Consider the following 59,574-nt stretch of genomic DNA (forward strand, 5'->3'; position numbering starts at 1 on the left):
TACATGGGAAAGTCGGGTTACAATGGTTACATGCATGGAGAATCAGGTTACAATGGTTACATGCATGGGAAAGTCAGGTTACAATGGTTACACGCATGGAGAATCAGGTTACAATGGTTACATGCATGGGAAATCAGGTTACAATGGTTACATACATGGGAAAGTCAGGTTACAATGGTTACATGCATGGAGAATCAGGCTACAATGGTTACACGCATGGAGAATCAGGTTACAATGGTTACCTACATGGAAAAGTCGGGTTACAATGGTTACATACATGGGAAAGTCGGGTTACAATGGTTACATGCATGGAGAATCAGGTTACAATGGTTACATGCATGGGAAAGTCAGGTTACAATGGTTACACGCATGGAGAATCAGGTTACAATGGTTACATGCATGGGAAATCAGGTTACAATGGTTACATACATGGGAAAGTCAGGTTACAATGGTTACATGCATGGAGAATCAGGTTAAAATGGTTACACGCATGGAGAATCAGGTTACAATGGTTACCTACATGGTAAGTCGGGTTACAATGGTTACATACATGGGAAAGTCAGGTTACAATGGTTACATGCATGGAGAATCAGGTTACAATGGTTACGTACATGGGAAAGTCAGGTTACAATGGTTATATGCAAGGAAAATCAGGTTACAATGGTTACATACATGGGAAAGTTGGGTTACAATGGTTACATACATGGGAAAGTCAGGTTACAATGGTTACATGCATGGAGAATCAGGTTACAATGGTTACACGCATGGAGAATCAGGTTACAATGGTTACACGCATGGAGAATCAGGTTACAATGGTTACACGCATGGAGAATCAGGTTATGGTTACACGCATGGAGAATCAGGTTACAATGGTTACATGCATGGAGAATCAGGTTACAATGGTTACATACATGGAGAATCAGGTTACAATGGTTACATACATGGGAAAGTCGGGTTACAATGGTTACATGCATGGAGAATCAGGTTACAATGGTTACATACATGGAGAATTAGGTTACAATGGTTACATGCATGGGAAAGTCAGGTTACAATGGTTACATGCATGGAGAATCAGGTTACAATGGTTACATACATGGGAAATCAGGTTACAATGGTTACACGCATGGGGAATCAGGTTACAATGGTTACATACATGGAGAATCAGGTTACAATGGTTACATACATGGGAAAGTCGGGTTACAATGGTTACATGCATGGAGAATCAGGTTACAATGGTTACATACATGGAGAATCAGGTTACAATGGTTACATGCATGGGAAAGTCAGGTTACAATGGTTACATGCATGGAGAATCAGGTTACAATGGTTACATACATGGGAAATCAGGTTACAATGGTTACAAGCATGGAGAATCAGGTTACAACATGGTTACACGCATGGAGAATCAGGTTACAATGGTTACATGCATGGAGAATAAGGTTACAATGGTTACATACATGGAGAATCAGGTTACAATGGTTACATACATGGGTAAGTCAGGTTACAATGGTTACATGCATGGAGAATCAGGTTACAATGGTTACATACATGGGAAAGTCAGGTTACAATGGTTACATGCATGGAGAATCAGGTTACAATGGTTACATACATGGAGAATCAGGTTACAATGGTTACATGCATGGGAAAGTCAGGTTACAATGGTTACATGCATGGAGAATCAGGTTACAATGGTTACATACATGGGAAATCAGGTTACAATGGTTACAAGCATGGAGAATCAGGTTACAACATGGTTACACGCATGGAGAATCAGGTTACAATGGTTACATGCATGGAGAATAAGGTTACAATGGTTACATACATGGAGAATCAGGTTACAATGGTTACATACATGGGTAAGTCAGGTTACAATGGTTACATGCATGGAGAATCAGGTTACAATGGTTACATACATGGGAAAGTCAGGTTACAATGGTTACATGCATGGAGAATCAGGTTACAATGGTTACATACATGGGAAAGTCAGGTTACAATGGTTACATACATGAAAAAATCAGGTTACAATGGTTACATGCATGGAGAATCAGGTTACAATGGTTACATACATGGGAAAGTCAGGCAAGAATATATAGAAAAACTGGAAATATATTTTTATAAAATTTCCTTCTGCATACTATAGCTATTAATCATAAATAAGCTTCTGTCCAAGTTTGGTACCTTAGAAATCCAGGATAGTTAAAGAAAGTTATTAAAATTTTAAAAACTTTAACCACTGATTGAATATTTGTGGACGCCCTTGATGCACCCGATGGAATGTAGAATCGCTTTTTTCGACAAAAGTCAAAGGCTTGACAAAAATGATTGAAGGAATTGTCATGAAATTGTAAATTGTTTATATCTATTTATGTGAACTCCCTTTTGATTTTCAGAAATTTCAAGTATGCCATTGAGAAGTAATTGAACATTATTCTTTGCAAATTTGACGGGCGTATCATGCGCTCATGGTGCAGATGTTTATTTTATTTGGCCCTAGCCATATTTGATGACTGTCATTTGACACTTGTGATGTATTTTATCAATTGTAAATGAAATTTTATGTAACATATGTTCATTTCTCTGTTTAGAAAATTGTTCATAAGCCTTGTCAAAAGTAAATCTATTAAATTTTAATCATATATTTCTTAAAATACAAACTTTTTTTTAAAACAAGTTTGTATACGACCGCAAAAAAATATTTTGCGTCCTATATCACTGTATATTGGGTGATGTTGTCGTCGTCTGCGTCGTACAAAGACACATTTGGTTTCCAGACAAAAACTTAAGTTTAATGAATGCATCTCTATGAAATTTTACCAGAAGGTTCAATACCACAAAGAAAAAGTTGGGATTGAGTTCGGGGTTTATGGAACCAAAGGTATAGAAATAAGGGGGGGGGAGCAATTTTGTAGTGTCTGGACCATGATAACTTGTGTGTTATTGTATGGATCTCTCTGAAATTGTACCACAAGATTCCATATCACAATGGGAAGACTGAGTATGAGTTTGTAGGACAGAAAGTCACAATTCATTTTTTCTGATTATTTTCTTTGAATAAAAACCGCTTATTTTTACAAAAATATTTTTGTATTTTTCTTGAACTATTGTATATAAACCAACTTTGTTAACAAAATTTATCAAAAAAATATCAAAGATGATCAAATAATTGTTAAAAAAACAAAATGTCAAAGTGGTTTGGCACTTAAATGGCTTCATGGTGCCAAGAAAAGTATCTTTTGTCTGATTAAAATTAAATAAATCTTGATTTTTCAAGTATAATGACACATTTCCTAAACTTTAATATGAATATATGTATTAAAAAGTAAATATTTCAAAATATTTCTCTTATATATTCAAACAATTGTCACCAAATTATTTGTGACTTTTTGTCCTATCAAATTTGTGACTTTATGTCCTGTGACTTTTTGTCCTGTGACTTTCTGTCCATTTACCGTTTGTCTCAACATACTCTAAATGTGCTTTTCAAGGTCATAACTTAAAAGTCTGTTATTGTCCTGACATATTTTATACTTTATGATAAATCTGTTTGAAAATGTCTTATGCATGTACAATCTGAACTGACTTGGTGTCTTCTGTGAGTAAAATAAAAAAAAATAATTCTGCGACAGACCTCAGAGACTAAGTATAACACAGTAGTCTCAGGACCAACTTAGTCAAGTTGTTAAACTCCCTTAGTAGAAGGACTTTGTTAATGTTCATGTCAAGACCAATTACGGAATCACATTTAGCCTGGGAACATTCTTTTGAATTTCAGTATTTTATCTGAATTCATAAACATGATAAATATTAATTGATTATGACGGTGTTTTTTTTTTGTGTTGACAATGATCATCCAAAAAAAATTAACAATATGCTGGTTGTTAATCTTGAACAGTAAAAAAAACCTGAAACAATATCTTTTACTCATTATTTTAGTCAAACTTTTTTATATAATGCTATTCAATTTTTAAACTTGCCTTAAAATTAATGAATTGATAAACATCTTCCCCAATGTAACATTATATCAATTTGTTTATTACTTATAATTTAAACTCTGTTTATAACCTACAGTCCAAACTCTGTTTATTACATATTATTTAAACTCTGTGTATAACTTACAATCTTAACCTTGTTTATTACTTATAATTCAAACTCAGATTAATACCTAATTTATAAATGTTTACATCCTACATAATGTCTATTCTAGAGACATATAATATATGAATTATATGTTTCTGTCATTTCATATTTCATATTTGCATGGCATATATATCTATATAATTATTTGTTTCAAATGGAAAGTTGTAAATTTTTTCAACATGCAATTGACATGTTCAAATGTAAATCAAATCATGCAAATAGGTTAGAAAAATAAATATAATTAATATCAAAATTATTGAATTAAAATTAGAGTGTGTCCTTGTATTCATGTACGTATTTATTGAAAAAAAAACTTTGTATTAAAATAAACCCTAAAAAAAGGTTAGTCCTAAAATAAAACCATACCCTTTATATTGAAAGGTTTAAAGACATTATAATGAAATTTTAAATTTGTTTAATTTATATCAAAACTATAAATATATTATACACATGTGAAATTCAACAAGAACAGATTGTTGAAGAAGTGGTTGATAAGATAATCAATGTCTTTGCCTCTCTGTAATTGTTAATTTTTATAGGGATAGTGATCCGGCGGCGGCGTTAGCTAAGTGCTTAAAAGCTTAATATTTTAGAAGGTGGAAGACCTGGAAGCGTCATACTTGGTATATAGATGCCTCATGTTAGGAAGTTACCGTCAGTCACATGTCCAATGTTCTTGACCTCATTTTCATGGTTCAGTGGTTATAGTTAAGTTGTTGTGTTTTGGTCTGTATTACTTATGCTGTATGTATTAGGTCTACTATTTGGTGTATAGAATGATTGTATGGTGTACATGTCTAGCTGACAGGTGTCATCTGATCTTGACCTCATTTTCATGGCTCAGTGGTCAAAGTTAAAGTTTTTAATTGAGTTTTGGTATTTTTTTTCTAATGCTGTATGCAATAGATTAACTAGATTTGGTGTATGAAATATTTTATGATTTATATGTCAGTAGCGCAGGTTTTATTTGACCTTGACCTTATTTTCACAGTTCATTGCTCAGTGTTAAGTTTTTGTGTTTTGGTCTGTTTTTCTTTAAATATAAGCAATAGGTCAACTATATTTGTTGTATGGTAGAATTGTTAGCTGTAAGCTGAAAGTTAAGAAGACCGCATTAAATAATTTTAATTTATAGCATTATGAATGCAATCTCCTTTAAGAATGCAGGAAAGAAAGTCACAGGATTCTATTTTGGAAATTTTAGAAGAAACTGGGACTTCAGAGGCGGATTTAGAGGGGTTTTCAGGGGCCAGGGCCCCACTTTTCTGGGATAAAAATGGTTGATGATATAGGGAATCACTGAAGCATGACTGGAGTGGGCCCATCTTAGGCAGTCAGTGGGCCCCACTTATGAAAATGTCTGGATCCGACACTTTTAAACATAGCTGGTTAAACATGATCGATTGGACTTGAGAATGTTTTGGTAGTAATTGGTGCTTACAAATACAGCAAAGAACTTGTCTTGTTGCACTAGAAACAAAGTTTTAAAACTAATTACCATAAATCAGTGTTTTAGAAGCACAGAGTGCATATATGAAAACATTTGAGAAAGATCTGAGTGTCTTTGTTCAAATTGCTCAATTGGTGAAGTTGAAGATGAGCTTTATTTTTTGTTAGAATGCCCTCTTTTTGATATTCAGAGGGAAGATTTTTTGGGCAGAATCAATTTGCGCCAATTGCAGTTTTGAAAAGGTATTAATTGCGCCACTCTCTTTTATTTTGATGGTATTAATTGCGCCAATAAATGAAATGGAATTGCGCCACATTTACCTGTTAATATGTTTTACCTAAATCAAGACAAGACAAGACAAATACTAATTTATTATATAATATAAAATACATTTTCGCTTTATTAAAATTTCATAGCAGATTTTGGCAGTATAAAATACCATATTTTCATTTTTAAAAAGAAATATAATTTTTTTCATTATCAGTGTCCAGAAATTAGAACGTCAATTTTTCAGAACTGCGTGTAAAAGAAAAGCAACCAATGTGTTGTCAGAGCCACCTTCAAAAATAATAAATTCAGAGATCTTCAAAATTGAAGAAGAGAATTTAGAAAGAAAGATTTAAAATATGTGTGTCAGTCTGTGTATAGAGAGAGAAGAAAACTGCGTCCGGCTTAATCTAAAAATCGAGCAGAATTTCACAGAATATTGGATGATATTGGTATTGTTACTAACAAAGATGATGAGTTTGTATTGTGTAACGATCCAGCAAGCGGTATAATTTTATTAGGATGCGAGGCTAATTTGAAATTTCAGTGTACAATGTCAGAGGAATTTTTTGCTGTTGGTACCTAGTCAATCATTTAGTTGTTATATATAAATAAAAAAATATAAAATTGACGCAATTAGATGATTATTTTATTGGCGCAAATGATACCTATAGTTTTGAAAATTAGGTGGCGCAAAAGAGGTATTGGCGCAATTAAGTTGTGGCGCAAATGAGTTACTTTTTGGCGCAAAAAGATATCGCCCGATTTTTTTAAATACATTTCTCACAATTGTTATAATTTAAAAAATTTAAATAAATCTTATAAATTGTTATGGCTCTTACCCAAGAAAATTTAACTCTTATGGAAAAATTATATTTGTGACCGTTTTGAATTAAGGGGATCAGGTATACATATTGAATATATTAAGTCAAGTACTAGTAAACGATTTGAGAATGAATGCATATAGTGTAATTTCATTCTTTTAATTATTCACAATATATATGTGGTTTTGGTTCTGCTTCTGCCCAATGCTTATATATACTTAATATATATTTACATTTGACTATTATTGTTGTTGTTACCAATTATGTAAATCAATTGTATCTGATTTTATGCCCTTTATGGGCCCTGTAATTTGGGAAATAAAAATATTCTATACTATTCTATTCTATTACATTCTATTATATGATGTAAGAAAAGATAAGCATATAAAACCATAAATAAAAAGTTTGGTATTTACAGATATTATGACTTTGTAATTAAATAACTTTATAATCAGCACGTTACACATGACTGATGACTTTGTGCAAATTGCAAATTATCATGTTCAATCAACCATATCAGAGACATAAATACACACTGACCATATCCAATAAACAATTGAAAATTTAATGGTCATGATGGTAGTTATTGACTTCACTGAATGGCTTGGGGTTACAAATAAGGCATCCCCCTAAGTAACATAAAATCCAAATTTGTTAGCATTTAATTCCAAGTTTTTTCCGTTCTCTAACAGTAGTTTGCCTCAACCAAATGTTATGAAACTTATACTCAATGCTTATTGCCACATAATACAGACTTGGGCACAGGACATTTTAGCGAGAGAAAAAAAAGACTACTAGGGAATATTTAAGCGCCTACATTAGAGCCCATTTTAGCGTGTGATTACTCTGTTCTGTATTTTGGATAGTCCATTTTAGCGAAAGCTGACCCTGGTTGAATAATACTAGCCTCACTATAATCATGAACAATAATTTATACTGGTTTAATGTTTATATGTTCATCATGGAAATACAATAAGAGATGTATCGAATTCGCAGATTATCTCTTAGAAGAAACTGGGAAGAACTGAAGATTCTATAGTCCTACTTAAGCTTTGGGCAGTGTAATTCAAAGCAACCAATTAATGGTCCAGAGTCTTTCCATGCCCATTATAATGAGCAATTTTATAGTTGTCACCCAGCTATTTTCATTTTCCTTGATACTATTATTAAATTTCAAACAACAACATATTTAAAATTACAAAGTATACAGGAATGTGCACCACATTCTAGACAAGATAAAGAGAAAGAACAGTTCCGTATGCAATTCTATGAATAGTATTGTACAGGGAGTATATTCATGCAGAGCCCATTATGTACTTTCTCATAGGATATATAAATATCAGGGTAGAACAGACTTTTAACATTTGAATTAATCTTTTAGACTATTAGTGCTGTATTTTAATGGACAAGATATGTTTTATAGTGCTGTCTTGAGTCTATTCAAGTTTTTTATATTGATCATACATTATTTATTAGAATGGGTTAAAATATTTCTCTAAAATGGTCATTGACATTTTTAATTTTCACTAAAATGGGTTAAATGTCTGGTGCTAAAAAGGCTACTTCTTTGGCGCTAAAACATCAGATTCCCTGTGCTGTGGTTTCATATATATCTTTTCAACCTGTATACATGGTATACATGTATTGGTCTTAGGACACATCTTTTAAAATTAGTCTTAAGAAAGTCTTCTAAGATAAGATATGTTTGAATTTTGGGGTCTTAGGATAGTTGTAACAGTTACGATGTCCCAAGTCAAAATAAAAACAACAAATGAGGCATAAACTAAATGATAAAAAAGCTAAAACAATATTAAACTATTATAACAAATGAATTAAATAAATAAAGTATTCCTCAATTTTTGTTAAAGATTTAATTGTGTTAAATTATTTCAGAAAATTTCAGACAAATTTGATGAATAAGATACTTCTAGCTATCAACAAAGATTGTATATATCAGTAATTAGTTTGAGTTTGGGGAATAATAAGGAATATTACTAGGACTTTGTCTGGGTAATCTAGAACCAACCTAATGCACATATCTAAATATATTGATCACATGGTTATTTAAACTTTACAGATTGCACAGACTTTTTGCGATCTGGTCAAAAGATTTAGTATATATTTTGTTTTGTTAAAAAAATATTTTTACTGTTTCATTTTATGTATTCTACTCATTTCGCTATCTATGTTATTTGTAAATTTATGTGTATTTGTCTCAGTAAACGGACAGAAAGTCACAGAACAAAATGTCACAGGACATAAAGTCACAAAGATAGAACGAAGAGGTCACATGACAAAAGGTCACAAATAATTTGTTGCCAATTGTTTGAATATGTAAGTGATGTATTCACTTTTTAATTCATATATTCATATTAAAGTTTAGGAAATGAGTCATTATACTTGAAAAATGATTATTTATTTAATAAAAATCATGCAAATTCATTATTGGCACAATGAAGCCATTAAAGTGTCAAGCCACTTTCACATTTTTTCTTTTTAACAATTATTTAATCATCTTTGATATTTTTTGGATAAATTTTGTTTACATAGTTGGTTTAAATACAATAGTCAAAAAAAAATACCAAAATATTTTTGTAGAAATAAGCGTTTTTTATTCAAAGAAAATAGCCAGAAAAAATAATTGTGACTTTTTGTCCTGTCACTTATTGTCCATGACTTTTTGTCTATTACTTTTTGTCCTGTGACTTTCTGTCCTACATTCTTTGTAGCTCCTGTTATGCAGGAAATCGGTGCCAGGAAATCTGCTTCCGAGTGCTTTTTGAATAAACAGTTTAAACAGTTAATAGATATTGCGGTTGAATATCAAATTTGTATAAATGCTCATTAATTTTTGTTATCGCTCATTATTTGTTTTTATCATATTGAAAAATTTTCTTAGCTCTCAGAATAAAGTGAATCTTAATTGCATTATGAAAAGAAACTAGTTAATGAAAAATTTTGTTGCTTTTTAAAACAATTGAAAATCCAGTATGTTATCGTCAGTTTGGCTAATATCTGTCAGTTAATAACCAAAATTTGTCTTCAGAAAAAATAAATACACTTCTACCATGTCTATAGATTGTGACATTTTTATGGTCTATTAATAAAATCATTTTATTTTCTCAGTGTATTATATTGTTGAAACTGCTGGACTGGCATGATACATATATATACACATTGATAATGAAAATGTATTAAATTTTAAACATGCAAAGGATATATTTATTGGCAAAATGAACCAATTTAAGTACCAAGTCACTTTGGCATTTTTTTTTCATATAAACAATTATTTGATAATTATTAATGACATTTATTAAATACATTTTAATTACAAAGTTGCTTCATATATTAAACTTCAAGGCAAATACAAAATTTTTTTTGAAGTGTTTTCTTATTCAAAGAAAAATAATCTCAAAACTGAATTGTGACTTTTTGTCCTGTGATTATTTTTGTCCGTGAAATTTTGAGCTGTGACTCTCTGTCCTACATTCATATAATCTTGTACACATTTGCCAAGAATATTTCACTTAAAACCAGACATTTTAGATAAAGTTAATACATTGTAATAACTGCAGGGACTTGAATGATTTAGACTATTTAAAGATACTTGTCTAGTAGTCTCAGATATATGACAATACAAAATATTATCAAATTTTGCTGTAATAAATATATGTTGAATATATTTATTCAATAGAGAAATAATGAATTGCCTAAATTATATTTAAAATAAGTCCTAAAGATATTATCTTAAAACATTTGTTAAACAATGTTAAATGCAGATCCGTCTCTCTTAGTATAAACAATTTTGAATTTAGAAAATTGATTTTAGAAACACCTTTTCAATAGAAAAAGACAGGTATTGTGAAAGTTTGCATTATATATGAAGATGACATTCATTTAATCTTCAGTTGTCAAAAAGTACTTTTAAAAAATAACATAAATTGATAGTTCTAAGTTAAAAAAAAAAATTTAACATCAAAACAAAGTCACAAGACATTTAAAAAAAAATGTTATAAGGCTATATGTGTTTTATATGTCTCTGGTTCATCTAGTTGTATTATTTCATTTTATTTTTTTAATTTTCTGGTCATAATCACAGTAATTAAATTTGACAAACACATATTTTACCTGAGACACTTTACCTGTAGGTTATGTAATTTTAACACTTCAATGCAGTCATGATTTCCCTTTATCCTTGACTAGTTTTTGATTAATACCTTGTGTATTAATTAGCAACAGGGAGTATAATGATGGACACATAGGGCCATCATGGTGGACATAGTTTTATACCCACCGACATTGTAACCTGACTTCCCAATGAATGTAACAATTGTAACCTGATTCCCCAGGCATGTATGTAACCATTGGGTGCAATCAACAGTTTTTTACGTGACGTCATTCTGTAACAGGGCATGTAATAGTGGACCCATCATGCAGAAGTCAGATATTCATAGTTATATAGATATCTATACATCAATGGAAAGATAATTCTATGAACTTTCTGAATAAATAAAAAAAAATCCAACATCTCTTGTTTAAACATGCAAATTGGTACAAGTTATCAGCTGGAAATTAGGCATTTTCCCCCTAAAAAACCTTAAAAACAGACCACCTATGGACACACGGATCAGTAACCTGTGCATATATTTGAGATTTCTTATAATATGCATTTCGAAGAGCTTATCCGGCTGATTTAAGAAAATGTAGTTTCAGCCTACGTTCGCCTGCTCCGAAAGGAGCTATCTTACCTGACAAATCAAAGTGCTTTTTGCAACAGGTGAAAATCAGCTGTTTATGGAGTTGCCTCCCATATAGTAAGAAGTCACAAAAACATTTTTTTTTTTTTAAATCTTGACAAAAGTGGCATTTTAATTGAATTTCAATATATGTTTTTCACATTGAACATAAAAAACAATCAACTTTTTCATTTAGTGGTATATAAATAGCAGGGAATTCCATCAGTATGTAATTCTCACTGGGGAAATACCCCTAGTTTTTAGTACGAAACTGTTTATAGCACCCATTGTAACCTGATTCTCCATGCATGTAACCATTGTAACCCGACTTTCCCATGTATGTAACCATTGTAACCTGATTCTCCATGCATGTAACCATTGCAACCTGATTTTCCCATACATGTAACCATTGTAACCTATTTCTCCATGCATGTAACCATTGTAACCAAATTCTCCATGTATGTAACCATTGTAACCCGATTCCCCATGTATGTAACCATTGTAACCTGATTCTCCATGCATGTAACCATTGTAACCTGATTTTCCCATACATGTAACCATTGTAACCTATTTCTCCATGCATGTAACCATTGTAACCTATTTCTCCATGCATGTAACCATTGTAACCAAATTCTCCATGTATGTAACCATTGTAACCCGATTCCCCATGTATGTAACCATTGTAACCCGATTCTCCATGCATGTAACCATTGTAACCTGATTTTCCCATACATGTAACCATTTTAACCTATTTCTCCATGCATGTAACCATTGTAACAAAATTCTCCATGTATGTAACCATTGTAACCTGATTCCCTATACATGTAACCATTGTAACCTGATTCTCCATGCATGTAACCATTGTAACCCTAAATCATTGTAACCTAAATAACTTATGTAACCTCACAGCCATGAATAATGGGGTTGCCATGGTAACAAGATGGCTAAAAGGGATTCTTGCATGTGTGTAACCAGTGTAACCAATGTAACCATTAGGTCAATGGAGGTTACAAATGTACCAGGATTTGAGAATTTCTGAATATGATGATTTATGATAGTTTGTATGAGTGTAACCAATGTAACCAATGTAACCATTATGTCAATGGGGGTTACAAAACAAGGTAACTGAATTATGGTGCACATTTTGTGCCTTATATGTACTTTTTGTGGTATGTATTGGTTTTTGTTCCTTTCATTTACATTGGGAAATAAAGAAACGATCTGTGTGTATTGTTCGTTTTAAAAATCTGTTTATTAATGTGTCTTTTGCATTATAAGCAGTCAATCTGATTACAAATTATCATTATTCGAATTCCGTGTGGAAAGAGGTCCGTTCAATTTCGAGTACTATTTGCGATCTAAAGATATTTTAAAATCATTTCACTCGTTGATATAACATGATATTATAATTAAAAGTCGACTGACCGTGAATTATATTGCATAATATACAATTTAAAGTATTTCTGTACGTGAAGCCGTATGACGTTATAGTTATTTCGGTCTCAGTTATGTAAAATATGAAATTATCGTTCCTGAATAGGGTTCCACTAATTAAAGACAAGATGCGTCAAAAAGTGATAAGAAGCGACAATAAAATTAAAATAGCGATAAGAAGCGACACTATAATTAATTTAGCGAGAAGAAGCGTCAAGAAGACTATATAGCGACTATACATAAATAAAAAAAATGTCATTGCAACAACTTATTCCCCATAGATATTAAAAAAAACATGCATTATTTTTTATTATAGGGGCGGTTATAAAACATTTTTTATATTACTGTACATTGATAGATAAAAATATGTTTTTATTAAGAAGAAAGGGATTAGTTTTTATTAGATATAAAAAAAAATATATTTTATGCACACGCTAAAAAATGGCCATCAAAACAAAAAAATTTCTTTCTAAAGAATTTATTGAATCAAAACCATGCAATATCATTTCCTTTCTAACAGTGAAATTCTTCTTTTCATAGGGACATATTTGATAGGTGTAGCTTCACCCTATCACATCAAATGAGAATAGCCTCGTGAGAGAATTACGATTCGCTTGTCCCTTGTTAGTTATTGTCGCTTCGTCACTAAATTAAACTCCTTGTCGCTGTTTGTCTCTAAAATTCTTCTTGTCTCTTATTAGTGAGACCAGTCAGTTCGGTCCATTACTTCCGTTTTTGCACTGCAAAACAATCACACAATTAACGATGCCTAGTCCTTGTTGGTGTGTACCTGAGTGTCATTTAAGAGGAGGACTTGCATTTCTAAATGACTTAATAAGAAGGAAAAGTTGGATCAACGCCATGGCTCAAACGTAGATTGTCATGTGCGATGCAATCGTAGAACCCATATCAATCAGCTGTTGTTTGCAAGGCACATTTTACTGAAAACGACTACGTTCAGGAAACTATTCATGGTAAAACTTTATTTTCTTTAAGAAATATATACTGTTATTTATATAATCGCCATGCAAGTAAACCAAAGTCTGTTTGCAACCGCAATTATCGTTTTAGAATAAAAAGGGGGGTGAATTCAAGACGTCATAACTTTTGGGATTACAATTCAATATCATCTGTTTGACATTTTTTGGTTAATACTACAATTGTATGGTTTTTCTACAAGAGATATATTATACTAATAATTATTTTAGCAGTAATTATGTAAATTTCGGTTGTAATGACAAGAATTCATGAGCTATGCCTCAGGCTTTCTTGAAAAATATCAATGACAATGTAAACAGGAACAAAACATTGACATGAATGATGCTCTCCACCTATGTTATAGTTATTTAGGTATGTGTGTTGCACAAGTCTTTCACAAGTTTCAAAAAAGCTAATGTTATAAAACTTTTTTCAGGGCACATACCCACTTTATAGAGACTTGTCTACTGCCATGCATTCCCATCCTATTTTCATGCACCATTTGTAAGCAAGAGACTGAATGGTTTACAAAATTAAAAATCAGGACGGTGTCCCGTTAAACCAAAAGAACTAAACTGGATGAATATTGTAGGAGAAATCTAGAGGAAAGTTTTGATTTGTGAAATTGGTTTTCCTGAACAGATGTACATTCATCCTGCAGGAAAGATTTATAACTGTCCACCACCAACTGACGAGCTAATGTTGAGCTTCACAGATGGAATTACTCAAACACCATAAATGCCTATGTTTTCAGCACAGATTTCACAAATCATGACACAGCTATGCATTTTTATGCCCCACCTACGATAGTAGGGGGGCATTATGTTTTCTGGTCTGTGCGTCCGTTCGTCTGTTCGTCCGTCCGTCTGTCCCTTTTCAGGTTAAAGTTTTTGGTCAAGGTAGTTTTTGATGAAGTTGAAGTCCAATCGACTTCAAACTTGGTACACATGTTCCCTATGATATGATCTTTTTAATTTTAATGCCAAATTAGAGTTTTTACCCCAATGTCACGGTCCACTGAACATGGAAAATGATAGTGTGAGTGGGGCATTCGTGTACTGGGGACACATTCTTGTTTATACCTGTTAAGAGTCGAAAACTAAATATTATTTTTATATAAATAAACATATATTGTGTCATTTTAGAACTTATATTTTTCCAAAGGATGCATGAATGAAAGTGGTGAAATTCATTTTGCTTTGATATATATGTAGATTTGAATTACAATTGTTCATGTTATTGTAATGCATATAAAAATAAGGAGATGTGGCACAATGTAAATATATGATATTCTGTGAGTTTATCAAACTAAAAGGGATAAGAAATGGGTATAAGCAGTTACAGGACTGTACTACTGTACAATCTCCAACAATGAGAAAAACTCATACTGTAAAGAGAATTTCATATTTACAAGTAAGTTTTGTTTTTGCATTGAATAATTTTCTTCTATTGTCTTAAAAGCAAATATGGGAAGTGGTTAAAATGCTAATGAGACAGCTTTTATGGCCACCAGATGTCATTGTTACCTTGATTAAAAACTCCTTTTTAGCTCACCTGACCTGACTCATCACTTGGTTTCGTCGTCCATAAACTTTTACAAAAAATCTTCTCTGAAACTACTGTGCCAAATTTAACCAAACTTAGCCAAAATCATCATTGTGGTATCTAATTTAAAAAATGTGTGGTTAGACCCGGTCAACCGAGATGGCCACTATGGCCAAAAATAGAACATACAGGTAAAATGTAGATTTTGGCTTATAACTCTGAAACCAAAGCATTTAGAGCAAATCTGACATGGGTGAAATTGTCTCTTCAGTGAAGATCTATCTGCCCAGGAATTTTCAGACAAATCTGACAACCCGTTGATGGATTGCTGCCCCCAAATTAGTAATTTGAAGGAAATTTTGCAGAGTTTGGTTATTATCTTAAATATTATTATAGATAGAGATAAACTGTAAACAGCAATAATGTTCTGCAAAGTAAGATCTACAAATAAGTTGACCCCTTAAAGAGTTATTGCCCTTTATAGTCAAATTTTAACAATTTTTATAAATTTTTGTATTTTTTGTTAATTTTTAAAAAATATTTTCAACTGTAAATACTGGGCCATGTTTATTATAGATAGAGATAATTGTAGCACCAAGAATGTTCAGTAAAGAAAGATCTACAAACACATCCCCATCATCAAAAACACAATTTTGTCATTTTATATGTGTCCGTTGTTTAATATGCACATAGACCGTCCAAGGTGAGCGACACAGGCTCTGGTGAGTCTCTAGGTCATTAATACAGGTAGATAACTTTATCATGTTTATACTGAAAAATAATTTTGCTTGGAGGGAGAATTTAAAAAAAGTTCTGTCTTCAAAAGAGTTGACATGTTACTATGTACATTAACCATTATGTTACTTGATGTTCTAGCAATACACACAGAACGGGGACTAGTCAATCTTTGTGAATTATTTTTCATAGGATAGGAGTAATTGAATATGTGTATATAATCAATAATTAAAAATAGTTTTATTTACATTAAAAAGGAAAAGTTCTAATGTCTTAAAAATGCATTTCATGGCGAGGTACAGAAAATATACTGTAAACAGTAGACTATAGATATAGGTGAACTAGGTACAAGAGAACCCTAAATCTTAAATACTACAAACCACCTCTGTTCTATGGAAGATAATGATATAACTGGACTAGAAATACACACAACCTGTAATTAACTGCCTTTACAGCGCTTTCGCGCTTTGATTTTTTTATCTTAGTCAATCAGATTTGACTACGTCATCAGAATGTTAACTTATTTTGTACAAGTTTTAAAATAGAACAAATAACTCTGAATGGATCCTGAACTTTCTATATCAATGTATCAGTACATCAGTACAGGCTTTATATGCAACCTGATTGCACCTCCTTCGGAATAATTCATTGCAATATAAATGTGAATCCTTTTTCACAGCAGAAACCTGACTTGGGTAAAACGGGAAAAAGCTGACAAAAAATCTTTGGACTCTTTTTTTAATTCAGTAATGAAGATAGTTGATATTCGAATACAACATTTTAAAGAACATTTTACCCTCAACAAAAACTATAAAAACCCTATTTCGCGTATCAAAAATAAACTAACAGAACTAGCCAAGGAATTTGTTTTTGTCCCGGCTGATAAAGCTGCTAATAATATCATTATTGTTTGACGTAAATTTTATATAGAGGTTCTGCAAAAGGAAATCACGAATTCACCAACATTCCAACTGACTTCATTTTCAGAAAACGACATCTGTAACAAACATAAACTTTTAGCTACTTCTTTACAAGCAGAACCAAACACAATGAAAGTCCCAACTATGTACTGGCTTCCGAAGCTGCACAAAAAACCTTACAAATATAGATTTATTTCATCTTCCAGCCATTGTTCAACTACTAAATTGTCTGTTTTACTTACTAGTACACTTGGTACAATAAAAAACCTGATAATAAATTGTTCAAATAAGGCCTTTGAAAATAGTGGAATTAATTACTTTTGGAGTGTCAAAAACTCGTTGGAAGTACTTGATAAATTGCATGCATATATTGGTGATTTTGAATCTGTTCAAAGTTTTGATTTTTCTACCCTATATACCACTTTGCCTCATATTCTTATTAAGAAAAAATTCACATCCCTAATTAACTGGGCATTTAAAAAGTCGGAATGCGAGTACATATGTTCAAACTCTTTTAGATCATTTTTTAGTAGCAATAAACAAAAGAACTATGTCAATTGGACATGCTTTGATACTATTTATGCACTTGAATTTTTACTTGATAACATTTTTGTTCGCTTTGGAGATTCCGTATATCGTCAAGTTATTGGAATTCCAATGGGGACTAACTGTGCACCACTTATTGCGGACCTGTTTTTGTATTGTTATGAGTTACAATTTATGACTAAAATTAGCAAAGACCCATCAAAACAACATTTGATACAAAAATTTAACAATACTTTTAGATATTTGGATGATATATTGGCTCTAAATAATGACGACTTCAGTATGTATACTAAAGAAATTTATCCTGTAGAACTTACTTTAAATAAAGCTAATGATAACAATGACCACTGCCCTTTCCTCGATCTTGATATCTATATCATAAACGGGAAGCTTAATACAAAAATTTATGATAAAAGAGATGATTTTTCATTTCCTATTGTTAATTATCCATTTTTAGATGGTGACGTTCCCTTGTCACCATCTTATGGTGTTTATATATCTCAACTTGTACGATTCGCTCGTGTATGTAACAATGTATTAGATTTTAGCGAGAGAAATTTATGTATTACTGAAAAATTATTACACCAGGGTTTTCGATATCACAAACTGGTCAAAACATTTACTAAATTTTATCACCGGTATAAGGAAATAATTCGTAAATATAACTCAACATGCAGACATCTTATACGTTCAGGTATTTCACATCCAAAATTTTATGGAAATATTCTTTATAAAGCACAAAAATGTCAGTATTCTCCTCAGAAACTAACAAAACCTTTAAATAGACTTATTAAAAGGGGATATAGTTACGATACTGTTGTCAGGTCATTAAAGATTGCATATTTTGGCTTTAACATTGATTCACTGATAGGGTCTTTGCATCGGAACTAAACACATTTATTTCTAAAAAAAACAGTTGTTGGCATGACACGGGTTATGTTCTTCTCATATATTTTATGATAGTATGATACTAAACCCCTAACGGGAGGGATTGTACCTGATATTCATATGATGAAGACATAATCTTTCAATCAGTTTAATTGAGGTCTGGAGCTGGCATGTCAGTTAACTGCTAGTAGTCTGTTGTTATTTATGTATTATTGTCATTTTATTTATTTTCTTTTGTTACATCTTTTGACATCAGACTCGGACTTCTCTTGAACTGAATTTTAATGTGCGTATTGTTATTCTTTTACTTTTCTACATTGGCTAGAGGTATAGGGGGAGGGTTGAGATCTCATAAACATGTTTAACCCCGCCGCAATTTTGCGCCTGTCCCAAGTCAGGAGCCTCTGGCCTTTGTTAGTCTTGTATGATTTTAAATTTTAGTTTCTTGTGTATAATTCGGAGTTTAGTATGACGTCCATTATCACTGTACTATTATGCATATTTTAGGGGCCAGCTGAAGGACACCTACGGGTGCGGGAATTCTCGCTACATTGAAGACCCATTGGTTGCCTTCGGCTGTTGTTTGCTCTATGGTCGGGTGGTTGTCGCTTTGACATATTCACCATTTCCTTTCTCAATTTTATTTTGTCAGATATAACTTTTGAAACATGTGCACATGCTATGGACGCCATTTTGTTATTGTTTACATACTGTAAAAAAGCCTCCAGAACCATGATCTGAACATTAACAGTCTCGGAATACTTAAATAAAGTCAACAGTAGTATACTGCTGTTCAAAACTCATAATTCCATAAAAAAAAAAATCAGGGTTACAAACTTAAACCGAGGGAAACACATTAAATATAAGAGGAGAACAACTACACAACACTGAAATGTAACACACAAAGAAACGGACCAAGCATCAGAAAAAATCCCACGATAATAACAAATATAACATCAAAACCAAATACATGAATTTGGGATAGACAAGTACCGTGACACGTCTTATCGCAATGTGAATTTACACTCAAAAATAAGAGAAAACAAACGACGCAACGTTAAAATGTAACACACACAGAAACGAACAATAATATAACAATGGCCATCTTCCTGACTTGCTACAGGACATTTTTAAAGGAAAAAATGGTGGATTGAACCTGGTTTTGTGGCATGCCAAACCTCGCACTTTAATGGCAATGTACAATATAACATTGAAATGACAACATAATATAACAGGACTACAATACAAATAAATAGGAGAACATATTAGACAAAGAAACACATGATTAATAGATAACAAAAAGCATCAGGTTAAACTTGATGCAATAAATTTTCATCAATCATGATAATCTTTATTGATATATATTCAAATGAATTCGATTTTTAAGGAAATATTTTTTTTTAACAAATACAATTTCAGTTCAGTTAAAAGACCGTGCTCAGGTTGTAATCTATTTATAGCCCACAATAAGCTTACCTGTGATAAATGTAAAAATGGACATTACTGTACTTCGTTTATAAAACAATTATAAAAGCTATTGATGGCGATACTTATTCACATAAATATTTGTGGCTTGAATTTTATAAACTGATAACAAATATGAGCATTTCATAATTAAGCAGCTGATAATTCTTTTAAACAAACGTGATAATGTATCTGGTAAAAACCCTCCAATCCTTTATAAACCCATGAATAGCGGTGGTGAAGACTTGTTTCATCAATCGGGATTTGTTCAACTCATTATTACAGGATATTCAGTGAATATTCAATTATCAATATATCTGCTAATGCCAGTAATTAGATACTTAGTAGTTTTTGCCAAGTTTTGGGTATCCAATTTGCACAAATCTACTGTACAATGGATAAAAATTGTTAAACTTTATATAATTCATTGTTATTGCAGCAAACTCTGAAATTGTGAGGCATACTAGGGCTAGTAGGTCAGTTTTGCTGGGCTAGTAGTTCTTCCAACAGGGCTAGTAAAATCATGCTACCAATTAGCCGTGGGCTAGTGAACTTATACAAAATTTCGTAACCCCTGATAATGGTAAATGGAATGCATGTTAAGACCATTAAACAGATTAAATTGTGAAATCTGATTGCCTGGGCTTATTCTTCAGGCTAACAAGCCAGTTAGATTAAATATCGGATTGATAAATTATAATTTGTACAAAAACATTGTTCAAATTATAATTTGTATTTTGACTTTGTACAAATTGTAATTTGTACAAAAAGTGCCTGTACACATTATAATTCGTAAAAAATTAAGCTTAATTTCTCTTATAATTTGTGTGAATTCATTGTAAGTAAATGATTTCTTTGTGGCATGTTGCCTTTACATCATCTTCCCATCCTTACTGTCGAATGGACTTTTAAAGATTATGCATGTCTAACCATTTTACATGACGATCTCATGTTCATGTTATAGCTTCAGATTCAATTCTCTTTTTGTTTCGATAGAAATTTAAGAAAACCCAACACCACTTGTCAGTTGGTATAAAAGGTTGCCAACAATCATAATACTTGATGCATCGTATGTTTGTATAGATACAAGGGAGAAATCATTTAACTTTAAAAGTGGGGTATTATGTTTTTTGTCTATTAAGTCAAATATTTTTCCGTGCAAAGCATTCTTTTTTTAGTTTTTCAAGGTGATCAATCTACATTTTTTTTTTCTCAAAATTTAACACTACAAGGTTTAGGGCAGATAATTATTAAGACATTTTGTTGTCACCTGTTTAACCACAATATTTGTTTTCATCCATGCAAAAAGGGTGTTGTAAGGGAAAATTGATATTAACAATGAGGAAAGTGAGGGAACATTCCTTTTGCAAAAGAGAGAACATTACCAAAGGGATATTCAAATGTATTTGTAAAAAACTACTGGCAATGCTGTGTCAAAAAAGCAAAAACATTTCGGACGCTAAAATCAAAATCAGAGAATAAATACGAAAACCAGACACCAAAACAGACGTAAAAAAAACCAACAACAGATGTTAACAAATCAAAAGCAGAGATCCAAAACAAAAACCGACATATAATTTCAAAAAAACAGTTAAAAAAAGTAAATAAAACACTTGAATAACGGAACAGACTTGAACATTGATGAATAAAAAAAAAAGACGAAAAAAAATGACATTAAATTTAAAACCAGACGTTAAAGTTCAAACAGAAAAAAAATAGAAAAAAAAAAATAATCCAAGACGATTTTTTTTATTTAATTACAGATGTCAAAATAAAAAACAGACATACCATTTATAAAAACCATACAACAGAGGACAAAAACGGAAATAGACACAAAATCTATAAAAGGAGTGAAAAACACAAAATTAATAACCAGAAGTTAAAGAAAACCCCACAGACATCAAAAACAAGAACAAACATAAAACAGGAAAACATTTGTCAAAAACGAAAACGCACATACCATTGAAAAAAACCCAGACAACAGAGAAAAATCTGAAAATTAACTCAAAAGAACGAAAACAGACATAAAACTAAAAAAAGTGTAAATTTAATATTACTAACATAAAAAGGAAGCAGACATAAAATTAAAAAGCACACGTTAAAAAGAAAAATGAAACAAACATATTAAAAAAAAAGGTCAAAAACAAAAATGGACAACAGTGTACAAAAACGAAAATAGGTACGAAGAAAGAAACAGACATAAATGAAAAAGGCATCAAAATAAAAATAAGCACGACCAAAAACCAAAACAGATTTTTTTTTTTTTGGACAATAATTAGGTCGTTTGTTTTCTCGTTTGAATTGTTATACATTTGTCATTTCAGGGTCTTTTATAGCTGACTATTCGGTATGGACTTTGACTCATTGTTGAAGTCCGTACGTTGACTTATAGTTGTTTTTTTCGATGTCATTTTGTTTATTGTAGAGAGTTGTCTCATTGGCAGTCATGCCTCTTTTTCTTTTGTTTTTATATATAAAAAAAAGAAAAGAACAAACACAGACATGAAATTAAAATTAAGATGCTAAAAAGTCTCAAACACAGGTAAAAAACGAAAACGGAAAATATACAAGAACTGGAGTCATTGTCAACTTGTAGCTTTATCATGGCAAACAGGGAGTCGTGACATTTAAAAATGCAGACATTTATTTTTAAAACACTTTCATTGCTCATTAATTAAAAAAAATCTATTCAAATTTATGTTCTAAAAGGTTGTTATGATTCACTAGCGAACACCCTTCATTTCTCCTCAACCGAAAGTAAATAAAATACGTTACTGTACACATTTTTTTATAGGTTATGTTGGTTTTAGGTCATATTACTAAAATAGAGTTATTTCCCTTCTCACCAGGAAGAAAATCAACATTGAACGATGTTGGTCTACATAATAATCACATGTATGATATTACCGTTGTTTGAGAGTGAAAAGGTAACGATGAATATTAGGAATATAGTTTCAATAATTCCCATAACATCATGAACTCCAAGGAAAATTCAACCGGAAAGTCCCTAATCAAATGGCAAAATCAAATGACAAAACACATCTTCTTCTTCTTCTTCTTCTTCCATATACAGTTCATACCACCATCTGGTGTATTATCGAACTGATGCGTGGTGCAGACAAACCAATATTTACAGTGCAGTTAAAAAATAGTATGTACAGTTAAAAATTTCGCACAGTCCTTAATACATCTTGGTCTTCTGCAACTCACACTTGAATGTGTCAATTGAGTTGCAGGCTACAGTAGTTGGTGGTAGACTGTTCCATAATCTGATGGCGTCTGGGAAGAACGAGTACTGGTAAAGCTGCGTTCTTGCGAATGGAACAAGGAATCGTTGGTTGTGTCCTCTTAATGTTGCTGCTGTTGGGATTAAGCAGGATGTTGGTATTGCAACCAAGTGGTTAACTATGCGGTACATCATTATAACTTTATTCGTTGCTCTACGCTCTTGTAGGGTTGGCCATTGCAGCTGGTGTAATAGGTTTGTTACACTAGTGGTTCGGTGGTAGTCACCAGTAACAAATCTTGCTGCCCTACGTTGTACCATTTCCAGGTTGTGGATGTTGTTTGCTGTGTGTGGATCCCAAATGATGCTTGCATACTCCATCTGTGGTCTCACAAGGGTCTTGTAGCAGAGTTCCTTGGTCTTTCGTGGGCATTGTGATATATTTCTCTGTAGAAAAGCCCTGGTGTTGTTGGCTTTTCTTACTACTTGGTCTATGTGAGTAGTCCAGTTTAGTTTGTGGTGGATGTTGGCCCCCAGATATTTTGCACATTCTACTTCCTCTAAGACGTGACCATGGATGATATATGGCTGTCTGATTGGTTTCCTCTTGTTGGTAATGTGAATGACTTGGCACTTTTTGGGATGAAATTCCATGAGCCAATCATTCTCCCATTCTTGTAGGGTTTCCAGATCTTGTTGAAGTAGTTCTGCATCTTTGGTGTTTTTTATTTCCCTGTACAATACGCAGTCATTGGCAAAGAGTCTAACTGATGATTTGTTGACTGTGTAATCTGGTAGGTCGTTAATGTAAAGTAGAAAAAGGATGGGTCCAAGGACACTGCCCTGAGGAACTCCTGATTGGACAGGTGCAGTATTGGATTTACCGTTTTCGAGGACGACATGTTATGTTCTTTCGTTGAGAAAGTCTTCAATCCAGCTATGGAGATTACCCCGTATTCCGTAGTGATGTAGCTTATGCATAAGTCGCTTATGAGGAACCTTGTCGAAAGCCTTGGAGAAGTCCAGGAGGATGACATCTGTTTGTCCGGTGTTATCGACTGTTTTGGCTAGATCCTGGATAGTGATTATAAGTTGAGATTCACAGGATCTGTGTTTACGGAAGCCATGCTGTGCGTCTGTTAGTATGGTGTGTTTCTCTAGGTGTTTCATTATGCTGCTCGTGATTATATGCTCCAGCATTTTACAGGTGATGGATGTGAGCGAGACAGGTCTGTAGTTTTCAGGGCGGTTTTTAGCACCTTTCTTAAATATAGGAACTACGTCTGCCTTCTTCCATTCCTTTGGGATCGCTCCTTGGTTAATGGATGCCTGGAAAAAGACTGTGAAGACTGGTGCTATTTCAGAGCCTACGAACTTCAACAGTCTAGCTGACAATCCATCTGGCCCAGTAGCTTTGTGGATTTTAAGGCCTTGTAGTAGTTTTAATACTCCTGGTTCTGTGATGTTAATGTTAAACATATTCGGGAACTTCTGTTTACCCATTGGTTTGATGTTGTCTTCTGGTTCGTTGGAATTAAATACCGATGAAAATTGGTTGTTCAGGATGTTCGCTTTTGCCGTTGGTTCTGAATATGTAAGGCCATCTGTTGCTTTAAGAGGTGCCACTCCACTGCTGTCCTTGTTTTTACTGTTAATAAAACTCCAGAAGCGTTTTGGGTTTGAAGTGCAATCTGGTGAGATTATGTTGGTTAGATAATCATTGTAGGCCTTTTTGCATGCTGTTTTTGTTGCAGATTTTAGATGTTGATACTTTTTCTTATCCCTTGATCTGTTTGATGATTTGACCCTATTAAAGCATCTTTTCTTACGCCGTGATAGTGCTTTTATCTCTTTTGTGATCCAGGGTTGACTAAAGCGGCTGGTGGTCATCTTTGATGGTACTGATGAATCTAGGATGTTAGTTAGTGCGGTGCTGATGTCTAGCCACATCTCTGCTATAGATGACTGAATAGTGTATTTGTCTAGGAATTGTTGTTGGAATTCTAGACATTCTTTTTTCAGTTTTTCATTATCTGCTCTTTTCCATAGGTGTATTTTCCGTTTTACCGGTTTCCCTCGTTTTGCAGCTGCTGATGATTCAATAAAGACTGCATCATGATCTGATATACCGGGTAAAGGAGAGCATCTGTTGATTAGGCTTGGCCGGTTAGTAAGAAACAAGTCCAGTGTGTTGTCCAGACGGGTGGGAAAAGTGACTGTTTGCTCCATATGACAGTTGTGGATCATGTCTAGGAGTCTTTTGTTGATACCAGAGTTTACTTTATTTCCTTGAATAGATGTTGAGTTCCAGTTAATGTCGGGAATACATCATTGTCATCAAACGAACAGGTTGGGAACAAACCCCCTGGATGGTGATTATACCTGTATAAAGGGATAAACCTTCTTTAGAGGGATAAAATTATCCCTCTATAGAGGGGTATTTGTGTTTGCACTAGATTTAAAGCAAATTAGGGCAGGATGGCATTTTCTAATTATATTGCCATTTTTATTGGCTATAATCTCTAGCACTAGGTGCATCAACATTAGTCCAAATAATTATGACGTCTGGGACGGCTATTTTTTTTTTTTTTAGGAAGGCGTCCCAGAAAAAAAATTAAAATAGCCTTGCCAGACATCATAATTATTTGGACTTAACTTAACTAAGTAATTGACAAAAACACCAGAAATGACAGAACTTTAGATCTAATGTGCATGACAAACCCATCATTTATCAACAGAGTTGAGACCCTCCCACCAATAGGAGGAAGCGACCATGATATTGTCTTTTGTGAAATCAACTTTGCTATACAACACCAAAACAACAACCACATAAAGCACTAATATACAAAAAAGCAAACTGGGAGAACATAAAGGAAGACCTTATTCTTATATATGATCATTTAAAAGCAAACAAGACAAATATGACTATCGATGATCTATGGACCACCTTTAAAACAAAAACAACAGAGACCATCAACAAAAATATACCAACTAAAGTAATTGGGAAAAAATCAAAATTACCATGGGTAAATAGAGACCTGAAAAGACTCATAAGAAAGAAAAACAAACTCTATAAAAAGAAAAGTCATGACTCAAAATACAAAAATAAATACAAAGAGATAAAAACCAAACTCCAAAAAGAGATGAGAATAGCATACTGGGCATACATCGAAAATATGATCTTTGACATCGACATAAAAGAACCAGATCAGCATTGCTTTAACAAACAACCAAAAAAGCTGTACTCTTATATAAAAAGCCAAAGAAAAGAAAACACCGGCATTGCATCCTTAAGAAGCGAAGGCACCCTCCATACAAACCCCTCTGATAAAGCCAACATTCTTAACCAACAATTTAAATCTGCTTTTACATCAGAAACTAACACAGAAATACCAACGAAAGAAGCTAGTACACACCCTAAAATGGAACAAATTAACATCAGTCGGGAAGGTGTATACAAACTCATAAAAAACATAAACATCAATAAAGCTACAGGACCAGATACTATCGCTGGCAAAATACTGAAGGAAAACATCGAAATAACCTCAGACATACTTGTAATCATTTTTGACAAATCTCTTGAGACAGGCAAAGTACCATCAGACTGGAACCATGCAAACGTTACACCAGTATTTAAAAAAGGAGACAAACATCATCCTGGTAATTATAGACCAATCTCACTTACCTGTATCTCATGTAAATTACTTGAACATATACTAGCTAGCAATATGATGAAACATCTTGAAGCAAATAACATCCTATATGAACTACAACACGGATTTAGAGCAAAAAGATCTTGTGAATCTCAAGTAATATCTCTTATACACCAACTAGCTCAAAACAACGATAAAAATATACAAACTGACTTAGTTATCATGGATTTTGCCAAAGCATTTGACAAAGTGCCACACAAACGCTTACTTTTCAAATTAAAACACTATGGCATCTCTGATCAAGCAATACACTGGATCAAATCATTTTTATCTAACAGAACTCAAACAGTCCTTCTCGAAAACACGACATCTGAAAAAATTCCAGTAACATCAGGCGTTCCTCAGGGCACTGTACTAGGACCAATACTCTTTCTTATCTACATCAATGATTTACCTGACTACCTTAAACACAGCCAAATAAGACTCTTTGCAGACGACAGCATTATCTTCCGGCCTATTACCTGCCAAAACGATTGTATTAAGCTTCAAGAAGACATAGAAGCAGCTATTAAATGGGAACAAGACTGGCTCATGTCATTCCACCCTGACAAATGTAACATCTTAAGAGTCTCAACAAAGAAAAAACAAATACACTTCTATTACAACATGCACGGTCATATCCTAGAACAAGTACAATCAGCTAAATATCTAGGCATTACAATCTCTTCAGATCTTAAATGGAACAAACATATACAACAATCAGCAGCAGAAGCAAATCAATCTTTATCTTTCGTCAGACGCAACCTAAAAATTAGTTCAAAATTAGTGAAGGAAAGAGCATATCAAACTATAGTAAGACCAAAACTCGAATACTGTTGCACCGTTTGGGACCCATACACATCAGAAAATATATACAGACTGGAACAAGTGCAAAGAAGAGCTGCACGATATACATGCAACAGATTTCACAACACCAGCAGTGTATCTGATATGCTTCAAAATCTGAAATGGCAAACTCTACAAGAACGAAGGCTTAAAACCAGATTACAAATGCTCCACAAAGTAATAAATAACGAAATTGCTATACCATCACAAGATATTCTGATAAAAAGCCAGTCAAAAACAAGATCTACTCATCAATTAACATTCAGACAGCTCCAATGCAATAAAGACAGTTTTAAATTCTCATTCTTCAGCCAAACAATCAAAGACTGGAATAAACTACCACCAGCTGATATTTCAAACAAAACTTCTACAGACAACTTTAAGGATGCACTTACCCATGAAGTACTCCTTAAAACCTTTTCTCACTTAAACTAAATGTACCTATTGTTTTTATCTTAATTTAAAAAAAAAAAAAAAAAAAAAATGTAAAAATTAAAAGTTCAATAAAAATTGTAAATCTTAAAAATAAAGAAAAATTGAAATTAATTTTAAAAAGCAACCTCAATCAGGCATGCGCCAGAATGTAATCTTCAAAATGTTGATGGTATTCTGTAACTAAAGAAGAAGAAGAAGACTACATCAACATATGCACTTTATTTAAAAATTATTGGGATAACCCGTTTTCTGCTAAAGTGACAAAACTTGAAATCTATTGTATACCTATCTGAACACCTGATCAACATCAAAAGGAATAGTTGACCTTTAAATTTCTTGTTAAATCTAACAATAAAAATTCTGTTCAGTGAGGCATAAGTGAGTAGAATTTACCTGATCATCACAGCTTTCAATCATGGTGAACAATAGATTTTATATTTAGTCAGATAAGCAGCAAACTGGGCATGTGTATATTAAACTAAGTACATCAATTGGTGCATCAACTGTTGCAGGTTACTGCCATAATAAGTAGAGAATGCCATTCTGCCCTGTTTTGATTTAAATCCAGTCTCAACAAAAAGACTTTAAATAGGTGCCGATTTGACTAGATGCCGATTTAACCAGGTTCCGATTTGACTTTTTCTATGGGTGCCGATTTGACCAGGTGCCGATTTGACTTGTACCCATTTATTTGTGTATTAATATTTTTTTATCAATGTCCAGTGACAAATGTTTCAAGTCAGAATATAAACAATCAATATTTTATATATAATTACAGGTTATATAAGAATGCCAGCTTTTGATTGGTTGGTAGCCAGTGTATTTTTTGCATATTCTAAAAAAAAATTCTCATTTCAAACGAATTTGCCTGTTTTTCACCACTGCCAATGAAAATGCCTCAAATACGATGGTCCAACATCCTCCTGACAAATTTTAACATAACAAAAGCAAGCTAATGCATATAACTACATATAATTCCCACAGTTCTATGATAATATCCACCTAGTCTAAAAATTATGCATATTAAAACATGTTTATGAAATGATGAATTACAGCGTTAATACAAGTTATTTTTTTATCTGTACCTGTACAGAGACTAAAATATCAGTCTTGGGACAGAATTTCGATCGACTTACGGCTCGTGAAATTTCACATCCCCTTGACTGGTATTTTTCGCAAATACCCCTCCATAACATTATATATCTGTTCAAAATAAATTCAGGGGGTAAGTTCTGTGAAATAGGTCGACCATGATTCAGGATTTATGACACTTAGTTTCTTTACCTTTTCCCCATCAGTTTCATGCATTCTGGAAGCTTTCGTCATCATGAATGTTATATTTCATTTTGAAATGAAGGTTAATTTCAGAATGACACCAGATTGCTGTTGACCAATCAAAATAACGTATTATGATGAAGCATTTATGTAATGTAATTATTTCAGATAGAATTATGTCAGAAGAATTGTTCCTATCCTATGTCATTAAACTGCTCTATACTCAACACTGAAGAATTGGGAAGATGTTGTGTTAATAAAGGAAAAACAGAATCATCAGTTGTTGGGTAAGATTTCTAACACTAGGAAGTAAAACATTTATGGAAAAAAAGTAGATTTGCAAGGTACTGTAATGAGACAGCCAGTGGCAGATCCAAGGTCAGCGGGTTGGAACCCCCCTTTTTTTTTGAACAATCAATGCATTTGAATGGGCACATGTAGTTGGAACCCCCTGGCCCTTTGTTCTTGGTTAGGAACCCCCTTTTTAAAATGGCTGAATCTGCCCCTGGTCAGCAACAAATTACTAACAAGAACAATATTTATAAGGACATAAAAAAAAATTGCTAGTGATAAAGTGCTTTGGACTTGCTTGAATAAACAAGGATACATAACCTGAGTTTATAATTTTTTTTATAGAAAAAATGAAATATAGAACAATGTAATACAAAATAATTTATCAGCATTCCCGAATGACATGCTTACTGTTTCAGGTAATGTTTTTTTCCAACTTAGATTTGTCAAGACTTATGATATCATATAAAAAAGAAGATGTGGTACAAATGTATGATTGCCTATGAGACAACTATCCACAAAAGACCAAAATAACACAAACATTAACAACTATAGGTCACCTTACGGCCTTCAACAATGAGCAAAGCCCATACCGCATAGTCAGCTATAAAAGGCCCTGATAAGACCATGTAAAACAATTCAAACGAGAAAACTAACGGCCTTATTTATGTAAAAAAATGAACGAAAAACAAATGTATAACACATAAACAAACGACAACCACTGAATTACAGGCTCCTGACTTGGGACAGACACATACTTAAATAATGTGGCGGGGTTAAATGACTACATGTATACTCATTTTATAGTTATTTTTCTGTATTTCAGGTTAGATTTGTCCAGTTGTCATATCACTTCTATTGAAGATATGTTCATCAATTTCAATAACTTAAAGTTTTTGTAAGTATTATAATCTGCCTTATAACATATTGTTCATACATCAGTTTCAGTTTAATTTACAACCAGACATTATGTTTCAAACTAAATTCCCATAGGTTGTTTTAAATATGTTAAAGGTAAAAATTAAGGAGCAGTTCACAATAACTGTATATGATCATCCAGTAGAAAAGGAAAACTGGATCAGACAAGTATACATGAGTATATGACAATGTATGCTAATCCAATGAAACTAGTGAAATATTATCCTGATGAATATTATGAAAATGTATATACGTGTAATATATAATTATATGATAAAAACAGACACAAAATTAATAGAAAAAATAAAAAAAATAATGTAAAGTAAAACAAATGGTTTTTATACGACTGCAGAATTTGAAAATTTTTTCGTCGTATATTGCTATCACGTTGGCGTCGTCGTCGTCGTCCGAATACTTTTAGTTTTCGCACTCTAACTTTAGTAAAAGTGAATAGAAATCTATGAAATTTTAACACAAGGTTTATGACCACAAAAGGAAGGTTGGTTTTGAATTTGGGAGTTTTGGTCCCAAAATTTTAGGAATTAGGGGCCAAAAAGGGCCCAAATAAGCATTTTCTTGGTTTTCGCACTATAACTTTAGTTTAAGTTAATAGAAATCTATGTAATTTTGACACAAGGTTTATGACCACAAAAGAAAGGTTGGGATTGATTTTGGGAGTGTTGGTTTCAACAGTTAAGGAATTAGGGGCCAAAAAAGGGCCCAAATAAGCATTATTCTTGGTTTTCGCACAATAACTTTAGTTAAAGTAAATAGAAATCAATGAAATTTAAACACAATGTTTATGACCACAAAAGGAAGGTTGGTATTGATTTTGGGAGTGTAAGTCCCAATAGTTTAGGAATTAGGGGCCAAAGAGGGACCCAAATAAGCATTTTTCTTGATTTTCGCACCATAACTTTAGTAGAAGTAAATAGAAATCTATGAAATTTAAACACAAGGTTTATGACCATAAAAGGAAGGTTGGTATTGATTTTGGGAGTTTTGGTCCCAACAGTTTAGGAAAAAGAGGCCCAAAGGGTCCAAAATTAAACTTTGTTTGATTTCATCAAAATTGAATAATTGGGGTTCTTTGATATGCCGAATCTAACTGTGTATGTAGATTCTTTACTTTTGGTCCCGTTTTCAAATTGGTCTACATTAAGGTCCAAAGGGTCCAAAATTAAACTTAGTTTGATTTTGACAAAAAATGAATCGGTTGGGTTCTTTGATATGCTGAATCTAAAAACCGTTTTTTTTCTAAAGTGTACATTGATTGGTTAAATATTTCTCAGTGTGTTTGAATTTGTTTGTTAGCCTTTTGGTCATGAATGTTTGTCTCTAATATTTAATTAACTGTGCATTTGTTTTCAGATATCGCAGATCAAATTTATTCGTTCATTGTGTAATCATACATTTTTTGATTGAGTTAAGTCTGCCAATTGATATTTTATCGTATGTTTTTCTATGTTGTGATGTTATGCTATTGTTTCAGAAAAAGGGAGAAGGTTTGGGCCCATTAAAACGTTTAATCCCGCTGCAAATGTTTGCATCTGTCCTAAGTCTGGAATCTGATGTGCAGTAGTTGTCGTTTGTTTATGTAATATATACGTGTTTCTCGTTTCTCGTTTTGTTTATATAGATTAGACCGTTGGTTTTCCCGTTTGAATGGTTTTACACTAGTAATTTTGGGGCCCTTTATAGCTTGTTGTTCGGTGTGAGCCAAGGCTCCGTGTTGAAGGCCGTACTTTAACCTATAATGGTTTAATTTTTAAATTGTTATTTGGATGGAGAGTTGTCTCATTGGCACTCACACCACATCTTCCTATATCTATTAGATTCTTGATTATTGGCCCAGTTTTCAAGTTGGTCCAAATTGGGGTCCAAAATTAAACTTTGTTTGATTTTATCAAAAATTGAATAAATGGGGTATTTTGATATGCCAAATCTAACTGTGTATGTAGATTCTTCAGTTTTGGTCCTGTTTTCAAATTGGTCTACATTAAAGTCCAAAGAGTCCAAAATTAAACTTAGTTTGATTTTAACAAAAAATGAAATCTTGGGGTTCTTTGATATGCTGAATCCAAACATGTACTTAGATTTTTTATTATGGGCCCAGTTTTCAAGTTGGTCCAAATCAGGATCTAAAATTATTATATATAAAAGTATTGTGCAATAGCAAGTCTTTTCAATTGCACAGTATTGCGCAATGGCAAGAAATATCTAATTGCACAATATTGTGAAATAGCAAATTTTTTTTAAATTAGAGTTATCTTTCTTTGTCCAGAATAGTAGGCAAGAAATATCTAATTGAACAATATTGTGCAATTGCAAGAATTTTTTTTAATTGGAGTTATCTTTCTTTGTCCAGAATCAACTTAAATCTTTGTTATATACAGTATACAATGTATATTCACTTTTTACTACCAACTGATAAATTAAAATAATCTTTACCATTCAGTGATAACAAGCAGTTTTTTTACATCTTAATATTTTATGATGTATTTAAATGAGTAGTTATTGTTGCAAACTCCATTAGAAATTTTAATTGAGATTAGTTTTGGAATAAGGGAAAGGGGATGTGATTAAAAAAAGTGGGTTCAATTTTCTCATTAGAAATTTCATAAAATTCATAAATAAAAAGAAAATTTCTTCAAACATTTTTTGGAGAGGATTAATATTCAACAGCATAGTGAATTGCTCTAAGAGAAAACAAAAATTTTAAGTTCATTAGAACACATTCATTCTGTGTCAGAAACCTATGCTGTGTCAACTATTTAATCACAATCCAAATTTAGAGCTGAATCCAGCTTGAATGTTGTGTCCATACTTGCCCCAACCGTTCAGGGTTCAACCCTGCGGTCGTATAAAGCTACGCCCTGCGGAGCATCTGGTTGAAATTATAATCTTTCAATATCAGATAATTGTTCATCACATTGGACAGAACAGATTAGATATTGTTCATACATCAGTTTCAGAACAGATTAGAAACCAATATCAGGCACACTGATCAGAATCTTAACAGAATAGGATTTTTTTAATGGAGGAAAATGATTTCATGATTTTTATTGAATGTTTTCTGCAGCATGGAAAGAACAAGGCTTAGTTTATTTCTAATATGAATTTGCATTAAATTCTAACATTTTTAGAGGTTCATCATTCAAATTTGTTGAATTTCAATTGAAAAATTTGCTCATTTAAATTTATTAATTGCAAATTAATGACCTCATAAATAGTGTTATTTTTTTTTAAATTTCAGATATTTACAAAATAATTCCATACAAGTGCCAACTATAGAAGCATTCCATGGTTTAACACAGTTACAAACTTTGTGAGTTTGTATTTGTATTTGTCTTGTTAGTTTATATTCTGAATCAGATGTGGTACGCTCACATAACTAAAAACCAAATCTTTTGAAGACCAGAATACATACAAGAACAGGCATTGACCTAGTTATGAAAACCAAAATGTTAAAAAAAGAAATCAGTATAAGATGGGTTGTAAAAAGGAGCTTTGTTTTGTTGATCAGTTGCAAGAAATATACACAAAAAAGAAGACAAATTAGGGTTTCAAAATTCTTCAAAGTGATGGTTAAAAATGGCATTCCAATGTCCTAAATAAATAGAAATTATTTGTTTTCAGGGGGGTAGGGTTGAGTTTACCTGAATCCCTTGGCTACTATTGTTTACCAAATGTAAAACATAAAAAGTAGAATGTTTTGTACATTGTTGAACTAAAGTTTAGAATTTTTGTTGTACTGAATCCCCTGGCTACTGTTGTATACCATATGTACAACATATGAAGTAGAATGTTTTGTACATCTTTTTACATTTTTGTTGTACAGAAAATTGCCTCCCAAGATAGATTGCCCAGGAGGGAGTGAGTTATGGAATGAAACAAAACATACAGAAGATGCTGTTATTTGTACGGGTGAACTAAGTTCATGTACTGTTTATAATGGTAGGTAAAACAATTCAGTGCAATTTGTCAAATCTAGTGCTAAACTATACTATAAATAAATCTGTAAATATCAATTTAGGCCTTGTTATATTGAATAGAAAACCATTGCTTGATGCAGGTTGAAAATGAAAGTGATGTTTTGCCAATTGGTAAATGCTTGAAAAAAAATGGGAAATGTTTTCTTTAGATAATATTCTGAAACAAAAAGTTACTGTGGATTCATTATTATTCCTTGGATACCAATTTTTCCTGGATTATGTGGTTACTATTAAACCACGAAATTCAATGTTCTAGAAATGACGAATTTTCTTAAGGTTTGTATACAGACTTCAGCAAAACCATGAAATGAAATATCCACAAATATGCAAGTTTTCCTTAATCCAAGAAAACTAGTACCCACGAAAATTAATGATTCCACAGTATATTAAAATATTTTTTTTTAAAGAATTTAACTAAAGGTATTATGATTTATGTTAATTGTTATGGTATTACAGGAAATTTTCTTTTAATTTCAGTAACCTGTCCAAATGTTAACAGTTATTGTGTTGATGTTGGACCGCAAGTAACAGAATGTTTATGTAAACCTGGTTACCATGGTTATAAATGTTTACGTCAAGTAAGATGTTTTTGGTCTCACATGATAACAGCATTACTTTGAGTATATGTTAATTATACTCTTGTGTTAGCTCAAAAATTCTAGGCTTATTTATTTTGAACTATGTCATGAAGCATTTTTTTCATGGACAAAATGTTTAAATTTAATGAATTGTTTATATTAGTTCTCATATTTGGTTAAAGTTAATAAAAGACAACACTTGAGATTGACAGTCAAATGATTGATTTTACAGTTTCCATTATGAATATGATATTAACCCTTTCACGTTCCGCCAAATTGGACATAAACTTATGGAAAGACACTATCAAAGTTTAATCGCATATAGCATTCGCACTGAAGCTTACACAAAGGTCGTTTTGGGTCCATACACAAAGGTCGTTTTGAGTCCATTTGAGAGATAATTGAAAAAATATTTCAAAAAATATAATATATCAGAAATTTTGTCTTTTGAAGTCACGTGTTATCTGTCCGAAAGTCATGTGACTTGCGAAAAAAAAGGTAAAAAAAATCCAAAAGTCTTCTGAAAAAGGTCGTGTGGAGACTTTTATAATGGCTAATAGGATATAGTTTAAGTGTCAAAACAATGTCCTAAGTCTGATAGACACAGGAAAGTTACCATTATGGTATAGTTTGAGGAAATACGTGCTGTATGCCTTCCAAACGTTGATGCCCGCAACATGCAAAATAACGGTTTTCAGCCGTTTTTTCGTCAAAAATCTTATCCTTGACACAAATTTTAGGTAAAATTATGTTTTTTCAAGCAGCACATAGAATTTTGACTTTGAAAGTAAAGATTCAATGAATTACCAATAATTTCTTTGGTGTTTTGGGCCTATGATGTTTTAGTTTAAGGGGGGGGGGGTGCAATTAGGACACACATTCTTTAAAAACATACAAACGTTATTTTTAAGTTGAGTTTTGTATGTATTCATGACCTTCTTTTTGAAATTGAAAGTAAAGTTAAGTTTCATTTAATATAGGAAGTTACTTTTTCACCTCCGGCTTTGAGGTTCGAACATGCAATCTTCCTGCTGTGGGCTAGTGCAGCTTCCCACTGAACCACGGGAGTTCCAGATTGAAATATCGAAGTTTTAATACTTAACTCTTTCATTAAGGAACGAAGTGAAAGTAATCAAATAATCAGCCTGTTAACTGTTTTCGTTTAGAAATTAAGTCTCGATATAACATAGAATTGTTGTAAAACCCATTATTTTGAGCAAATATAGGATGATATCATACTTTAGTTTGCCATATTTTTCTAGACTTTTTTTTTTTTTTTTTTTTTTTTTTTTTTTTTATCCAACATATATAATATACAACAGTACAGTTATCAAACAATAATTTAATTTCATATATATAAATGTAATATAATACAACCTATTAGAAAATGTATAGAACTTGAAAATAACATTTTGTTTGGATTTTATAATTGTATCTTATTAAAAAGGACATACAAAAAAAAATATAGAGAATTAATAAATAAAAGAATTAAAAGATGATTAAGAAAAAGAAAAAAACAAAAAGCAACAAAAAACAAAAAACAAAAAACCAATATAAAAAAAACAAAAATTCATTTTGATGTCTGCTAATTTTTTCATAGTTGCTAATCCACCAAATTATCCTGTAAAGCCTCTTGGTAAATGCACCAAGCTTGATTAAACTTTTCAAAACATTTATTTTTAACTGATATCTTCTTCTCCCAAATATAATGATGCTTTATTTTTTCAATCAATGCTGTTAAACTTAATTCTCCTTTAAAATATCGTGTATTATATATATATTGTTTAATCCAGAGAAAAATATTGTTTTGAGGGTCACCTTTGTACATTCGTGATAAATTTCCAAACAAAAAATATCCTGTGTAAATGGTATACTAATACCATTATGGAGAAACCACATTTCAGTTTGCTCAATAAATTGTTGTACATAATAACAATCCCACAGTATATGTTCAATTGATTCAAGTTCTGTCTTACAAAAAGTACAATATGGGTTTTGCACAATCCCAATTTTGTTTAAAAACGTATTTGTTGCCAGAATTTTATGATTAATTCTATACTGAAGCCATTGTAGCTCAGTATTTTTTGTAATAGCAAATGGTAGTTGAAAAATCTTTTTCCAGTTTTGATTTTCTAAAACTAAAATTGCTTCCCATCTTTTTACTCCTGTAGGAACAGTGTTGTTTTTGTTTAGCACCAAAAACATATCTTTTGATCCCTTTTTGCTTTTGAGAATGGTATTTATAACTGATGGTATGAAAGGAGATACTAATTTATAATCTCCCCTATAAATTTTTTTGGAAGTCTTAGTTAGCATAGAAATTATGCTATTATATTTCATGATGTCTATATCCATCTGAAAACACTCCTGAAATTGATAAAAATTTAGAAAGGTACCATTCTCCCCCACAATATCATTTACATATAAAATACCCTTACTATGCCAGTCTTTGAAAAAAACTGGTTTGTTATCAATTTGGAATAGGTTATTCATCCAAATTGGACTGGAAAGAAAATATTCCCAGTCGTGCAAATTCATTTCTTTTTCAATTACCATTTGCCAAGCACCCAGTACATCTTTCCAAAATTTATTCTTAATACTTTGCTGTAGTTGCTTTACATAGCTATTACCACAATTAAATAATCTATCTTTATCAACATATGACAAAAATATATTTCGCCATTTACAATCATTTTTATACGACCGCAAAATTTGAAAAATTTTTCGTCGTATATTGCTATCACGTTGGCGTCTGCGTCGTCGTCGTCGTCGTCGTCGTCGTCGTCGTCGTCGTCGTCGTCGTCGTCCGGCGTCCGAATACTTTTAGTTTTCGCACTCTAACTTAAGTAAAAGTGAATGGAAATCTATGAAATTTTAACACAAGGTTTATGACCACAAAAGGAAGGTTGGTATTGATTTTGGGAGTTTTGGTCCCAACATTTTAGGAATTAGGGGCCAAAAAGGGCCCAAATAAGCATTTTCTTGGTTTTCGCACTATAACTTTAGTTTAAGTTAATAGAAATCTATGAAATTTTGACACAAGGTTTATGACCACAAAAGGAAGGTTGGGATTGATTTTGGGGGTTTTGGTTCCAACAGTTTAGGAATTAAGGGCCAAAAAAGGGCCCAAATAAGCATTATTCTTGGTTTTCGCACAATAACTTTAGTATAAGTAAATAGAAATCAATGAAATTTTAGCACAAGGTTTATGACCACAAAAGGAAGGTTGGGATTGATTTTTGGAGTTGAGGTCACAACAGTTTATGAATTAGGGGCCAAAAAGGGGCCCTATTAAGCATTATTTTTGGTTTTTGCACCATAACTTTAGTATAAGTAAATAGAAATCTATGAAATTTAAACACAAGGTTTATGACCATAAAAGGAAGGTTGGGTTTGATTTTGGGAGTTTTGGTCCTAACAGTTTAGGAATAAGGGGCCCAAAGGGTCCAAAATTGAACTTTGTGTGATTTCATCAAAAATTGAATAATTGGGGTTCTTTGATATGCCGAATCTAACTATGTATGTAGATTCTTAATTTTTGGTCCCGTTTTCAAATTGGTCTACATTAAGGTCCAAAGGGTCCAAAATTAAACTTAGTTTGATTTTAACAAAAATTGAATCCTTGGGGTTCTTTGATATGCTGAATTTAAAAATGTACTTAGATTTTTAATTATTGGACTAGTTTTCAAGTTGGTCCAAATGGGGGTCCAAAATTAAACTTTGTTTGATTTCTTCAAAAATTGAATAAATGGGTTCTTTGATATGCCAAATCTAACTGTGTATGTAGATTCTTAATTTTTGGTCCAGTTTTCAAATTGGTCTACATTAAGGTCCAAAGGGTCCAAATTAAACTAAGTTTGATTTTAACAAAAATTAAATTCTTGGGCTTATTTGATATGCTTTATCTAAATATGTACTTTGATTTTTGATTATGGGCCCAGTTTTCAAGTTGGTCCAAATCAGGATTCCATATCAAGTATTGTGCAATAGCAAGAAATTTTCAATTGCACAGTATTGCACAATAGCAAGAAATATCTAATTGCACAATATTGTGCAATAGCAATTAATTTTCAATTGGAGTTATCTTTCTTTGTATAGAATAGTAGTTGATAATATATGTTGGAAATTTGCCAGACATGACTATGATGTCATTTTCTACTTTTATTTGCCAATAACTTTATGTAAATAACTTCATTGGAAATTTGCCAATATAAAATGTTGCTGATGAAGCTTTTTTTCCTTATCTTATCTAAAATGTTTTAGATAATGTATGTTGGAAATTTGCCAGACATGACTATGATGTCATTTTCTATTTTTATTTGCCAATAACTTTATGTAAATAACTTCATTGGAAATTTGCCAATATAAAATGTTGCTGATGAAGTTTTTTTTATTGTTTTATACAATAAACAATGTATATTCACTTTTACTACCAACCAATCTTTACCATTCAGTGATAACAAGCACTTAATTTTACATTTTAATATTTTATGATGTATTTAAAAGAGTAGTTATTGTTGCAAACTCCATTAGAAATTTGAATTGATATCAGTTTTGGAAAAAGGGAAACGGGGATGTGAAAAAAGGGGGGGGGGGTTAAATTTTTCTCATTTCAGATTTCATAAATAAAAAGAAAATTTCTTCAAACATTTTTTTGAGAGGATTAATATTCAACAGCATAGTGAATTGCTCAAAGGCAAAAAAAAAACTTTTAAGTTCATTAGACCACATTCATTCTGTGTCAGAAACCTATGCTGTGTCAACTATTTAATTTTAGATTTAAATAAGAAGAAATCTTTAATTGATTTGTAAAATCTTGACATTTGTTTTGTGTAAAAAAAACCATGTAATGTCAAAAATTTGATCACAATCCAAATTCAGAGCTGTATCACGCTTGAATGTTTTGTCCATACTTGCCCCAACTGTTCAGGGTTCGACCTCTGCGGTCGTATAAAGCTGCGCCCTGCGGAGCACCTGGTTACAAATTCTTCTAATCCAAGTACATTTCAAAGCATTTATAAAAGCATGTAAATTAATCATTTTTAAGCCTCCATCACAATAATCTTTTTGTATTACATCTTTTTTCACTCTATGAACTGGTGAGTTCCAAATAAACTTATACATCAGTTCATTTATCTGTTTAATAATATCTTCACTTGGATTAGGTAGTGACAATATTAAATGATTTAAAATTGGCAACATAAGTGTCTTAACAACAGTAATTTCTTTGGTGTTTTGGGCCTATGATGTTTTAGTTTAAGGGGGGGGGTGCAATTAGGACACACATTCTTTAAAAACATACAAACGTTATTTTTAAGTTGAGTTTTGTATGTATTCATGACCTTCTTTTTGAAATTGAAAGTAAAGTTAAGTTTCATTTAATATAGGAAGTTACTTTTTCACCTCCGGCTTTGAGGTTCGAACATGCAATCTTCCTGCTGTGGGCTAGTGCAGCTTCCCACTGAACCACGGGAGTTCCAGATTGAAATATCGAAGTTTTAATACTTAACTCTTTCATTAAGGAACGAAGTGAAAGTAATCAAATAATCAGCCTGTTAACTGTTTTCGTTTAGAAATTAAGTCTCGATATAACATAGAATTGTTGTAAAACCCATTATTTTGAGCAAATATAGGATGATATCATACTTTAGTTTGCCATATTTTTCTAGACTTTTTTTTTTTTTTTTTTTTTTTTTTTTTTTTTATCCAACATATATAATATACAACAGTACAGTTATCAAACAATAATTTAATTTCATATATATAAATGTAATATAATACAACCTATTAGAAAATGTATAGAACTTGAAAATAACATTTTGTTTGGATTTTATAATTGTATCTTATTAAAAAGGACATACAAAAAAAAATATAGAGAATTAATAAATAAAAGAATTAAAAGATGATTAAGAAAAAGAAAAAAACAAAAAGCAACAAAAAACAAAAAACAAAAAACCAATATAAAAAAAACAAAAATTCATTTTGATGTCTGCTAATTTTTTCATAGTTGCTAATCCACCAAATTATCCTGTAAAGCCTCTTGGTAAATGCACCAAGCTTGATTAAACTTTTCAAAACATTTATTTTTAACTGATATCTTCTTCTCCCAAATATAATGATGCTTTATTTTTTCAATCAATGCTGTTAAACTTAATTCTCCTTTAAAATATCGTGTATTATATATATATTGTTTAATCCAGAGAAAAATATTGTTTTGAGGGTCACCTTTGTACATTCGTGATAAATTTCCAAACAAAAAATATCCTGTGTAAATGGTATACTAATACCATTATGGAGAAACCACATTTCAGTTTGCTCAATAAATTGTTGTACATAATAACAATCCCACAGTATATGTTCAATTGATTCAAGTTCTGTCTTACAAAAAGTACAATATGGGTTTTGCACAATCCCAATTTTGTTTAAAAACGTATTTGTTGCCAGAATTTTATGATTAATTCTATACTGAAGCCATTGTAGCTCAGTATTTTTTGTAATAGCAAATGGTAGTTGAAAAATCTTTTTCCAGTTTTGATTTTCTAAAACTAAAATTGCTTCCCATCTTTTTACTCCTGTAGGAACAGTGTTGTTTTTGTTTAGCACCAAAAACATATCTTTTGATCCCTTTTTGCTTTTGAGAATGGTATTTATAACTGATGGTATGAAAGGAGATACTAATTTATAATCTCCCCTATAAATTTTTTTGGAAGTCTTAGTTAGCATAGAAATTATGCTATTATATTTCATGATGTCTATATCCATCTGAAAACACTCCTGAAATTGATAAAAATTTAGAAAGGTACCATTCTCCCCCACAATATCATTTACATATAAAATACCCTTACTATGCCAGTCTTTGAAAAAAACTGGTTTGTTATCAATTTGGAATAGGTTATTCATCCAAATTGGACTGGAAAGAAAATATTCCCAGTCGTGCAAATTCATTTCTTTTTCAATTACCATTTGCCAAGCACCCAGTACATCTTTCCAAAATTTATTCTTAATACTTTGCTGTAGTTGCTTTACATAGCTATTACCACAATTAAATAATCTATCTTTATCAACATATGACAAAAATATATTTCGCCATTTACAATCATTTTTACAAATTCTTCTAATCCAAGTACATTTCAAAGCATTTATAAAAGCATGTAAATTAATCATTTTTAAGCCTCCATCACAATAATCTTTTTGTATTACATCTTTTTTCACTCTATGAACTGGTGAGTTCCAAATAAACTTATACATCAGTTCATTTATCTGTTTAATAATATCTTCACTTGGATTAGGTAGTGACAATATTAAATGATTTAAAATTGGCAACATAAGTGTCTTAACAACAGTAATTCAACCAATAACAGTAATGTTACGTCTAGACCATTGTTTGACTAGTCTTTTTATTTTTACAATATTTTCATCATAATTGATTTTAACTAGTTTTTCTAAATCAACATCAAAATTAACACCCAATAATTTAAAGGATGTGCTTCCCCAAGTAAGATATTGATTTGTACAAAGTGTCTCTGTGCTGTACTTTTTACTTCCAATCCAAATCACATGAGTTTTGGAAAAATTTATATTCAAACCAGAAATTTTAGCAAACCAATCTAGTTCCAATAATGCCTCATTTAAAGATTCTTCACTACCATCTAAAAGTAGTGATGTATCTTCAGCAAACTGCGAGAGTTTGTGTTCAACATCAAGAACTTTGATTCCATTTATATTTTTGTTATCTCTTATTTTTAACGCTAAAATTTCAGCACAAAGAATGAAAAGATAAGGCGATTAATTTCACTGATTTTTGGACTCTAATCGGAGCCTAGCGATATCCTGTAAACGATAATGCATGAATAACATAGCATTTTAAACGCATTCAGAGATGCCGAATTTCCTTTGCGTTTATGTCTTTTACTCATGACGTTACAATCCTTCAAACGTCACCAACGTCGGAACGTCAACTAACGACGTCCTTAACTACCATACAGTTTCTATATGACTAACACGATGTCTAACAGCTCATTTATTTGTGATGTATGCCAAGCAAACTATACAAGCAAAAGCAGTTTAAAAAGGCATTTAAACCTACACAACCAACAAACTTTTGATTGCGACAAATGCAACTCTAAATTCACAAGAGCCGATAGCCTATTAAATCATGAAAGGCGGATCCATCTAAAAAAGAAAAGGAATTTGGAGCAACCTAACATTTTCGGTGCCAATACTGTACAAGACTGACAAATACCATCGGGTTCCGGTTTAAACAGAAATCCACACCTTTCAAAAGAAGAAATCAACACAACTAGCAGTACTGATTCTTCTATGGATTTAATGTTAAACGTCGATTTTAATTCCAGTACGGTCAAAATGACCGACACAGATGATATTGATTTCATTGACAACTTCCTTCGAGAAATTGAAACCAACTCTAACAATTGTGCAGGTAAATCCGAATTAATCATCAATCATGGTGACGATGGAATGCCAAACTTACCAAAAGAAGTAAGCTGGAAGGGTCATACACCACCGTGTGAACCGCACACATACAAAAGGAAGGAAGACACAATGGGCCACATATAAGCGGCTATATACGTATGTAGATACATTAGCAAACAACAACATTGTTCTCAACCTGTATACTTATAAATTTTGCTATGTTATTTATTTATAATAATAAAATTTATCATTATTATTTTTTCCCTGTGTTTTTGGTTGTTACTAATGCACACTCATGTTAAGTACTTTTCCGACACTCAAAAAAGGAGTTCAGACTTATCAACTTTATCGAAACTTACACATAAAAACTTACTCAAAAGATTACTTAACACCGGAAAAATCTATTTCCGTGATTCGAGCCAGTTTACCCATCCACAAGACAACCTCTCCAACGGTCAACCAATCCGCCAGTTCACCGTTCGGACGGTTAAACTTACCGCCGGTTGACATCACTGTCGGTTAACACAACCGCCGGTTAACACAACCGCCGGTGGACACCATCGCCGGTTAACACAACCGCCGGTTGATACAACTGTCGGTTAACACAACCGTCGGTTTAAACCACGGCTGGTTAACACAACCACTGGTGGAAACCACGGCCGGTTAAAAACAACGGCCGGTTATATGAACAGCTGTTAACAAAACCGTCTGTTTTACTAAACAGCCGGTTAAACCAACCGCCGGTTGACACTACTGCCGGTTAACACAACCGCCGGAACATAACCGCCGGTTATCTGAACAACCGGTAACAAAACCGGCTGTTTTACTACACCGCCGGTTAAAACAACCGCCGGTATGTACTTGATCACCCTGGTAACGGACAAATGGATCAGTCTGAACCGCCGGTTGTCAACCGTCGATGGAAAAGTATATAAGGAATCCAAAAACACAAGTAACCATTCAGCCTCTCAAGAAGGTCCTTGAAGGACCGAAACCGGTCAGGCTTATTATCATCAGGTGCTATTGTCTAGTAGTAACGGCATATATTTTCCTATATTTTATAGGATGATATCATACTTTAGTCTGCCATATTTTTCTAGACTTTTACCGGTTTCTTTATTTTAACAAAAGTGTTTTCGACATTTCCATAACCAGGCACTTCAGAAACAATGTTCTGTTACATCTATTTCAACTTCGCAAAAAAAAAAATCATGACTTTTTGTCTTTTTTGTCTTTTTTTCAATTAATTTGGAAAGAATTGACCACAACTTGAGAGTGCATTTCAAGTGAATGATTGCGTTGGTACACTTCCAATCAGTTTTTTCACTTGAGTACAAATTTTAATCATACTTTGAATAGTTTCCCTCAAAAATACAAGGCGAAGTTAATAAAACTTTTTTTTTTAACATATTGCCCCTAAAATCAACAGTTTATTTTCCTATACTCTACGGAAATATTGTGTTCAAATTAAAAAAAAAAACATGGTTTTTACAGGAGAAAACGTTGTCCGTTAGGTGCGATTTGATACCAAACCGTACTCGGAAGAAGTTTTAGGCACCACGAATCACACAGCTGTGATATAGGGGATTGATTTGAGCCATCAACCACTTCTGTACGTCAACAAATGTCAAAGATTCAATACTTTGCGCAAGCTAGTTACCCAAAAATATAGCCCATCGGTACCAGAGTACCAATGGGAACAGGAAGGGGTTAAAGAGGATCAAATCAGATTATAACTAAAAAGGAGGAGAGAAAAGCACCTGTTTGTGATTCATAGCCTGACCTGTTTCAATCCTTCATTAACCTCTTTTTAAGGCAAAAGAGGATTTATAGTTTCAAGCTACATTTATTATGAAGTGTCAGATGTTTTTATCCATCTTAGGTATTACTTAGGTTGCAAGTGTATCCATACTGAATTATATAATGTTACCCTTATATGAAATGTTCTACTTTCATAATATATGTCTGTGTTAAAATAATATTGATAAAACACACTAATAGTTAAAGCATGTTATTTGTTGTTTTTCAGGGTACATTTCCAACAGTGACTTTTGTAATAGGACTGGGAGTTAGTACAGTGGTGATATCAGGACTTTTATGGGTTACACAGAGAAGAAAGGCTAAAAAACAAGTGTAGAATTTATATATTGTCTTGAAATGTCTTGAAATTCTCCACAAAAAATGCTAGTTTTCCCTTGTGAAATCCTACGATTATATATTAAAAGTTACTTATTATTGGGTATGTTCTACTTAGTAGTAGCAACCAAGAGACAACCTAATGTTAAATATGTGCTGTTAAATAGTAAACCTATTTTTCTCAATACATTATATAACTTGTTTCATACCAGCTAACATTAAAATTATTTTATTAATTTATACTTTTCAACGCTGAACTGAAAAGTTTATGTTTTTGTTGCTGCCTTAATTTACTGACAGTAATTTATATTACTTAATAATGCAACACTGATTTATATTACTTCATAATGCAACATTTTGATAGAATCATAATTTCTGATTTGATATAAGATTGTATAAACTATTTTCTTTGATTAATATAGTTTGTTGGTATACATGTTCAATGATGTGATATATGTGTATTGGCAACTATTGAGATTTATTTCTTTTGTTAGAATGATCAGGTTTAATCAAGTCACTTCAAATGACTTTATGTTGGATCAGTAAAAAGTATTTTTCTCTATGATGATTTATTGTCTAGAATTGACAAAGTCGAAAGAGCGAGACTTGAGTGTGCTGTTTCTGGTGTCTTTTGCAGCAGCGTCAACTATGTATGGTTTTATGGGTACCATTAGTAGTAGGTCAATGGTTAATGATACTTTTTGTATTGGTGCATCTCATTTTCATGGTGATTATTTGCCTCAGTCCCTCAGTCATGGCCTATTGTCTTTTGCTAGGTTTACATTTATTAGTTTGTGATTAGGTCAGTTTGAGGGGAACCATTAATGGTAGGTCAATGATATATTTGGTCTGAAGATGTATAAGAATATCCCCATTTGTTAATTTAACTTTTCCCTAATGCTTTCTAAATAATTTCGTGTTTTTAGTATGTTCTTTAAGAATCAGTTATTAAGTTTTACCTTTCAGTGCATGTTTTGGTTACATTCTTTCCCTTCATGGTGACTTGCACTGTTAAATTATTCTTTAGTTTCAAGTATGTCCCATTGTGTACACAAACTCACAGTGGCATGCTAACTTTCTTTGCATATTACTCCTTACTCAGATTGTGTATCAAAGAATGAGTTAAAATTTGGCCTGGATCTGGATACTGTTGTGTTTTATAGAGTTCGACATTTTCAATACTACCAGGCAGTCACATCCAATTTGTGGATACTTTCAGTTTTTATTTTACCTACTGAACATGGAAGGGTTTTCCAATTTACCTGCAATTTCTTCATTACATCTACAAATTCTATATGAAGTATTTGGTCTAGAAAGGATGATGGGAAGTTTTTGATTTCAACCATCAGAATTATGATTTATGGATCTTATTGTTTAAGACAACTTGTATGCAAAATACTACAGAGCTTTCATTAGTATATAAAAAGGTAAAACAAAACAAATCAGCATATAAAGGTGTAATTTAAATGCAGCAAACATAAAGTTGCATTTTTCGTAAGTATTTATAATATTGTTAGTTTGTTATAAATAAAAATTTTCTTAAAATACTCATTTTACCTAAATCAGGTTAATTTGTTAATAAAAGCATTGCCTTCTTTGAATTGATTGTTGTTTATAGATTTGATCTGATAAGCCAAATTTTATTGTGTCTTTGAATGAAATGAAACACTGTATTTGAGTGTCACTATATAAAAAAAATTGAGGTCTAAGACGAATAGTAATTGTTCAAGGTAATATGGAAAATTTTGAGGTCTCATAAATAAAATTGGTGCATATTACAACTAAGGATGATGGAACCTTACATTATTATCATCACTTGATATTGTTACCATCATCATTAGAAATTAAGATGATAAAACATTTTAAACAATAAGATATCTTATTAGGAAACTGGGTTTCCACTATCCAATGGTGTTATATGTTATTTAGTCAATAGTAAGACTATTAAAATAACCAAATTGTAACATAAATTTGATCTGAAATAGAAAATTAAACTCCCTCATACAATGCTCTGATTCCTTGTCCGTGTTTAGCTTTAGTTTTTGGGCTTTCCATATGTGTAGGACACCATTAGAAACCTTACAAACTTTTCAAAATTTGTAATTGTTGCGAGCAGCTTTTTGCCATGCTCACAAGGAAAACTATCCAAATTACAGGCGATATTTCTCGTGTAGGGATCCCCTGAAAGGAGAATACGGAGCCATACAAGGGGAAAATAGTATGCAACAGGTATTCATTGACGTTTTGTTAGAACCGCTTACTTACCATCAAGAGATATTCATTGAACTTTGCATTTGATTTGGCTTTCCAACTGTATCTATGAGAACGCTGCTGAATCTTATGTAAACGAAACACACGTCTAGCATACTATGACATGGACGAATTTTACTAGAAATTTCATAAATATGATGATTTCAACTTTCAAATCGTCAACGTCCCATTTTCAGCAGTCCTAAGTCAAGAATCTGATGTACAGTAGTTGTCGTTTGTTTATGTAAATTATACGTGTTTCTCGTTTCTCGTTTTTATGCAGTTAAGCTGCATTATGCGAGCACCCTAGATTTGTGTTCTACCAAATAAATGCTGAAATACTTGTCATTGTTATTATCTAGCTGGCGTCTATGTTATATATAACTAATTGAACACTTTTTTAATACTTTTTATTCTGGATTACAAAAAATATAACCAGAAAAACCTTAAATGATTGTCGAATCTGCTCATTAGGAATCCTTGTGTAGTTAATTATGACCTGTGCTTTTGGCTAAGATGTCAAAGAACAATTGTATGAAATATTTAATCGCCGAAAATCTCTAAAGACAAGTAGTTTAGATTTCCCAAATTACAAAAGTCGTAGGAATGATCAGGAATATTGTTTGTCATCAATACCAGAGATATATATATGTCTCTGTCAATACGTAGTACACAAATGGTACAACTACGTCAGTTGTATACACCTATTGACTGGGTGTGAGGGTAATAGCAAGTTTGTTGTCCCTGAGGTACCAACTATTGCTCGAGGCAAAGCCGAGAGCAATAGTTGGTATGCGAAGGGACAACAAACTTGCTATTACCCGCACACCCAGTCATTAGGTGTTTTATTATACTGAACAACACAGCCATTAAGTATTTTATATATATACCAAATAAATAATTTTCTAAAAGTGTATATATATATCATCTGAAAGAAAACAAAAATGTCACATAACTTTATATGCACATGATGAACTATACTTTTTTTTATAATTCGTTTTGTATTAATAAATATTTCATTAATTTGAATCAAGACAAGAAATACTTATGTTAAACTTTCTGTGCTTAACCCTTTCAATGCCACGGCGAAATCGTAAAAATTCTATCTAAAATAAACCAAACGCAAATTCACTTTTTATATACGGAGAGCGAACCCATATTAAGAATAAGGTACTATATTTTAGATCTTTAAAAAATTCCCAGTGAAGATTTTTTTTTCTTTTTCATAATTGCTTCTTATAAGTGAAATTACAATCAACACAAACAGATTCCACCGTTTACAATATTAGCGGGAGTTTGACGTTGCAAAGCATACGTAACCAAGCAGAGTAGTCAATGACATCATTATCGTCCAATGAAAAATAAGCATGAAAAGTACGGGAAAGATGGTTATGAAACTATTAACCGGTGTAATAGTCTTTGAAACTATTGACTGGCAAATGGTTCTGTGGAATGAAATAGCACAATTATTTCATTACTTTTTATATAGAAAAAACACACTGAAGTATAATAATCTATTATATAATAAGTTCAACTGTTCATGCTGTTGGCGGCAATTTCAAATTAGAAGACGATTTTTTTATCTTTTCAATTTGGAGGCATGGGTGCAAATTAGCGGTGGTCCGAGGTCCGCGACAATCCACTTTTGCAAGCGGAATTTCGACTCGGTTTCTGGCTACGCCCGACCTGAGACTACTATAACACATAGTAGTCTCAGGCCCGACGGAGTCAACTTAAACTCCGTAGTATGAAACAACGCTTATCTTTAATGTAAAGTCATCGCCAAGGCTTTTGGACAGAACAACTAGGTCAGTGTGGGTGTTCCGCGCTAAACCTATCAATCCTGTATGTAAAATTAAATGCTGAGAAAATCACCCAGGGGCTATGGGTTTTGTAACGACGTGCGTTAACCAATCAAAATCCTAGATATATACTAAGCCGGGGATAAAAATATATATATAACCAGAGACATATATATGTCTCTGTGTATATATGTCTCTGATATAACAGATAGTTATACATGTTATAATGGCTATGCATAATTAGATCGCTTAGGACATATAAGCTTATATGCATGATTTTATTTATTTTATATCGCCTAGTAGTACACATAGACAGATGTAGTAGCTGTAGCAGGCAGAAATCTGAAAACTAGTTATTTTTATATTTTCTTCTTACCTTTTAGTAACATGGTTTTAGTGAATGTAAAGATTTTTTACTATAATGTATGTCCTGTAAATAATATTCAAAACTTTCTTAAAACTCTATTAATAACTTTTAAATTGTGACACATTTTTAATGTACATAGAAGTTATTATTATTATTTTTTCAGGGATTTAACTGTATATATTTTTTTTAATGTTATTTTTAAATAGTTATGTTTTCACTGAATAATTAATTATTATAAGGGTTTAACCAACCTTAATTTAGTAAGGTTGGTGTACTCCAACTATTGGAGGAAGTTATAGAGGAAAGAAGAAGTCACCTTCCACTTGAAAGAAAATAAGAAATAACTTCTTCTTTTGTTACAGAAAACCATCAACGTACTGATGTTTACTTTCCGGCGCATGCCTGGTAAATGTTTTTAAAATAAATTTATGTGAATAATTTTTGTCAAAACATAAATTAACAAATATTTCTTATTCAAAGTTGTTTTTGGTCACATATTTTCGTACTTTTTTTCGATTTTTACAATTTTTCTTTGTTTTTAATTTATACAATTTTTTTATTTTTTTTTTAAATATTACATTTTTTATTTTTATTTTTTGGTATAAGATAAAAACAAGAGTATCTGTTTATTTCAGATGAGGGTAAGTATCAAGGAGCACATCGTGTGTTAGTGCATCCTTGAAGTTTTCTGTAGTAGTGTTTTGAGTAATTTCAGCGGATAGTTTGTTCCAGTCTTTGATGGTTTGACAGAAAAAAGAAAATTTATAGCTGTCTTTATTGCATTGAATTTGTCTGTAGGATTCTTTATTGGTGGATCTTGTAGTAGACTGACTCTGTTGTAATACATTATGCGATGGAATGGCAATATTTTCATTTACAATTTTGTGGAACATTATAAGCCTTGTTCGTAGTCGGCGTTCTTGTAAGGTTTGTCATTTCATGGTGTCTAGCATCTCAGACACACTGCCGGTGTTGTGATGTCTATTGCACACGTACCTTGCTGCCCGTCTCTGAACTTTTTCTAGTGATCTTATATTTTCATTAGTAAATGGGTCCCATACAGTACAACAGTATTCTAACTTTGGTCTTATAAGTGTTTGGTACGCTCTTTCTTTAATTATTTGTGATTGGACTTTAATGTTTCTTCTGATGAAACCTAAGGATTTATTTGCTTTTGCAGCGGTTTGTTGGATGTGGGTGTTCCATTTTAGGTCTGCTGAGATGGTGATACCTAAGTATTTTGCATGTTTTACAGATTCTAAGATGTGTCCATACATGTTATAATAAAAGTAGATGGGATTTCTTTTTGTTGTTATGATCATGATGTTACACTTGTCTGGATGGAAAGACATAAGCCAGTCTTTTTCCCATTGTATGGCAGCTTCTAGGTCTTCTTGAAGCTTGAGGCAGTCGTTTTGAGTTTTAATTTGTCGGTAGATTATACTGTCATCTGCAAAGAGTCTGATTTTGCTATGTTGGATGTAATCTGGGAGGTCATTTATGTTAATTAAAATAGTATTGGTCCTAGCACTGTACCCTGTGGGACTCCTGATGAGACTGGTATTTTTGAAGATGACATGTTTTCTAAAAGTACTGTTTGCGTTCTGTTTGAAAGAAAGGATTCTACCCAGTTAATGATTTGATCTGATATGCCAAAGTATTTCATTTTGTATAGTAATCTTTTGTTTGGTACCTTGTCGAAAGCTTTAGCAAAATCCATGATTATAAGATCTGTTTGTATGTTCTTGTCGTTGTTCTGGAATAGTTCAACTTTACAAACCTTTTCACCAAAGTCTCCAAATAAACGATCTAAAAACTTATTTTCATCATTATTATTCATGACAGCGATGTTCATTTTGTTCAACCGCTAGCTTTATTCATATAATCGCCGACAAATAATGTGTAAATTCGAGTAAAATCTTATCTGAATGACAAAAACAACATAGTAAACCCAATAACAATGGCTGCCGTGAAATATTTTTTTACAATATCGGATCCGATTCCGGAACCGGATAAGGGTAATTCCGGGTTTTTGCGATCAACTACAAAAAAATCAAGGCAGGTGACAAAATACATTTATCATCCGTAATATGCATGGTAAATGAATATAAATACTTGAATTGAAACCCAAAAGATATATGTAAAAGAAAGAAAAAGCAGAAAATATTTTATACAGAAACTCAAAATTACTTTTTGACAAATTTTAAAGTCATAAGAAACCTCAAAATAAAAAAAAATTAATGCATTTGTTTTTTTATAACTCAATGGATAGTTTTCATTATAAAACTTATGAAGAAAATTCTTTAATTTATTCATATTTAGAAGAAGTTTACTTTATTTTAATTGCTTCCTTTCCAGGAAGCAATTCCCCGGAAGCAATTCCCCCGACTTATTTTCCGTATGCAAAGTGACCTCAGTGTGACCCATCTCGGAAAAATCCGGTGATCGCAATACGCATAGGTGTACTTAAAATAAACTATTATCTGAATTTACATGTTAAACACGTGCTCAATTTCCATGCTTTTTTGTTGATTTTTTGTCGATTGTTGACAAACAGGTGACAACCGTTAAACTTCGGCTTCAAAACACGAACTTTAATTACCTGCCATATTTTCACAACAACACTGACCGATTGATAAAAAAATGACGATTATACGAAATTTACACGAAAAAAATGATAAATTCGTGCACAAAAGACTAAGTTTATGATGTTTGTATGCATTGGTTCAAGAATTGGAAGAACATTATTTTTCACCGGTCACTCGTTTCTTATGACTTTAATGTCAAAATCCAATATAATGTGACAGGTGGGAACAGTATATCTAACAATATATATGGTCATGTCACAGTATAAATTTTCTTTATCAGTGATAAATGATGATAATGCATGTGAGATTATTTTAAAGTATAAACATATTACTGCAATTTGAAGGGGTATTTTTTTTTCTCAATTTTGAAGGACTATTTTTTTCCCTAAATTTTGAAGGGTCAATTAAAGTAGCTGGAAGTTTCTTACTTTATTTTCACAAATAATGCAACTATATTATATAATACCTGAATGTAAGCAAATCATATGATATATATGTGGCGTCCTTTGGGCCACTTTAACCCTCCTGTTTGATAACTTGGAAACGGTCGAGATCCCCACCCCTAAATAGATATAGGAAGATGAGGTGTGAGTGCCAATGAGACAACTCTCTATCCTAAAAACAATTTAAAAAAGTAAACCCTAAACCATATATTCAAGTATAGGACAATATAATTAATCAAATAAAATATAGGGGGAGTCACCCAACCCCCTCCTGTTTGAGAACTTGGAAACGGTCGAGATCCCCACCCCTTAACCATATATATTCATGTTTGTGACAATATGAAAAATCAAACGATTAAGGGGATAGTCGCTGGGGGTCACCCCATCCCTCCTGTTTTAGAATTCAGATACGGTCGAGATCCCCACCCTTAAACAATATATATATTCATGTATGAGACAATATAACAAATCAGATAAAATATAGAGGGAGTCCCTTGGATCACCCCACGCCTTCCTGTTTGAGAACTTGAAAACCGTCGAGATCCCCACCCCTAAACCATATATATTCATGTATGGGACAAAATAACAAATTATTTAAATTTATTGGACAGGTCAGTCACACCTCACCTTTGATCCCTGTAGTAGTGAACATTTGTCTGATTCGTGTCTCATAACTTTTGAACTAAAGAACACAAACTCAGTTTTCTTTCCAGGGAAACCTGTCCATTCATACTATTTCATGTTTGTACTAAGTCAACTTGTACTACTAGCAGTCAGAACAACTGCAATCATTGCGAACTTGTACCACTTCAGACTCACCATAAAAAATATACATTGATATATATATGCATTGCTTTTCAAACTTTGATAACATATAAATTATTTGCCTTAATAATTAATTCATTAGATAGACATAAAGGTACTATATATGAATATTTAATGTTGAAGCACCACTGTTTTCATAATTACGTGTGCCTTGGTTTTTGGTTAACTGCCTTCAGCGCTTACAGCTTATGATTTATATAGATTAGACGGTTGGTTTTCCCGTTTGAATGGTTTCACACTAGTAATTTTTTATCCTTTTATAGTTTGTTGTTTGGTGTGAACCAAGGCTCCGTGTTGAAGGCCGTACATTGACCTATAATGGTTTACTTTTATGAATTGTTATTTGGATGGAGAGTTGCCTCATTGGCACTCATACCACATCTTCCTATATCTATATATTTTAGAACTTTGATGCTTGTCCTCGGAACAGAAAAAGTACTAAAACTCGCCTGTTGTCAAAATTTCAACTGCTAATTATCATAATTTAACACATATTATAAGTTATATGGTTCGCTACTGATCCCATACGGATCCATAGAGGGTTAGTAAAATTCATAGGGGGTGAGGCCGGAGGATGGACTTTTTCTGCTGCGTTATGTTGAAAAATAAACCACGAAACACAACAACATTAATAGATGACGTCACCATTAACGCGTCATGAACCCCTATGAAATTTACCACGCCCTACGGTCTCATAGGGGGTCACCACGTGACGGCGTTAAACCAATCACAACGATAATCAAAGAGCAGATTGCTCTGAGGGATACGATTGCCATTGTTTCATTGACACATGTATGCATGTAGCTGGATAATATTATTTTCAAAACTAATTCAAATGACAAACAGACATGTAAAATAGTTACAAAATAGCCAAACCCGGATAAAAGTGTATGAACAATGTAATTAGGTCTATTGTGTTTTATTTTTGTACTATCAATACCAAGTTTACTTTCCACAGCAGTCACTGACTGACTCAGAGTGAGAGATGTCAGGGAAGGTATTTTATTTCACTCATTGGTTATTATATTTTATTAAGTGTCTGTTAGCGATGCGCCGACGTATAGTCATCAATGTGCTGATGGATCGTCGTATGATGTAGATGTAGATGTAGATTTCAATTCGTATCTTATCACCTTTTTTCCTACGTTAATTCTAGGAGGAACCCCATTCCTAACTCTTTAAATATTTAATTTCCTTTGGGTCAGTCATCATGGCCACATTTATCGGTTTAAATTGCATTCGTTTTTAATATAATACGACGTTTATTGACAGCTAATACTCGACGTCTTGTTTCGTACGTTACGAAAACTATAGACACAAGTAGAGATTTGTCTATATATTTTTATATACGTGAGAGCCGATAAGAAATAAAACATGTCTGAAACAAAAGTAACCTTCGGCCAAAGTGCGGATGAAGCACTAGCTCTTCTTAAAAACATTCAAAACATTGTTTTCAAACTTGAATCTCGTATTGAAAATATTGAAAAAGAAGTAAGCAAGATAGAAGATATAAAGATACAATTAATTTCAATGTCTTCCCAAATAAATGACCATGGAAAAGCGTGTTCAGGAAGTCGAAGACCGGAACAGCAAAATAGAGGACAGCGTCGAGGAGATGAGTAAAATCGTTAACTCGGCCTTCGATAAATATACTGACAACTCGGAGCAAATCGAAATTTTAAATAAAGCCATAAAAGCTCTTCAAAATACCAAAGATAATCGGAAACTCGATGAAGTACATGTCTCCAAATTGCGATCTCTTGAAGAAGATGTGGTAGAAATGAAATGGAGATCTATGCAAAATAATTTAATATTCAGTGGACTAAGATATCAACCAGACGAGGATACGGAATTAAAAATACGAGATTTCATCAACAAAGAGCTTGGCATATACAACACTTTATCCTTTGGAAATGTCCATCGATTCGGGAAAAAAGACCGAAACGGTATTAGACCTATAGTAGCTCGCTTCACATCCAGACGAGATCTTGAGTATGTCTTGAAATGCGCGTACAGATTGAAAGGTACCGATTACGGGATAAAGGAACAATTTCCCAAAGAAATAGAATTAAAACGCAAAGAACTTTATCCTATACTAAAACAGGCCAAAAAGGACAATAACAAAGCGGTTCTAGTACGAGATCGATTATATATCAACGGAGAACTCTACAAACCGCAACCAAATATTTCAAACACTCAAGGAAGGGAATTTAGAGATAGCCTTATTGATAGACCAACACACTCTCAGATTCCAGTGAATAGTGGCCCTCCAGTTCCACCAAGGCCCTATAAACGTTCACGAATAAATTCTGACGAGATAGAAAATACTCAATAATAGGACAGGTCAACAAGAGGTGAATTGAAATTTTCATTTTTAAACATATGTGGACTTAAATCAAAATCTTTAGCACCAGAATTCTCAGAACTCGTTATCAACAACGATATATCTATATTTGTAGAAACAAAAACAGATAAATTAGACATTATATCACTCCCTAACGGATATAGTTGTTTTAGTAAACATCGATCAAAGTTTAAAAGAAAGTCAGGTGGCATAGTAATTATTTACAAATCTGATCTTGAAAAATTTCTTACATTTCCAAAAACAAACTCAGAATTTGTGCAGTGGATACAATTTTCGAAAGATCTTTTAAATGATCATGTACTAATGGGCTGTGTCTATATACCACCAGAAGGATCAAAAACTCATCGGTAGATGCTTTTACTGAAATTGAAAACGAATTTCTTCATTTGTCTGAACCTAATCTAAAAAACGTCTTAATAGGGGATTTTAACGCTAAGACATCTACATTACCGGATTATGTTATCCCAGATCAACTTTTACTTGAAATTCTAAATACTGATGATACACACACGATGCATTACTTTTCCGATGACAATTGGCTCTTAACAAACAATATTTCCTTGCAAAGATATAGCAAATGTGCATGTAGACCAAATACGTATGGTCACCGACTTCTAGATTTGTGTAAAAAAATGAATATATATATTGCTAATTCAAGAATATGTAATGACAAAACAGTAGGAAAAATTACTTGTAATGTCGTTAGCGTCGTTGATTATCTAATACTTAGTTCTGATCTTTTTCAAATGACAAAGCATTTCGAAGTTGAAGAATGAATCCTATCCTATTAGATGTCCACTGTAACCTTAAGTTTACTCTGGAATCACAACCATATACTAATATCAACAATGTGAAAACCGTCGAGAAGCAAGTTATAAAATGGAATAATAATAAACAAGATAAATTTGTCAAATTTGTTAAAGAAAAAAAGTCTGAAGGAATACGGGACTTAGAAACTATTCTTGATAAATTAATCGATCGAAATGATACTGTACAACAAACCGATATTGATACGGCAATGAATAAAATTTGTGAAATATTTAACAGCTCTTCCATCTCTGTTTGGAACAAAATGTATAAACCAGAAATATGCAAAGCACAATGAAAAACCATGGTATAAAAGAGGATGCAAAAGCAAAAGAAATTTATTTCATCAAGCTAGACAAAGATACGGGAACTTAAAGAGTAAAGAAAATAAAAAGGCTTTAAAAGAAGCAAGTAAATCTTATAAAAAAGAACTAATTCGGAGTTTTGATTTCCAAATGAATACCGCAAAAGATCTTAGAAAACTGGCTAAATCTGACCCAAAACGGCTATGGCAAAAATTAAATAGTATAAATACCAACAAATCAAATAAAACTGATGCTGTTAAAATTGAAGACTTATATGAACATTTCAAACGTCTAAGCCAAGATGAAGTCATCGAAGACAACTCAGACATAGATTTATCAAAGGTACCACCAGAGAACATTAACAGAATTTTAAATTCTCCAATCACAGAAGAAGAAATCTTGAATGTCGTAAAAAAACTTAAAAACAATAAGGCTTCCGGATATGATGGTATTGTGAATGAACATATTAAACATACGGTTAAGGAAATGTTGACCATCTATCACAAGTTATTCAACATTGTTTTAAATACCGGGAAGGTACCAGATTCATGGACAATGGGAATTATTCAACCTATCTTCAAGAATAAAGGCAACATATATGATCCTAGTTCGTACAGACCAATAACATTAGTATCATGTCTTGGGAAAACTTTCACATCTATCTTAAATGAAAGACTTGGGGAACTGTCAACTGAGGTCAATCTGATTTCCGAGGCTCAAACAGGCTTCAGAAAATGATATAGTACATTGGATAACATATTTGTATTACATTCATTAATATCAATTTATCAAGCACTTGGAAAAAAACTCTTTTGCACTTTTGTTGATTTTTCGAGAGCCTTTGATACAATCTCTCATACATCTTTATGGATAAAATTACAAAAGGCGAATATTTCTGGGAAATTTTTTAAAGTAATATATAGTATGAATAGTGATGTTAAATCTTGCGTAAGGAATGGGAACGAAGTGTCAGCCGTTTTTAACTGTAACATCGGAGTGAGACAGGGAGAAAACTTATCCCCCTTTTTATTTGCTGTTTATCTAAACGATCTGGAGTCTTTCTTTGCCGGAAATGATGTTCAGAACTTGCAAGTTATCGAAAACATTTGCCACAATCATTTGCATATATATATTAAACTTTTCGTTCTTTTGTACGCCGATGACACTATAATTATATCTGAAACAGCCGAATCAATGCAACACGCCTTAAATGTTTTTGAAAGATACTGTGTCCGATGGAAGTTAAATGTTAATTTATCGAAGACAAAGGTTGTTGTGTTTTGCAAACGGAAATCAAGAACATTACCAAAGTTTCAAATATTTAACCAGTCTATTGAAATTCAAGATTCTTATCCATATCTAGGACTAACCTTTAATTACAATGGTTCATTTGCAACAGCGAAGAAACGTCTTAGCGAACAAGCACAGAAAGCTCTTTTTAGTCTCTATACAAAGATACGTAATCTCTCTATACCTGTCGACTTACAATTACAACTGTTTGATGCACTTGTACTTCCAATTCTGACATATGGATGTGAGATATGGGGATTTGGAAATAATTACATGTTGGAAAAAGTCCATTTGCAGTTTTGCCGGAATGTGTTGAAAATTAGATCGTCGACACCAAATTTTATGACATATGGAGAACTTGGTCGTACACCAATAGATACAGTAATAAAATGTAGAATGGTGTGTTTTTGGAACAAACTTCTCACAAATGAAAATAAACTGAGCAGTATACTTTATCAAATTATGTTCAAATTAAAAGATGATCAAACTTTCAAATGGATGGATTATATTAAATCGATCCTAGACAATGCCGGACTAAGCTATGTTTGGACTCAGCAATCACCATTAGATATAAATCAACTAAAAATCGTACTGAAAGAAAAACTAAAAGATTCATTCATTCAACAGTGGCATAGTCAAATTGACAACTCATCCAGAGGAGAATTTTATGGACTTTTTAAAACAATCCTTGGACTAGAAAACTATCTTTTAAAATTAACACCATTCGAACGTAAATATATTTCAAAATTAAGATGCTGCAATTTAAAAATTCCAGTAGAGTTG

General features: G+C 32.3%; 2 protein-coding genes and 1 long non-coding RNA gene across 4 annotated transcripts; all 3 read left to right on the forward strand.

Annotated features, from left to right (window-relative positions):
- The first annotated feature begins 13,587 nt into the window (after positions 1–13,587).
- Positions 13,588–14,965, forward strand: LOC139503465 (uncharacterized). The gene is made up of 2 exons (XR_011659109.1): positions 13,588–13,822; positions 14,263–14,965. It is a non-coding gene; the product is annotated as an uncharacterized lncRNA (long non-coding RNA).
- A 7,759-nt stretch (positions 14,966–22,724) lies between these two features.
- On the forward strand, positions 22,725–47,350 carry LOC139503424 (all-trans retinoic acid-induced differentiation factor-like). Of its 2 annotated transcripts, none has more exons than XM_071293205.1 (7): positions 22,725–22,851; positions 29,567–29,685; positions 30,516–30,587; positions 33,864–33,935; positions 34,449–34,564; positions 35,080–35,180; positions 45,643–47,350. In XM_071293205.1, exons 1-7 carry the CDS (start codon positions 22,795–22,797, stop codon positions 45,748–45,750), a joined length of 645 nt encoding a protein of 214 aa, XP_071149306.1. In that variant the 5' UTR covers positions 22,725–22,794; the 3' UTR covers positions 45,751–47,350. The 2 variants fall into 2 exon arrangements, with proteins under 2 accessions (XP_071149306.1, XP_071149313.1); XM_071293212.1 differs by having other exon boundaries at positions 22,758–22,851; positions 29,571–29,685.
- An 8,226-nt stretch (positions 47,351–55,576) lies between these two features.
- On the forward strand, positions 55,577–56,359 carry LOC139502884 (uncharacterized). The gene has a single exon (XM_071292571.1). It carries the CDS (start codon positions 55,577–55,579, stop codon positions 56,357–56,359), a length of 783 nt encoding a protein of 260 aa, XP_071148672.1.
- The last annotated feature ends 3,215 nt before the right edge of the window (positions 56,360–59,574 follow it).

This window comes from Mytilus edulis, chromosome 1 (assembly GCF_963676685.1).
Source record: "Mytilus edulis chromosome 1, xbMytEdul2.2, whole genome shotgun sequence".
Taxonomy (NCBI): domain Eukaryota; kingdom Metazoa; phylum Mollusca; class Bivalvia; order Mytilida; family Mytilidae; genus Mytilus; species Mytilus edulis.

Excerpts from the sequence above, each read along its gene's own strand:
- LOC139503424 (XM_071293205.1), top strand. The coding sequence starts at position 22,795 with ATGTTGGTCTACATAATAATCACATGTATGATATTACCGTTGTTTGAG. Across the intron at positions 22,852-29,566 it reads CGTTGTTTGAGAGTGAAAAG|ATAGAATTATGTCAGAAGAA; the intron begins GTAACGATGAAT and ends TAATTATTTCAG. Across the intron at positions 30,588-33,863 it reads TTCAATAACTTAAAGTTTTT|ATATTTACAAAATAATTCCA; the intron begins GTAAGTATTATA and ends TTTAAATTTCAG.
- LOC139502884 (XM_071292571.1), top strand. The coding sequence starts at position 55,577 with ATGGAAAAGCGTGTTCAGGAAGTCGAAGACCGGAACAGCAAAATAGAG.